Source organism: Natrix helvetica, assembly GCF_964273705.1.
Source record: "Natrix helvetica genome assembly, chromosome: 5".
In the NCBI taxonomy this organism is placed as follows: Eukaryota; Metazoa; Chordata; class Lepidosauria; order Squamata; family Natricidae; genus Natrix; species Natrix helvetica.
Genome location: NC_138551.1, coordinates 3,008,805 through 3,080,893, shown reverse-complemented (window position 1 = coordinate 3,080,893; position 72,089 = coordinate 3,008,805). Strand labels below are relative to the sequence as shown.

The window sequence follows — 72,089 nt, the reverse complement described above, 5'->3', positions numbered from 1 at the left end:
ATAATAAAAAAGGAAGAATAACATTCAAAAACAATTGAGTTGCGTTCTTGAAAGAGTGAGGGGAGGGGGTTATCTCCTTCTTTGGAAGACTGCAAACAAAGGCCATTTTGATCGAGGATGCTTTAATCTGGATTCCTACATAAAACTGGGGAGTGGGTGGGGGGAGATTTTGCCTCCTCAAGAGCCCCCCCCCAACTCTAGGATTCCACGATGCAACGCGGTCCCCTTCTGCTTCAAGATTCAGAAAGCTGTAGTCATGAGGACTAGCACCTTGAGCCAAAATTAAAGGCCACCAAACCACCACTGGGGTATGCGCCTACCCAGCTTCCGTCCGATTTGCTGTCCGGAATTTAAGCTTGCCCAAGGGAGCGTGGCCAGAAGTATTCGGAAGAATTAACCACAGAAAAATTCACCTTTTCCTCCGGAATACAAGGATTGTCTTTGTTGTTCACTTTATATGTCTATTTATTTATTTATTTTATACATTTATTCATTTATCTATTTATTTTATTATTTATTTATTTATATTTCATTTTTCTTCTTTTTCAAGGTTTTTTTTTAGTTTTTTACAAACATCTCAGTGTGGTACTCGAGTATCACACATTTCATGCAAGAAAATTAGCATTAATCATATTTGCTTCATTTAACAAGCTTATACAATACTAGGAATAACACACATATTTATATTAAATGACAAATCCTTCATTGCTTAGCTGTTCCATATTCCAATATGTTATTTTTATACCAATCACCCTATGTTAATTATTACAACTTTTAATATGAATAAAATGTTACCCATCAGATTTGTTAACATTTAACAAGCTTATATAAACTAATATTAATGCCAACATGTATATTACATGAAGAATCTTTCATTATTGCTTATTCAGCTTGTTATCTGGTTATTCAGTATCTCAATATATTGTTTTTATATCAATCATGATATTCTACATAATACAACTAAGATATTATTAATTGTATTTATTACACTTGGCATACATATGCATCTTCATATTTCATCTTTCTGAATGTCCCTCAAAGAGTGCAATATAATGTAACCGATAAGTTAAAAATTAAGAATTAGATAAGAAAAATTGAGTCAACTGTCTTGTCGCACTTAGTAACGGAATCTGATGCTGTTGCTCCAGAAACTGGATGCCAGCTTCAACCCAACCCCTGGAGAACAGAGAGTAGTAAAGCCACTAATTTTCTGCATCTTTACCTAAATCAGAATAGATCTAGAAGGGACCTTGGAGGTCATCTAGTCCAATCCCCTGCACAAACAGGAGATACAATTTGAGACAAGTCCAGTTTTTTTCTTAAAAATCTCCACCATAAGTTCTGGTGGCAAGTCATTCCACTGGTTAATTATCTTCACTTCTCAGGAAGTTTCTCTTTAATTCCAGGTTGCTTCCTCTCGTTGATTAGTTTCCATCCATTGTTTCTTGTCTTGCCTTCTGGTGCTTTGGAGAATAGTAGCTTGACTCCCTCTTCTTTGGGGCAGCCCCTCAAAGATCGGAAGACTGCTATCATGTCCCCACTAATCCTTATCTTCCCTAGACTAGCCAAACCCAGTCCCTGCACCGTTCTTCCTAGGCTTCAGTCTCCAGGCCTTAAATCACCTTAGTCGCTCTTCTCTGCACTTTTTCCAAAGTCTCAACATCTTTTGGGGTTACCAAAAGTGGATGCAGGATTCCAGATGTGGCCTTACTAAGACTTTACAAAGTGGTACTAATACTTCACATGGTTTTGTGCCTCTGTTTATACATCGAAGGATTGCATTAGCTTTTTTGGCTGTTGCTGCACACGGCTGGCTCATCTTTAAGGGACTGTCCACTAGGACTCCATGGTCCCACTCACAGTCACTGTTTTTCAGGGGTGGGCTGCTCCTGGCATTACTGCCAGTTCGATGCACAAAAATTTTGGGTGGAGAATTTTGGGAATTGAAGTCCACAAGTCTTAAAAGTTGCCAAGTTTGGGGACCCCTACACTAGACAAAAAAACTTAGCCAACTCTTCCTGGACAATGCCCAGTTTTGACATTCAACTCTTCTGCCTGGCTTTCTAAGCAAAGCAACATTTGGTGGTTCCAACGCCTTCTCTTATTTTGTTCCAAGTTTTCTCAATCTGGCCTATAGCCACCAGGCATTTCCTGGTGGTCTCCCATCCTAATCCTAACCATCTCTAATCCTATCCAAGGATGAGCTAAGCAGGTGCATCTTTATGAAATGGCTAATAAAAGATGGTGGTAGATATTCCGCGCAAGCTGAAAATCATCCTTCCGGTCTCTTTCGTGGTTCAGTGAAACACCAGGCCAACTAACATGGTGCTAAGAAAGCTGGGCAGCCACGCAAAACTTTTATATATGAATAAAACAAGGCGAATAGATATAATTGCAAATTAAGAACAAGACTACTGTGCTGCAAACCTATCAACCTATCTCCATTAGGGGAGTCCCAAAGGTGCTTCTTTTTTTCCAAGAGGCAACTGGACTTTCTTATTTTTTCTTTGGAAGATGTTTCCCTTCTCCTCCAAGAAGCTTCCTCAGTTCTGACTTGGATGGTGGAGAAGGGAAGGATTGAGGGTCACCTAAGTGGTGCAAATGGGTGGAAACTAATCAAAGAGATAAGCAACTTCCTGACAGTGAGAACAATTAATCAGTGGAACAGAAATTGCCTCCAGACGTTGTGAATGCCCCAACACTGGAAGTCTTTAAGAAGATGCTGGATATCCATTTGTCTGAAGTGGTGTAGGGTCTCCTGCCTAAGCAGGGGGTTGGACTAGAAGACCTCCAAGGTCCCTTCCAACTGTTATTGTATTGTATTGTATCCCTCCTCCCTCCCCCTCTGTTGAGGGAGGGCTGTTCAATTTTGACATAGATGGTTTCTTGGGCCACACTTTCAAACCGATGGTCCTCTCTATCCAGAATGTGGACTTTGCTGTCCTCCAAAGAGCGTCTTAAGTTGCCTTTTAAATGCAGGTGGACTGCTGAATCTTATCTGCAAGGAATATCAATCCTTCCATTCCCCACCATCCAGTCGGAGCTGAAGAAGCTTCTTGGATGAGAAGCGAAACGTCTTCAAAGTAAAACCAGTTGCCTCTTGGGGAAAAAAATCACCTTGACCTGGATTATTGAGAAACTCCCTAGTCATCCAGCAAGGGTGATTTTCAAGAAGAGACTGGACAGCCATTTGACTGGGATGATATAATGATGGCAAACCTATGGCACATGTGGCACAGCTGGCACTTGTAGCTCTCTCTGCAGGCACACAAGCCATCATGCCAGCTCAGCTCCACCGGGCATGCATGTCAGTGGAGGGTTTCAAAATTCTTTAGACCCTCTTCTGTAGGTGTGGCCTGCTTTGTGGGAGTGGCTTGCCGGCCATGTGACCAGGTGGGAGTGGCTTGCCGGCCATGTGACTGGGTGGAAGTGGCTTGCCAGCCATGTGACCGGGTGGGAGTGGCTTGCCAGCCATGTGAATGGGTGGGTGTGGCCAACATAAAATGTAGTGAAACTCACTTAACAACGCTCTTGCTTAGCAACCAAAATGTTGGCTCAGGAACTCTGGCATTGAAGGGTGCAAGTCTTAAAGCTGTCAAGTTACAAGACCCTTGCACCCCTAACCCTTTAGGAAAAAAACCCCCAGGGGTGTTCAAACTTGACAGCTTTAAGACTTGTGGACTTCGACTCCCAGAATTCCTCCTCTCGCTCTTCATCTTGATGATGTGCGGACGGGAGGGGGGAGGGAGCTGGAACCTGTTCTAAACGGCACTGTAGATTTGTGGAACCTCTTCTGTAGAAGAGGTTAGAACTGGCAGGAACCCACCACTGGATCCCACTGGCCAGCTGATTTTCGGGTCTCTGCCAAGCATTCCCTGGGGGGGGAGTGGGGGGAGTGCACCACACTTCCCCGCAACCGTTTATGGTCCCAGAAAGCTGCAGGAAGGACTGCTAGGCCCAAAATGGAGTGGGGGTTTTGCACATGCATGCACGGGGGTGGGGGGGAGTGCAGGATGTCACGCACGCATGCGCAGGAGGGCGGGGTGGTGGTGTTGCACATGCATTGCATTATGGGCACTTTCGGTACGCAACGACAAAAAGATTAGCCACCACTGGGATAAGGCTCCTGCCTTGAGCAGAGGGCTGGACTAGGTGACCTCCAGGGTACCTTCCAACCCTCTTATTCTAATCTTCCATTCTTCTTCTATCCTATTACTCTCTTCTAACCAGAAAGAACATGTAAACATGAGAGGCAATTTGACTGTAGCACTGCCAACCTTTTCCTGGCTACAAACTGGGTTACGGTTTATTCATTTATATTTTTCTAAGGGCCATTGTGCACTAAGCAAAACTGTGATCAAAAGGACTAGCCAACCCACTGGGAATTTTGTTTTCACGGCTCAAAGGAAATTCACAGGATGCTGGAGTTAAAAGCTGCACGTTGAAAGCTGTTTACAGTATTGCAAATTTAAAGGGAGGGCCATAAACAGATCTCTGTCGCCACCTGCAGGTCAAAGGGTGTGCCAAGCAGTCTTTTTGTTCGAACAGGTAAGTCCTCGACTTACGGCCACAATGAGGTCCAACATTTCTGTTGCTAAGTGAGACATTGAAGTGAATCTTGTCCGTTGTAAGACCTCCCTTGCCACGATTGTTAAGCGAATCACTCCAGCAGTTAAGTTAGTAACGTGGTTATTAAATGAACCTGCCTTTCTCCCGTTGACTTTACTTGTCGGAAAGTCCCGAAAGGGGGTGGATCACCTGATCCCGGGACATTGCAACCGTCATAAATATGAGCCAGTTGCCAAGCATCCAAATGTTTATTGCAGAACAGAACTAAGGAGAAATTTCCCGACAGAACAATTAGCCCGTGGAACGGCTTGCCACCAGAAATTGTAGGTGCTCCATCAGTGAAAGTTTTTAGGGAGAAGATTGGACAATTATTTGTCTGGAATTATGTAGGGTCTCTTGCCTGACCAGTGGGTTGGACTAGAAGACCTCCAAGGTCCCTTCCAGCTGTTATTCTGTTAGTGGAACAACTTGCCACCAGACGTTGTGAGTGTCAAATCACTGGAAGTTTTGAAGAAGAGATTGGATAACTATTTGTCTGACATGGTATAGGCCTATAGGGTTTCCTGCCTGAGCAGGGGGTTGGACTAGAAGACCTCCGAGGTCCCGTCCAACTCTGCTGTTCTGTATTCTGACCATGGAGATGCTGCAACATCCTAAGATCTCGTCCTAAGGTCTCCTTTTGTGTCTTCTGACAAAGTCAAAGCCAAATTCACTTAACAACCCTGGCTTATGACCATCGCTGCATCCCCCCCAGGCTCGTGGGATGTATATTTGGAAGCTTGACTCGCATTTATGACAATCGCAGTGTCCCAGGGTCGTGCGATCCCCTTTTGTGACCTTCTGACCAGCAGTGGGGAAGCCAGATCCACTTAACAACTGGGCTACTAAATTAACAACGGCCGTGATTCGCATAAACAACTGTGGCAAGAAAGATTGTAAAATGAGGCAAAACTCCCTTAACCAATGTCTCACTTAGGGACAAAGATGTGGGGTTCAATAGTGGTCGCAGGTCGAGGACTAGCTGCCTTTGCTTTCCACCACAAAGATTCCCATTTCTTTCCGAGTGCCCCAGTGGATTGCACTACATGTCCCATAATCCTCTGGGGTGAAATGGAAGAGGGGGTTTATTCATTTATCAAATGTCTGTGCTGTCCAGCTCTCTACCAAGGGACTCTGGGTGGCTTAGAGAATAAAACAATTACAGGATCAAAGCTTGAAAGACCAGACCTTAAAAGTTATATTAAAATTAATATTAAAATGGATGAAAAGAACCAATATGTAGATCAGTTGCAGGTGGGATCTTTTCCTAATCTACTAACCACCTCCAGATTTTTCCCTGGGTACTGGGAGCCAGTTTGGTTTACTGGTTAAGGCAGGGGTGTCCAAACTTGGCAACTTTAAGACTTGTGGACTTCAACTCCCAGAATTCCCCAGCCAGCTGGTTGGGGAATTCTGGGAGTTGAAGTCCACAAGTCTTAAAGTTGCCAAGTTTGGACACCCCTGGGTTAAGGCATCAGATGAGAAGCTGGGAGATGGTGAGTTCTAGTTCTGCCTTAAGCATGAAAGTTGACTTCGGGCCAATCACCAGGAGACAGGGAATTCCAGTCCTGCCTTAGGTACGAAAATCAACTAGGTAACTTTGGACCAATCACCGGGAGGCAGTGAATTATAGTCTTGCCTTAAGCACGGAAGCCAGCTGGATGACTTTGGGCCAATTACCAGGAGGCAGGGAGTTCTAGTCCTGCCTTAGGCATGAAAGTCATTTGGGAAACTTCGGGCCAATCACTAGGAGAAGGTGAGTTCTAGTCCCACTTTAGCCATGAAAGTAGACCAGGTGACTTTGGGCCAGTCCCCCCCCCTCTCTCTCTGCCCTGCCCACTTCACAAGATTGTTGTGGTGACAATCAGAGAAGGAAGGAATGTTGTGGATGTTCCCTGCCTTGAGTTATTTATAAGGATAATGAAGGCAGGCTATAAATAAAAACAAACAAAGAAAATTTTCTGCCCAATCTATTTTTTCCAGGCTATTTTTCTTTTTCTTTTTTTATAAAGTTTTTTTTTTATTTTTAATCTTACACAAACATTTGCAAGTATACACTCATAGTTATTATTCACATTGTGTATTAACAATTTTGAAAATTCATTTTTCCATACAAAAATTAAAATATTTAATCGGGATTGGTTTGCTTACCATCCCATACACCTCTTTTATTTTACCCCAATCCTGTTTTTCTTTCCTTTTCTCCCTCCCTCCTTCCCTTCTTCTCTACTTTCTTCTTTCCTCCTCTCCTTTCCCTTTTCTTCTTCCCTTCCTCTCCCTCCTTCCTCTCCTCTTCTTCCCCTTAATATTCTCCCTCCTACTCTTCCTACCCCTCCCTATCTTCCTCTCCTTTCCTTTTTCTTCTTCCCCTCTCCTTTCCTCTCTTCCTCTCCTCTTCTTACCTTTCCTCTCTTCCTTTCCTCTTTCTAGTGTTGTGATTGCATATTTTCCTCTTCCGTCTGGTGAGTTTTTGGGAAAATATTCCTGCAAAACCAGTTCTGCCTTTATGTTTGCCATTACATTCCCTTTTCCTCGTTATATTTTCCAATCTATTATTTGCACATACCTCATCCTTTGAACCTATATTTGTATATTAATACTTTTCTGTTTCCCCTCTCTTCCCCCCTTCCTCATTTACTAATGTGTCATCTAGATTTCTGTTTCCTTTCCAGGCAAATTTTCCTGCAAAATATTCCTATAAGAAATACACTCGGTGTCACCTCCCAGCCTGATCTCTTGGCTGCCCATCTCTCTCTCTCTCTCTTTCTTTCTCTCTCTCTCTCTCCCTCCCTCCCTCCCTCCCTCCCTCCCTCCCTCCCTCCCAAGTGACTCTGGATGGCTTACACTAAATGGATGATAATTAAATCCTGTAATTACTTTCTTCTCTAAGCCACACAGACCAGAGTCACTTGGAATAGAATAGAATAGAATACAATAGCAGAGTTGGAAGGGACCCGTCTTTGGGGTTTTAACTTTTTTGAGTATTGTAATTTATTTATTTATTTTTTACCTCCTCTGTATGACACTGTGCTGACTGTTGCTTGTGTACGTCGCCCCGAGTCCCTGTGGGGAGAGGGGATGACTAATAAGTTTAAATAAATAAATAAATTCTAGTCCAACCCCCTGCCTAGGCAGGAAACCCTATACCGTTTCAGACAAATGGCTATCCAACATCTTCTTAAAGACTTCCAGTGTTGGGGCATTCACAACTTCTGGAGGCAACTTCTGTTCCACTGATTAATTGTTCTAACTGTCAGGAAATTCCTCCTCAGTTCTAAGTTGCTTCTCAATATCTTGGATTGAAGATAGATAAGACTAGGGGAGGATATAAAACATCACTAGCTGATAAGATCAATCAGTTACTTAGGAATTACAAAATGGAACTGTGTAAAACTGCTAAAACTCCTATGAGTCAGGGATTCAGCAATGATGATAACCAAAGCCCAGTGTTTGATAAGAATATTTATCAATCCCTAATTGGTAGTTTATCTTATCTTAGCAATTGGTCTAGAGCAGATATTTCATATAGTGTTAATCAATTGGCAAGGTTTAATGCCGAACCCGCTGAACGGCCTTGGCAAGCAGCAAAACGTGTATTAAGGTATCTGAAACAGACAATACACTATACATTATGCTTAGAGCCTAAGGATGAGCAGATACTAACCGCATACGCTGATGCAAGTTTTGCAACTGAAGTTCCCACGCGTAAATCTACATCCGGTATCGCGATATTCTTGGGAAAAGCATTGGTTGGATGGCGGTCTATCCGTTAGAAGCATGTAAGTTTATCTACAATGGAGGCCGAATTTTCATGTCTATCTTTGTTATGTACTGATTTAATTTGTTACAAGCAACTACTGATAGATATGGGAATTACTGTTCGTGAGCCTATTGTTGTATACGAGGACAACCAAGCAGCGATCCAAATGGCAACAAATATTGCCGTAAAGACAAGGACAAAGCATACTGACTTAAGATATGTGAATGTACGGCAAAGCGTTAGTTGTAAAATGATTACACTAGAATATTGTATGTCTGAAGAGAATGTTGCTGATCATTTTACCAAAGCACAAGGTACAGTCAAACATAAACAATGTTGTGATGTTTATGGATTGAGAATGTGAAGTTGTGTGTAAATACATTGACAACCCAAGAGGGGAGAATGTTAGGGATGTAACCCTAGGCTTGGCTTGGCAATGTATATAAGCTATGATTACTTTACTGTTACTTTAAATGTTTAAGAGATGTAATTGGTTTGTTACCTCAAGCAGCCATAAGAGGGAGCCAGAATGGCTGTTAGCTCTCTGTTTTGTTAGAAGCTGGTTGGTGTATACTGAGGTATTGTGGTTTGCTACTGTTTAGCTATACTTTGTGTGTTAGACTGACTATTTGATAACTGAATTACTGAACCGTGTATGACTTGGACTGTTAACCGGACTCTGAATACTGCTATATTTCTACATAGTAAACCACTATATTTTTATACTATTCAGTGTCTCTTATGCTGGTTTGTGCATGTTATTCTATATCACTCTCATTGTGCTTCTCTGCATACTCGCTCTCCTAACGGGAAGCTTAATTACTTAACATCTCCCCTGGTCCTTCTTTCTATTAAACTAGGCATCCCCAGTTCCTGCAACCGTTCTTCATATGTTTTAGCCTCCAGTCCCCTAATCCTCTTGGTTGCTCTTCTCTGCCCTCTTTCTAGAGTCTCCACATCTTTTCTACATCGTGGCCACCAAACCTGGATGCAAATATTCCAAGTGTGTCCTTACCAAGGCCTTATAAAGTGGTATTTAGACTTCAGGTGATCTTGATAGATGGGCAGCATCTAAATGGAATAAATAAATAAACCTCTCCTTCAATTTGCAGCTCAAAGGCTTATGGAATATGTAGTGCCATCTGGAATCTGTCTACTAACCACTTCCAGATATATTTTTTAAAGTCCTCCATGCAAAACTCCACTTCAGATTATTGTGTGTGGGGGGGGGGTGCCAAATCCCGAACCATCACTAGATGGCAGCAGAAGGCCCCCCCCTTTAAATTCTAACCCTTTGATGCTCAGCGAGGGTGACCTGCTTTGCCACCATCCCCGGAGACCCCCCTTCAACCAGCCGGGCGCGGCTGACTTTACCGACAGAAGGAAGGTGCCGGCGTGCTTTGCCATCTGCTGAGCCGCGGTGGAGTCAAGAGCTCACAGCTCCTACGTGCAGCTTGTGCCGCTCGCCGTGTGCAAGGAGACAGCAGCAGAGACAGGCCTCTGCCTCTCTCCTCCGGCACAGCGTTCCCAGCGTCTGGCCTCCGAGGCAGATGCTGATGTGATCCTGTTGTGCCAGAAAGGGGTACAGATGTTCAGAAATCTATTTTTGTTTTGTACAGATCCATCTTCTCTCTTTTGTTTTCCCGCGCAAAGTCTGTGCTTTGTCTCTTTTTTGCTCTTTAGAAGATCACAAAAGGGGAGGAAGAGTAGGAGCAGGAGAAAGGGAAGGGAAGAAGGATGGGGAAGGAGAGGAGGAAGGAAGGAAGAAGTTAAGGAGGGCGGAAGGGAGAGAAAGAGAAGGAGAGAGGGTAGGAAGGGGAAAAGGAAGAGTAGGGGAGAGGTAAGAGAAGAAGGAAAGGGAAGGAGAGGAGAAAGGAAGGAGGAGGTTAAGGAGGATGGAAGGGAGAGAAAGAGAAGGAGAGAGGGTAGGAAGGGGAAGAGGAAGAAGGATGGGGAAGGAGAGGAGGAAGGAAGAAATTGGTAAGGAAGATGGAAGGGAGAGAAAGAGACGGAGAAAGGGTAGGAAGGGGAGGAGGAAATAGGAGTAGGAGAAAGGGAAGAAGGATGGGGAAGGAGAGGAGGAAGGAAGAAAGAGGTAAGGAGGGCAGAAGGGAGAGAAAGAGAAGGAGAGGGTAGGAAGGGGAAGAGTAGGAGTAGGGGAGAGTTAAGGGAAGAAGGAAGGGGAAGGAGAGGAGGAAGGAAGGAAGAGGTTAGGGAGGGTGGAAGGGAGAGAAAGAGAAGGAGAGGGGGTAGGAAGGGGAAGGGGAAGAGTAGGAGTAAGGGAGAGGTAAGGGAAGAAGGGGAAGGAAAGGAGGAAGGAAGGAAGTAGAGAAGGGAGGGAGGGAGGGAGAACAGAAAGGGAAAAGAAGGTGGTTTTACAACAGGAGGAAGGGGTGGTAAATAAAGCAACTCAAACTGTATATTATAACCTATTAAATAATAAATGTATACGAATGACAAATGCAAAGAAGAATAACAATCATGTGAGTGTATACTTAAAATGATATGTGAGAGAATGAATACATAAAAAATTCTTTGGGGAAAAAAAATCACAAAAGGGGATCAGGTGACCCCGGGACATTGCAACCGTCATAAGCATGAACCGTAAGTCATAAATCACTTTTGTTCACAGCCAAACAAGCAGTTGTATGTCGAGGGCTGCCTGCACACTTCTCCCTACTGATTCCCCACCTTCCCCATCAAATGATATTGGCAGTATTCGCACAACACCTTAACCTGGTTGTGAGTTAACCCATTCCTCCCCCCGACCCTGGAATTCATGCCATGTATTTATGCATAGCTTTGAACCCACGGACTGGATTCAGGCAATATTCCTAATTCCTAATGGGGAATAAACCTAACCAAGGTTAAGATCAGCGATGCTGAATATATAACCCAATGCAAAGTGTAGATCTTTTGGTGATCTCCTGGGACGGTGTAAGATCCTTGGTTTTTACAGTTGCCTTTTGTGTCCTTTGGTGGGAAAAAAAATCCTGAACCGGCAGGAAAACTATTATGAACATTCTGGCTGAAATCTCAGCTTCCTTTCTTAACAAACCAAGAAATGTTGCTACCACAATAGGATGGCTCAGCAGGAGATATTGAATGTTTAGGAGATTCTGAAATCCTAGTTTCATTTAAAGTGACCAACTAATCCATCCATCCCTCAGAATAGAGCTGGAAGGGAGCTTGGAGGTCTTCTAGTCCTGCCCCATTTTCCAGCAGGAGACCAAACTATAGCATTTCAGACAAGTGACTGTTCCGTCTCTTTTTAAAAGCCTCCGGTGATGAAGCTCCCAAAACTTCTTAAGAGGCATGTTGTTCCACTGGTCAATTGTTCTAACTTTTAGCAAGTTTCTCCTAAATTCTAGGTTGGGTCTTTCCTTGGTTGACAGAATTAAAAGGGACCATGGAGGTCTTCTAGTCCAACCCCTGCTCACAGCTACAGGAGGCTGTATACCGTTTCAGACAAATAGCTGTTCAGTCCCTTCTTAAAATCCTCGTGTGATGGGAGTACCCACCACTTCTGAAAGCAAGCTGTTCCACCGGACAATTGTTCTAACGCTTAGCAATTTTCTCCTTAATTCCAGGTTGCTTCTCTCCTTGATTAGTTTCCATCCATTGTTTCTTGTCTTGCCTTCAGGTGCTTTGGACAATAAACTGACCCCCTCTTCTTTGTGGCAACCCCTGAGATATTGGAAGACTGGTATCTTGTCCCCATTTTTCTCTAGACTGGCCAAACCCAATTCCTGCAACTGTTTTTTTCTATGTTTTAGTCTCCAGGCATTTCATCATCTTAAGTTGTTCTTCTTTGCACTTTCTCCAAAGTCACAACATCTGTTTAATAATGGGGTGACCAAAACTGGATGCAGGATTCCAGGTATAGCCTTGCTATATATTCCTAAATTACTTGCATAGGGATTATTCTTCATACTATTTATGTTGTTTGTATTTTTGTCATGGATTGGACCAGTGAGGCTAAAATCAATTTTGTTGTATACACGATGTACAATAACGATCCAGTCTATACTGCTCTACTAAGGCTTTATAAAGTGGTAGTAATCCTTCGTGTGATCTTGATTCTGTGCTTGTTTATACAGCCAAGGATTATATTAGCTTTTTTTTGGCCAGGTTTCATCTCATCTCTACTCATACCTTTGATTTTTCCTGCCCTGGTGTAAAAACCTTGTTTTTCGCCACATTGACATTCATTTTGGTGGATAGGGCCCGTTCTTCAAATGTCAAGATTTTTAGGGGTCATGTGAGCTTGTCTTCTGGGGGGTGTCAGCTATTCCTGCCGCCTTAGTATCGTCTCCAAATCTGAAGAGTTCTATTTCCTCATTGGAGTAGTTGATGAGTATGTTGAAGAGTACAGGGCCTTAAGACGGAGCCTTGTAGTACCCTACTGCTGACTTCCCTCTATGCCAGTGTTTCTCAACCTTGTCAACTTGAAGATGTCTGGACTTCAACTCCCAGAATTCCCCAGCCAGCTGGCTGGGGAATTCTGGGAGTTGAAGTCCAGACATCTTCAAGTTGACAAGGTTGAGAAACACTGCTCTATGTAGATGTAGCGCCATTAAGGACTACTCGTTGAGTATGGTTTGCCAGCCAGTTACAAATCCATCTGGTGCAGTGGTAGGATTCACTTAAGGTACCGCCGGTTCGCAGCTTTGTGTGCATGCATGCGCCATGCGTGAGCCTTCTGTGCATGTGCTTTGCTTATGCATGGGGCATGAACGCATGCACAGCGTCAAAAACAAGGCTCTGTAGTACGTTTTGGAAGCCACCTGCAGTTCGCCACTACCAGTGTGGAAAGTGCTCATTTTAACAGAATAACCGACTTGGAAGGGACCTTAGAGGTCTTCTAGTCCAACCCCCAGCTCGAGCAAGAAACCCTAGACTATACCATTTCAGGCGAGGAAATTTTAAAGGATCTTTGCCCATTGGGATACAGATGGGTCATGTTAATACCCAGTTGTGACTCCTTCCACGGATCACTTCGGAGACCAGAAATTTTGGGCTTTAGCAATTTTTAAAACATTTACAATACAATATTAATAGCAGAGTTGGAAGGGACCTTGGAGGTCTTCTAGTCCAACCCCCTGCCTAGGCAGGAAACCTTAAACTGTTTCAGACAAATGGCTATCCAACATCTTCTTAAAGACTTCCAGACTTTGAATGAATCATACAAAATAATAATAAGGGTTAACTAACAATGCTATTAATACTTATATGGAGAACTCAAAGTGTTTTTTAAACAAGTAGCGTTCTGTAAACGACATTGGACCCAGAAAGTATCTACAGCCAGCTTCCACAAGGTTGTATAACACACATAATCACAAAAAGGTGCATTTTCTGTGCCTCTGAGTGTTAACAACTGTAAGGGGGACCTTGGAGTCCTAATGGACAATCACTGAAATATTGAGATATTAGGAAACTCATCGAGAGACGCAACCTGGAATTAAGGAGAGACTTACTAAAAGTTTAGAACAATTAACTAGTGGAATTGTTTCCCTCCAGAAGTTGTGAGTACTCCCATCACTGGAGGTTTTCAAGAAGAGACTGGACAGCCATTTGTCTGAAATGGTAGAGGGTCTCCTGCTTGAGCATGGGGTTCGACTAGAAGACCTCCAAGGTCCCTTACAACTCCATTATTTTGTTAAATCAGTGCAACTGATTGCCACCAGAAGTTGTGGGTACTCCATCACTGGAGGTTTTCAAGAAGAGACTGGACATCTGTTTGACCTGGATGTTATAGGGTCTCCTGCTTGAAAAGGGGGCTGGACTAGAAGACCTCCAAGGTCCCTTACAACTCCATTATTTTGTTAAATCAGTGCAACTGATTGCCACCAGAAGTTGTGGGTACTCCATCACTGGAGGTTTTCAAGAAGAGACTGGACATCTGTTTGACCTGGATGTTATAGGGTCTCCTGCTTGAAAAGGGGGCTGGACTAGAAGACCTCCAAGGTCCCTTACAACTCCATTATTTTGTTAAATCAGTGCAACTGATTGCCACCAGAAGTTGTGGGTACTCCATCACTGGAGGTTTTCAAGAAGAGACTGGACATCTGTTTGACCTGGATGTTATAGGGTCTCCTGCTTGAAAAGGGGGCTGGACTAGAAGACCTCCAAGGTCCCTTCCAACTCCATTATTCTGTTGATCAGTGGAACGGATTGCCTCCAGGAGGTATGGGTGCTCCATCACTGGAGGTTTTCAAGAAGGAACTGACCACCGTCTGAAATGGTCTAAGCCTAGGATCTCCTGCTTGAGCAGGGGGCTGGACTAGAAGACCTCCAAGGTCCCTTTAAACTGTTATTATTCTGAAATGTCCATATTGCAAGCCCATGTGTGACACGCCATGTGCTAAATAAATAAAACTGGTCCAAATCCAGAACTTTTGGATCCAATTATGGCCTTGGGCTGGGTTTCCTCCGGAGGGCAAACCATATGGAACAATTTGCAACCTTGGCCAGTAGCAATTCGACTCTTTTCAAAACTTTTGAGACCCTCCCCTCTTGGGACGCCCTTCCCACTGTCTCCCACCCAAGTCTTTCTCCAGAGGCTTTGATAGTCCAGCAAAGGGCTTCCATTTCCTGGGTTGAAAAGCACCAGAGGTATTCCTTGACTTACAACCGTTCGTTTAGTGACCGTTCATAGTTACAACGGCACAGAAAATAAGCAACGTAGGACTGTTTTTCACACTTACAACAGCCCCATGATCAAAATTCAGCCACTTGGCAACCGACTCGTATTTATAACGGTCGCAGTGTCCGGGGTGTGTGTGTGTGTCACGTGATACCTTTTGCGACCTTCTGACAAGCAAAGGACAAAGCCAGATCCACTTAGCGACCATGTTACTAATGTAACAATCGCGGCGATTCACTTAACAACAGTGGCAAGGAAAGTCGCAAAATGGGGTAAAACTCACGTCGCAAATGTTTTGCTTAGCAACATACATGTTGGGCTCAATTCTGGTCGTAAGCCAAGGACTACCTTTCTTTCAAATACACTTACCATCCCTCACCCACCAACTGTCCCTCCCACCAATCCCACCGCAAGTTTCCCCACAATAATCACATTTTCCAAGCTGTTGGTTTGTGGTTTTTTTTTCCTTTTAATGAAGGAGCAAGTTCAGGTTTTGCATTTTTCAAACAGTGATTGCATCAAGACAGCGGTCTCTAACGCTAGAGAGAAAGTTTGCAGCTTTATCAGGATGAACGACGACACTTCCTCGACAACACGCGGTACCCGGGCCCTGTGTGATTTTTTTCCCCCACAACTATATCTAATTTACTTTTAATTCACCCGGGATGCATGCAGTGCTACGCAAACAATATACACACAAGGGCCTCTGCTTTATGGAAGACGGGGAAGAAAACCTCGCGCAGGAAAAGCGTACTAAGCCAATTTTTTTTTTTTACACAAACGAAGAGGTCTGAAGTGCAACACTTGCCTTTGATTTGAACTGAATTACCGACACCCGGAGATGGCCTAAAAAACGGGGGGTACCGTCTTCTTTCCAGCTCAAGCAAGGTATTTTCATAGCAAGCACGCCTGGGATTTTCTTTTTATCTCAAAAAGTCAGTTTTCCATGTACAAATTCCATTTTTTTTGTTTAGTTCTCTGCGCCAAACAATGCAGAAAACGCAAGCCAGCGAGGCGTTTCAGAAAGGCAAGGCGAGTCAATTTCAGTTCAAAGTCACCTTAAAATAAGGGGGTCGTCCAAACTTGGGCACTTTTAAGACTTGTGGACTTCAACTCCCAGAATTCCCCAGCCAGCCATGCATGGCTGGCTGGGGAATTCTGGGAGCTGAAGTCCACAAGTCTTAAAAGTGCCCAAGTTTGAACGACCCCTGCCTTAAAAACTTCCTATGGGGTTCTTTAGACCAGAAAACTTTCGCCTATAGAGATGCAAGGAAAACAAAATACCAACAACATCCGTCAACTGGCCTGTTTTCTGACTTACCCAAAAAGATTCCTCTTATCACAAGCGATTCCCCTACATAGATCCACCCAGGAAATCCTTAGAAGCTTTTCAAACGAGAGAAAGAGAGAAGAGGGGGGAAAAGAATAGGACACGGATGAAGGTTTAGAGGAAGTCCATGTCCTTTTAAGTAACAGGCGTGGCTCTAGCTTTTGTCTGGCATCCCTCCTGTGTGCCTTGCACTGTTTGGAGAACAAGCCAGGATTCCTGGTTGAGAAAGGAAAAGTGGCCATTCTGCTTCCTTAGGGCGAGGAGGGGCCGAGCTGGGGGAGGGGGGAGGCATCTGTGGACCGCTAGGTAAACCTAGCCAGCCCCCCCCCAAAAGGTTGTTGCACAGCCAGCACCGAGGGACGCTTCCCTCGCCCCCCTTGAGACAGAATCGTACCCGGTTCCAAATAATTCATGTTAGATACTAACGACCATGCTCTGCAGGCAACGAGCATTTAGATAAAAAAAAATTATGGGGAACACTGTCCCCGATAATTATAAAGACACCCTTTAGCACAACATATGGAGGTCACTGCCTCCGATATAACACTCTGGTAGGCAAAAGCTACCTTGTTCTTGGACATTATGGGAGACCCTGCCCCCGATAATGGGATTCACCGTCACTGTGCAGGACTGGACGTTCGTTCTGCAGGACTGGAGGCTGTTCGGCATTGGCTCGGAGATGGGGACGAAAGCCTGTAGCCGGTTCCCTTCCGCTTAGCCCTTGCCGGCAAAGGCATGGGGGGGCTAGGTCGAAGCCCACATGGGGAGAGGGTCTGCAGTTGCTGGCCACTTCTGGATAGGCAGAAATCTAGGGAACGTGGACCACATTCCCCCCCCCCCCCCCCCCGAGTCTGTCGAGCGAAGCAACAATCCAGAGCCAGGGGTCTCTAACCTTGGTAACTCTTAAGACTCGTGGACTTCAACTCCCAGAATTCCTCAGCCAGCATAGCTTTCTCTCTTGTAATCCCTTCCTCTGCGATCTCTCCGCTTTAGGAGGTTAAGAGAAAAGGAAACACATATGGCTGGCTGGGGAATTCTGGGAATTGTAGTCTTAAAGTGGTCAAGGTTGGAGACCCCTGGCCCAGAGGGATCGAGGCCAACGTCGGTCGTAAAACGGGCCACCCTCCAAACATGCCGATGACCAGAATTAAAACAGCTGCTCAAATCCTGGGGCTCAGCCCAGCACATCTGGAGGGTGCCAGGGTGTTTTCTGGCCTCCCAACGCCCCCCCCACAGAAGAGGCAGCAACTGAAGTCCTTCTCCCTGGTGAGCTCTCAACGCCGCAGCGGAGGGAAATTCACTTCCCCGGTTCTAAAACTTTTGAGGTCCCACCCCCCAAGATGTTCACCGCCGTTCCTGCAGGCCAGTGAAGGCTCGAGGGCCCCAAACCTCCAGTCCTCCTCACGGTTTAGCAGATGCTGCTTTTATTACTTATATCAAAAAAACGACAGTATAACTGTCATAATTATGGAAGTCACTGCTTCCGATAATTATATTCGGTAGAACACAAATAGCATTTATAGTGAACACTGTCACTGATAAATAAATAACTAATAAATATCTCTCAGGGCCAAGAGTCCAGGTGAACTCACCCTCCTGCCCAGTGCAACCGACGGAAACGAGCTCGTGTTTTCCCGGTAGGCCACAAAGCAAGACGACGAATCTGGCTCTCCCCGAAAAGGGATCCCCGTTGCCAATTCCTAAATCTTGCCCGCCAGACCCATCCCCTTCACCTCATTTCCCGAGTAAGCAGCCGGAGGGGAACCGGACAGAAGGCAGAAGGCTCCATGTTCCAGGGCTGATGCAAAGGCTCTTATAATGTGCGGGAGACTGGAACTCGGCTCCCGCCTCCCCCAAGCCGTCAAGGGCTAGCAATTAAAAGCCTTTTGCTTTGCGGGAGTTTAATGCCAACTGGAACGTGGTCGGCGTATGGACTTTCTGTCCAGCCAGAGCTCGCTTACTCGAAAAACAGAATTCCTTAGAACACATTGGGCAGGGACGACAAATTGCATCTAAAATCTCTCCCAAGATTTGAATCCTTCCTCCTCGACTCCTGGGGCCTTTAAAAATTCTGCTGAAAAGCTGAAGGGAAAGGTGTAACTGGGCAACGGGTTGGGGGGGTGGGGGGGGGGAAGAGGGTGTGTGTGTGTCTTTTGGAAGGGTGGGGATCAGGGGTTTCAGAGCTCGTTATTGATGTCCCAAACGTCGCCGGACAGGGTGTTGGCAGCTCCTTGGATGGTCCACGTCAAGAGAGCCAGCTGGTTCCTGAAGAGGTCTTCGTCGAAAGCGCTGGCGTTGGTCTTGAGCAGGCTGACGTGTTCCAGCAGGGCCTGGGTGGTGTGGGATCCGGAGCCCAGGAGGATGTGGCGGAAGGGTGTATCCATGGGGGAGACGTATGGGGAGAGGAACTGGTACTCCACCTGCAAAGAAAGGCAGCGTTGAAGGCAGCGTTTGGCAAACCTGGCCACTTTTCCAAGATGTGTGGACTTCAATTCCCAGAATTCCCCAGCCAGCGAGGCTTAGTCAAAAGACACAACTAAAAAGATGCTGAGACTTTGGGAAAAGTGAGGAGAGCAACAAAGATGATCAAAGGCCTGGAGGCTAAAACATACAAAGAACGGCTGCAGGAATTGGGTTGAGCCTGTCTAGAGAAAAGAAGGACCGATGGGGGACGTGATAGCCGTCTTCCAGTATTTGAAGGGCTGCCCCCCAAAAAGTGGGTCAAATTATTCTTCAAAGCACCAGAAGGCAGGACAAGAAATAACAGAGCGAAATTAAGAAGGAAACAAAGAGAATCTAAGGAGAAACTTCCTAACAGCGAAGCCCAGTGGAACAGAAGTTGTGCGCGCTCCACAACCTTTTAAGAAGAGATGGGACGGCCACTTGTCCAAAATGGTACAGGGTCTTCTGTTTGAGCAGGGGGTTGGATAAGACGACCTCCAAGGTCCCTTCCAACTCTATTCTGTTCTGAACACTTTAAGGCAGGGGTGTCCAAACTTGGGAACTTTAAGAGCTGGCTGGGGAATTCTGGGAGTTGAAGTCCACAAGTCTTAAAGTTCCCAAGTTTGGACACCCCTGCTTTAAGGCAACCAACATGACTCACTCTGAAAGAACCAAGGTTAGTTGGGGAAGAGGAGAAGAAAACTGAAAAAGGCTCACTTTCTGCAGAGATTCCTATCGCTGAGAAGGTGATAAGGAAAATATTAGAACGTGCAGAAATGAAGAGATTAACATTAGCAATTAAGGAGAAAGAGCAAACTGAATATTACATGATTTGGGAAGTATTTTACCAATGGTTGGGGAATAAAAAAGGAGTTTGGAAATGAAGGCGGCTAAAAAATAACTAGAGAGAGAGAGATAAGTAAGATGAAAACTGTTAGTATGTGTACGATGAGAATAATGATGTTTAATGTCGATATATCATTACTAGACGATAGTAAGAAGAAAAATGGAGAGTTTTATAAAGTTTAAATGCTTAATGTATCATAATACTAAACTTAGGGAAATAACGTTACTGTGAACGTGAAAGATGTGGCAAAAGAGGAACAATGTGACACAGAGATGTTTGTACCCAGACGACACACTGCACAAGGAAAGATGGAATGTTTAGTTTTGCAATTGAAAAATAAGAACTCTTCATTAAAAATAAAAAGAGAGAGAGAGAGAGAGAAAGAGAGAAAGGCTCACTTTCATCAGCCGGTCATTCAGGAGACGGGACGCATCCCTCTCGTTGAGGTCCGTGTTTTTCACATCCTGGGTCAGCGCAGTGGTTGCGCGAGTAAAATCTCCGCGGGCCTGAAAGAGCCACTGGATCTCCAAACCTCGCTTCTGCAGCAGGAGAGAAGCAGGAGTGCTAAGTTAGCAACAAGGACGCGCAAGAGAGCTGCCTCGCCATTTATTTCAGGGTTTGAGAGGCGTTAATGACGACGGGGCCCTTTGGGAGAGCGTTATTTGCATTCCAGACCCAAACCCCCGTTAACACGTTTCAATGGTTGTGTTGTGCTTCTCTAGCAGCCTTGAACCTTTCAACACTTCCCCAAAATCTGGCAATGTAAACTTGGCATCCTGGCAATGTAAACTTCAGTTGTAGCCCCAACAGCCCAGATGTGTCCAGAGTATCTTAGGGGTCCTGGATGCTCTCTGAGCTTGTTGGTTTTCTTGCAGACATTTTATTGCCCAACTAGGTGATGTCATCATTGCACACCTCCCTCCCTTTTAGTACTGATGATGTTACCCTGTTTGATCATGAGATGTCTGCAAGAAAACCAAGCTCACCGAGCACCAACAATCCCACCGTCCTCCTTTTCCTTCCTCCCTCTCTCCTCCTCTTCCTCCTTTCTCCAAACCCTGACTTTCTTCTAGCACTGATGATGTTAACCTAGGTTGGTCATGAGATCTCTGCAAGAAAACCACCCATTCTCAGGCAGCACCTGCACCCCAACTGTTCGACCCCGAGCTATAAATATTTTCTCTGGATGATACCCGAGCATTTCCAGATGAAGGCGCTTTGGATTCTAATTAATTTAAACTGTTAATAGGTTTTGGACTTGATCTGATGGTGTTCCAAGCTGCCCAGAGTGGCTTTGACAACGAAGCGGGTGGCATATGCATTTAACAAATAAATGCTCCCCTCTTTCTAGCGGTAGGAGTGATGCCTCAGCGGTTAAAGATGCGGAGCTTGTCTGCTGAAAAACTGCCGGCCCAGGTTCGAGACCCGAGCGCTACATGACAGAGCGAGCTCCCGTTCCTTGCCCCACCTAACAGTTGCAAGGTACGCAATGCGACTAAATAAGCATGTTCCCCTGTGGCAGGAAGGTAACAGCGTTCCGTGCGCCCGTGGTGGATAGCCATGCTGTCCACATAACCACAGGAAATGTCTTTGGACGAGGGTCCATTTGCCATGGCCAAATTGCTGTGGTCAACTTGCCATGACCAGCTCTCTGTGGGAGAACTCACTGCAGGACAAGTTACACTACGATCGAAGAGATAGTTAAACAGAATCATTTTTTTAAAAAAGGATGCCAAAGGAGGGACAAAATAAAATGGGAATGACAAAAATTAAAACAAATCTTTGATTATTTTGAATAATTAAATGGAATTGTCCCACAGTGATTCGACTACGCCGAGTTCTCCCCTTTTGTTTGGACAATGCTGGCTCACTCAGCTAAGAACAGTCGGACACGACTGGACAGGGGAAACCTTCTACTCTTATTCTCTAACCTTTCTAGAGATGAGAGTCCTCCCCCGCGCTGCTGTTATCATCTCTTTTACCACCCCTGTCGGTCGTAAAACGAATCATCTCCTTACCTTCATTTCCCTCTGGTAAGGGAGCAGACTGGTGACAAAATTGTGCAGCCGGCTGTCGTAGCTCTTGTAATCCAGGTAGAGTTCTCGATCGTGGGTCAACCTGAGTGCCATCCGGCCAGCTATTAGGGCAGCCAAACGCATCGCGTTCTCCATCAGGGTGACGCTGTTGCTAAAGGCCGCGAGAAGGTTGCCTGGATTGTCCTCCGCTGTGCCGAAATAGGGGTAGGGGTAGGAGTCTCCGCCCTGCGAGGGAGAAGCAAAACAGTGAGCTGTTTCCACGCTGAGTGGGTCTTTTTTGGCACCTCGGCCTTGCCTCCATTTCTCCTCTCGGATGAGTGAGAGAGAGAGAGAGAGAGAGAGAGAGAGAGAGAGAGAGAGAGAGAGAGAGAGAGAGAGAGAAAGTGGGAGTTTAGTGAGTTGTGGGAAGCATCCCATTTTTCAGCTGCTTCCTTAGTGCTTAGAAGCAAGAGTTTTTTCCATATTTGAAACACATAAAAGTAAAGGTTCCCTTTGCACATATGTGTTAGGGATGACACAGGAGTAAGGCCTGGAGGTGATTGGCCCCTCCCATAGGACATAAAGGAGGAACAAATGCACGTCAGCCTTTGCAGGAAGCAATTTTGTTCGTGCTGGTAGGTTTAAACTCTGAAGCTCCGTTTTGACTCTGTGCTCTGTTTGGCCTTGCAAAACTAATTGGCAATTAGGTCTTTGGCAGCGTTTCAAGGGAGCTAAAAGGTGGGTGCTTATCAGCCTTATCTCAAGGACTTTGGCAGTCTTCTGTCGGACTCTTTCCAACTATTTGGGACTCATTACGGGCTGTGAATGAACGTAATTCACAGCCTTTGAAATAAAATGAGGGTTTTTGGGACTAAGCGTGTGCTTTTTACTGTCTCCGGAAGCCTGGGTCCGAACAACCCCTGCCTTAGACTTGGAAGCTTCATCACTGGAAGCTTTCAAGAAGAGACTGGACAGCCACCTTTCGGAAATGGGGTAGGGTCTCCTGCTTGGGCGGGAGGGGTTGGACTAGATGACCTACAAGATCCCCTCCAACTCTGTTATTCTAGTCTGCTCTACTAGTCATCAGAGAGCTTGCTCGATGAACACAGGGTAAACTCTTCAAAGCCCAGCTACTTAGTGTGTGGGTATTTCCACATCAACCTGGAATTCGCTGCCCAGGAAGACACCCCAAGTTCTGAAAGCAGCTTGCAACCCCCCCCTCCCAACGTCTTCAGAGGCGGTTGGAAAAGCTGCAGCATCGAAGGACGAGTTCAGAACTCACGTTGTTGATGCTGAAGGTGATGGAGGGGATCCCCGAAGAGGCAATGAATGTTCTCGCTGCTTCATCAAAGCGAAATGGAACTCTGAGGATAAGGAAAAGAGAGGAGGGGGAAAAGTTTCAGCCACTGCTTTAGAACTTTTTAGAAAACCAGTATGACCTAGTGCAGGGGTGTCCAAACTTGGGAACTTTAAGACTTGTGGACTTCAACTCTCAGAATTCCCCAGCCAGCAGAGCTGGCTGGGGAATTCTGGGAGTTGAAGTCCACAAGTCTTAAAGTTCCCAAGTTTGGACACCCCTGACCTAGTGGTTAAGGTGCTGGTGCAGAAACCAGGTGACACTGAGTTCTAATCCCACCTTAACCCTTAACCCCAGACGTACTATTTCAGCTACGCTATTACAGACTTGAGGTCATGACGACCCCCTCATACAATTTTCTTAATCTATGAAAATAATAGGTGGGATATGTTGTTAAATTTACTTTGTATAGTTAACAGTTTTCATTGATTGATCAAATTAACACATTTTATAAATCCTATTCGCAACTGGAACGGTCCATTTCTAAAAATAGGGGTGTTCCGAACATTTTTGAAAACTGTTGCGGTCACTATGACCCCAGGTCTGTGGTTAAGGGTTCAGCCAGCTGGGTAAGTTTGAAACCATCACCAGGAGAACATTGAGTTCTAGTCCTGCCTAAGGCCAGGAAGTTTGGAGATTTTGTCTTATGGGGGGAAACACTTGTGTTTATAAAATCTGACCATGAATGACAGCTCTTTAGCTGCTTCTCAAAAGCAGTGAGCTTGCAAAGCAGGAGTCCTGTCGCAGCCGCAAGAAGATCAGGGAGAGCGAAAACTTTACTTACTCTTTGCTTGCAAAAGCGGCACGGAGATTGAGTGGCAAGAAAGAAACCTGGAAAAGGACACAAGGAGGACCACATCAGACCCTTCCCATAACCGGGATAACCCACAGCCCATGCCCACCCCCGAGACTTAAAGGTCTGTGGCTCATTTCCAAATCCTTCTCCCTTGGGGTCTGCTCTTGCAGATCTCAGATCAAAGGGCAACAGATGTTCAACAGTACAAAAAAGGTGAAGTCTGTGTGTGTAATTATCTATCTATCTATCTATCTATCTATCTATCTATCTATCTATCTATCTATCATCTATCTATCATCTATCTCTATCTATCCATCTACGTACCTACCTAGCTCTATATCCACCCATCTCCATCCATCCTTCTTTGTCTGTCATCCATCTATCTATCCATCCATCTTTGTGTGTCAGGTCTGTCTACATCCATTGATCTATTTATCTATCCCTCTCTCTCTCTCCATCGATCCATCTTTGTCTGTCAGGTCTGTCTGTGTATATATCCATCCATCCCTCCCCTGTCTGTCTGTTCATCCTTCATAAAAGCCCGTTTGGTTTACTCGTGAAGGCACCAGGCTAGAAACCAGAGGACGGTGAGTTCTAGTCCTGCCTTATGCACGAAAGCTGGGTGGGTGGCCTTGGGCCAATCACCAGGAGACAGTGAGTTCTAGTCCCATGTTAGATATGAAAGCTGAACTGGGTCTGTAGATCAATGTGAGGCGTTCTAGTCCCACCATAGGCATGAAAGCCAGGTGGGTGAACTTTGGGCTGGCCCCTCTCTACCTGCCCAACCCAGCTCACAAGATTGTTAAGGTAGAATAAGTATTAAGATACGTTCGCTGCCTTGAGCTTTTGTTAAATGAAATTAGTAAAGGCAGGATAAAAACAAAGATATCAAATGAACAGAAAGAAGCCCAAGGGAGCATCACATGTTTCTTTCTGTTCCTGGGAGGGAGCAAGAGAGGCACCAGGGCTGCCTGGCTCCCTTATTATTTTGCCAGGAAACCATCAAACAGGCAAGCGCTACTCACATCTGTGACTGCTTCCTCCAGGAGCTTCTTCAACAAGGGGCTGGAAGAGAACCGGAATTCCTTGGATCCTGCGAGATGGAAAGACGACGCTTGAGCTCTTTGAGCTCCCAGGCAGCATGTGAAAAAGGTTGGCCAATTTTAGACTGGAGAGCCGGGTTAAGGTTGGCTGGCCTGGAGTTACTTATAAATTAACAAAACTGGGATACGAATACACAAACAAACAATCTTCCAATGTCCCCTTGCACGTCGTCTCTGGGGTCCGTGCAAGGCTCAGAGGCATGCGAGCAAGTGTGATGCTGAGGGAAGATGCTAAGTCAGTGGTGGCGAACCTATGGCACGCCATGCCAGTGGTGGCATTCAAGAGACCTCTGTGGGCACACGTGCTCTTGCACCAGCCCAGCTCCATCGCGTTTCTCCCATAGGGGGAGTGAGGGGGGGGAAGGGAAAGAGAAAGAGGGGGAGTGAGAGAGGGAAAGAGAGAGGGGTAAAGAGAGAGGGGGAGGGAAAGAGAGGGAAAAAGAGAGAGAGGGAAAGAGATGGAAGGAGGGAGGGAGAGGAGGGAAAGAGAGAGAGGGAGAGAAAAAGAGAGAAAGAGGGGGAGTGAAAGAGGGGGGAGGGAAAGAGAGGAGGGGGAGAAGGAAAGAGAGAAAGGGAGGGAAAAAGAGAGGGGGGGAAAGATGGAGAGGGAAAGAGAGGGAGGGAGGGAGAGAGAAAGGGGGAAGAGAGAGAGGGAGAGAGAAAGAGGGAGAGAGGGAAAGAGAAAGAGGGGGAAAAGAGAGAGAGGGAGGGAAAGAGGGAAATGATACTACAAAAGTTTTTCTTTTGTATTGCTGCTAAATGTAATATTTCAAAAGCAGAAAAAAATGAAGGGGCATAAAAGTGCATTTATCACATTATTATTTCTTAGAACAATTAGCTGGACTCTGCCTTGTTTATCATTATTTTAGGTAATAAAACCTCATTTATTCAGGTTAAATTGCCGTGTTGGCACTTTGCACTAAATAAGCAGGTTTTGGGTCGCAGTCTGGGCCCTCGGTGTCTAAAAGGTTCGCCATCACTATACTAAGTCACTTTCTTAATTAAAATTTTGTAAAAGCCGAAGTTAAGACAGGAAAGGAGTTTTAGAGCAGGGGTCTCCAACCTTGGTAACTTTAAGGCTTGTGGACTTCAACTCCCAGAATTCCTCAGCCAGCAAACCTTACTCCCTTGCAATCCCTTCCTCTGCGGCGGGTAAGAGAAAAAGAAACACACACAGCTGCCTGAGGAATTCTGGGAGTTGAAGTCCACAAGTCTTAAAGTTGCCAAGGTTGGAGACCCCCGTTTTAGAGAGTAGGAAGAAGTATGCCAACAGGCCGAATGCTGCTCCTGGGTACCAGGCAGGTAGGTATCCGGGTCTACTCCTTACACAAAGCACTCCCTGTCACTTCTTCCCCTCTTGCTTTTCAAGGCATAATGCAAACTTTGATTGAGTGTCATAGACATGTACCTGAAACGGCAGCATCCAGATTGATGTACGCAAAGGCTTTCAGGTGCAGAGAGGCGGCGTAGCCCTGGGAGAAGAAGAGAAAAAGTGGGATTTGTAAACTGTTCTACAAGTTACTTTTTTTTTTAATGGACTCCATTTAGACAGCTTTTTCTCGCAAAAAAAGGACATGAGGACTTGAGCGGCTGGGAGTGCTGGGGAGGTGGTTAGCAAACCGCGTTCGAGACCCTGCCGTGGGGCAGGGTTGAGTTCTCATCCTTCACTCCAGCTCCTTGCCAGGGATGTGAAAGGAGCACCCCCAATGGTGTTCCCAAGGCAACGGTGATGTCACCGGCTAATCCTTTCAACTGGGAAAAGTTACTGTTTTCTCAGTTGCAATGGATGGCTGTGAAGGTTGGACCATAAGGAAGGCTGAGCGCCGAAGAATGGAGGCCTTTGAACTATGGCGCTGGAGAAGACTCCTGCATTGAGTCCATTGGACTGCAAGGCCATCCAACCGGTCAGTCCTGGAGGAGATCCACCCTGCTCTTTAGAAGGCCAGATCCTGAAGAGGAAACTCAAAGACTTTGGCCACCTGATGAGAAGGAAGAAGGACTCCCTGGAGAAGAGCCTCAAGCTGGGAAAGATGGAGGGCAAAAGAAGAAGGGGACGATGGAGAAGGAGGTGGATGGATGGAGTCACCCAAGCAGTCAGCGTGAGCTTAAATGGACTCCAGAGGATGGAAGAGGACAGGAAGGCCTGGAGGAACATTGTCTATGGGGTTGCAATGGGTTGGACATGACTGCACAACTCACAACAATACCTATCTATCATCTATCTATCTATCTATCTATCTATCTATCATCTATCTATCTATCATCTATCTATCATCTATCTATCTATCTATCTATCTATCTATCTATCTATCTATCTATCTATCTATCATCTATCTATCTATCTATCTATCTATCTATCTATCTATCTATCTATCTATCTATCTATCTATCTATCTCTATCTATCTACCTACCTACCTACCTACCTACCTACCTACCTACCTACCTACCTACCTACCTACCTACCTCTTTCATCTACCTATCTACCTACCTATCCATCCATCCATCTCAAGTACTTTGGCCACCTAAGGAGAAGGAAGAACTTCCTGGAGAAGAGCCTCATGCTGGGAACGATGGAGAGTGAAAGAAGAAGGAGGGGATGACAGAGAAGGAGGTGGCTGGATGGAGTCACTGAAGCAGTCGGCGTGAGCTTCAATGGACTCCAGAGGATGGTAGAGGACAGGAAGGCCTGGAGGAACGTTTTCCATGGGGTCGCGATGGGTCGGACACGACTTCGCAACTAACATCAATCAATCAATCAATCAATCAATCAATCTCAAGTACTTTGGTCACCTACTGAGAAGGAAGACTCCTTGGAGAAGAGCCCAATGCTGGGAACGATTGAGGGCAAAAGAAGAAGGGGACAGCAGAGAAAGAAGTGGCTGGATGGAGTCACTGAAGCAGTCGGCCTGAGCTTTAATGGAGTCCAGCTGTCCATGGGGCCGCAATGGTCGGACGCAACTTTACAACTAACAACAATCCTGTCAACCCGGAAGCACTTCTGACTTTGGTGAGTGCAAACATCTCACAAAAAAAAAGGCTCTGTACCATGGAAGTGTCTCCAATTTCTTTTTTTTAAAAAACCCAGTTCTTACCTCGAGCCATTCCGTGGCACCAACGGCTCCGAATTCACCCGCACTCCAGCTGGCAAAGATGATGCTCCGGTGGGGTTTGTAGCCATCTGAAAAACATGGGAGAGAGAAATCAGCGATCCCGTTCAGTTGGGGGGGGGAGGGGGGAGGTCGCCTTCCCGCAAAAGAACAGACTTTCTCCTCTTGTTCCATTCCTCTCAAAAGCCTTACCAGTCTTGACCATCCCGGAGATGGTGTGGGCCAGCTCCAGCAACAGGGCCGTCCCGACGGCAGATTTCACCGTTCCGCTTTCCCAGGCGTCGCGCTGAGCTCCGATCACCACGTATCGGTCTGCAAGGGAAAAGCAGGCTCACTGAATCCAAAATTGCAACCAGGTAAGGTGACGATGTCTGGGACAGGGGTGTCAAACTTGAGGCCCCCGGAGGGAGGAAGCGTGGAAACCCTACACCACTTCAGACAAATAGATATCTAACATCTTCTTTAAAACTTCCAGTGTTGGAGCATTCACGACTTCTGGAGGCAAGGAGTTCCACTGATTAATTGTTTCGAGTATAATGAAATTTCTCCTTAGGTCTAAGTTGCTTCTCTCCTTGATTAGTTTCCACCCATTGCTTCTTGTTCTACCCTCGGGTGCTTTGGAGAAATGTTTTGGAGAAATATATACCAGGAGAGACTGAAAGAGCCAACTTTGGGGATGCTTTGATTTGGGGTTCCTGGGGGCGGGGGGGGGGGGGATCCAACTGGAAGATTCAAAGGACCAGAAAGGCTGCCAAGGTGTTTAAGACCCCAAACACCACAGCCCAAGAAACTTACCTGGTTCCACAAAACCTTTAATCACACCGAAGATGTTCAGGATTTTCTTCTCGACCACTTGGCTGTTAACCTTCAGCCTCACGTTCGTTCCGGGCAAGGAGGCAGCACACTTGCGAAAGATTGTGCCTTGCCATGTGGTGGGGCAGTCTGATCCGTCCAGAACACTGAAAGTAGAACCGAACACGTTACTCTAACACGCTCAACGTGAGGGATGCCCTAATTAAATCATGAGCCTTGAGCCAAGCTTCAAAAGAAATCCAGTTATTTATTAGGAGCTCCATGTCAGCACCTTCCCAAATAAAGCCAGCTCTGACCCCATGTAATTTACGGCCCAATTATGACCCTGTTTCCCCCCTACCCACCCCCCACCCCCAGGGTGTGTCATCAATCACATTCGCCAATGGAGCAATTTCGTGGGTTGTAGAGATCACTCCCCTCTGGCCACTGTGGGTAACCCTGGGAGACAGCCTTGAGAAAGATATATTTGGAATGGGCTCCTGTCTTTGGCTGCTGTGTTGCTTTGTCGGTTTCACCACCCCCTTGCTTATGGCAACTCGAGTGCAGGCCAGGGATGCTTTGCGAGTTGACACTACATTATCTAAGGTACGCTTCTCCAACATCCCGTGACATGCTCAGGCATCTTCAGAAAAGTCACAGTAAACACCAACTCTCTCTCTCGCGCGCGTTATTTCAAGGAACAGGGTACGGGGAGCCCTCGGTTATAACCATTCGTTTAGCATTCAAAGTTATAACGATATCGACAAAAGTGACTTATGACCCTTTTCACTTACTTACAGCATCCCCATGATCAAAATGGCATAAATATGAGTCAATTGCCAAAATGACTCTTGGCAATCGACTCATATTTATGACAGTTGCCGTCTCCCAGGGTCACATAATCCGCCTTCTGTAATCTTCTGACAAGCAAAGTCAATAGGGAAGCCAGGTTCACTTAACAACCGTGTGACTAACTTTACAACTATAGGGATTCCCTTGACAACTGGACAAGAAAGGTCGTTAAATGGAGCAAAGCTCACTTAACAACTATCTCACAAATTTTGGGCTCAGTTGTGGTCATTAAATCGAGGACTACCCGTATTGTGGTGAGCCATGGGGATGCAGTGGTTAGAATGCAGCACTGCAGGCTACTTCTGACTGAGAGCTGCCTGCAATTTGGCCGTTCGAATCTCAGCAGGCTCCAGGTTGACTCAGCCTTCCGTCCTTCCGAGGTCGGTAAAATGAGGACCCAGATTGTTGAGGGTCAAGAGGCTGACTCTGCAAACCGCTTAGAGAGGACTTGAAAGCACCATGAAGCGGTATAGAAGTCTTAAGTGCTATTGCCCTCCCTCCCTCCCGTGGAGGCAGTGGTTAAAAGGCAGTCTGACTCTGCCCAGAGTCAAGAGTTCAATCCTGACCAGCTCAAGGTTGACTCAGCCTTCCATCCTTCCGACATCCGTAAAATAAGGACCCAGATTGTTGGGGGCAAATATGCTGACTCTGTAAAACCGCAAAGCACTGTGAAGCGGTATATAAGTCTTAAGTGCTATTGCTCTTCTTTCCTTCTCTCCCTCTCTTTTTCTTATTCCCATCTCCTTCCTCCCTCCCTCCCTCGTTAGAATACAGAATTGCAGGCTGACTCTGCCCACAGCCAGCAGTTCGATCCTGACCAGCTCAAGGTTGATTTAGCTTTCCATCCTTCCAAGGTCGGTAAAATGAGGACCCAGATTGTTGGGGGCAAGAGACCGACTCTGTAAACCGCTTACAGTAGAGCTGTAAAGCAGGGTGAAGCGGTATATAAGTCTAAGGGCTTAGACTTAAAAGGCTATTGTCCTTTTTCGTTTAACTGCTATGGGGTGAGAAGCCTAATTTTTATCAATCATCCCCCCCCCCCCCCGGGAAATGGTGATGGTTGTGTTGCAGCTGTATCTGTCACTAACAAGAAGTTTGCACAGTGGAATTTCTATTTCTCAGCTTCATTTTCTGATTCTCGTGCAGAGAGGGAGGGGACAACGGTTGAAATAACAGAGTTTTATCAGTCTCACTGTCAGCGACACTCAAATCTACTGACAAGAAGTCTCAAAACAGGTGGACAGTTACCTGATTAATTTTTTTGCACCCAAAGTCGAAATACTTGCGACGGGGATGCCGGGGAGGGCCGAAGACTGGACAGGGGGGAACTGAGTGTGGTTGAAAGAAGGGAAGCCAGGGGTATAAGGATCACCAGTACCAAGATGAGCCTGCAAGGCAAAAGGAGGATTTCAGAAAAAAAGACGCACCACAAAAGCAAATAAATTGAGCGTTTCCTCCCACATCCTTCATGCCACCAGCTCCGAAGTCTCACTGGCTCAGGGTCTGCCCTACAGGTAGTCCTCAGCTTACAACCGTTCGTTTAGTGGCCGCTTGAAGTTACGGCACTGAAGAAAGTCACCGAGGGCCGTTTTTTTACACGTACGGCCATTGCAGCCTCCCCAGGATTACATGATCAAAATCTAGAGACTTGGCAACTGGCATGTACTTATGACGGTTGCAATGTTCCAGAGTCACGTGATACACTGATGAACAAAATCTACGGGGAAGACAGATTTGTTTAACCGCCGTGTGACTCTCTTAACATGGCCGGCTCGGGAAATTCTGGGAGCTGTAGTCCACGGCTGTTGAAAAGTTGGGAGAGAGTTCCTGCTTAAAAGGAGGCACCGAAGGTCACCAACAAGAAAACGGGTCAAAACTCACGTGTCCAAAAAGAGCCACAGTTTCTCCAAGGCTCCTGTAATCAGCAGGATCCGGGTAGATCAACACCCCTACGGCGCCCCGTGCTTTGGCGTAGGCAACCTAGAGGGAGACATTGGGGTGGTTTTTTTTTAATGGGATGTGGAAAAGCAGCAGAGTGGCACGCAGAGTTGTCAAGTAATGGGACACCACTTTGTTCATCTTTGTTTCAAAGCTGAAGAGCCGGCGCTGTCCGAAGACATCTCCGTGGTCATGTGGCCGGCATGACTCAACGCCGAAGGCGCACAGAACACTGTTCCCTTCCCACCAAAGGTGGTTCCTATTGTTTCTACTTGCATTTTTTACGTGCTTTCGAATTGCTAGGTTGGCAGAAGCTGGGACAAATAATGGGAGCTCACTCCGTTACATGGCGCTAGGGATTCAAACTGCTGAACTTTCAGATCAACAAGCTCTGCGTCTTAGCCACTGGGCCACGGCATCCCATTTGCTGAATATTATAAACATATAAATAAATTGAGCGAGACAGGAAGGGCATCGCCCAAAGCAGGCACAATAAGCCTACAATGCACACGTTGTCGAATTTTCCTCATTCATAGCATCACTTTAGATTAGGGGTGTCCAAACTTGGGAACTTTAAGACTTGTGGACTTCAACTCCCAGAATTCCCCAGCCAGCTGGCTGGGGAATTCTGGGAGTTGAAGTCCACAAGTCTTAAAGTTCCCAAGTTTGGACACCCCTGCTTTAGATGACCCTGCTTGGACAACAGATGATGGCAACGGTCACCCAGTTGCCCCACCACCCACTTTTTCTTATTTTTACACTCTGTGTTTTGGGGGAATGTCCCATTTTCCACTGCTCACAAGACCCCAACTCTGCCAACTCACTTGGGGCCCACAGAAATGCAGGGTTTTAATTCTGCTTTTTAATTCTGAATTTTAAACCATGTTCTCCTCGTTTTAACCTGCTTTGCATTACAAGCGTCCAGTTTTTTGATGTCCCTTTTTTGTATCTGACCGCCCAGAGTCACACTCTTGTGAGGGACAATCAGTGATTTCTAAATGGGGAATAAATAAAAACAATTTTACCTTCTCGGCAAAAGTAATGCTGCCAGCTCGCACAATGACCACTGTGCCATTCAGGGAGATACCTTTGTTCAGGAGGGCTTTGAAATCTTCTTTACGGCCATAATTCGCGAAAACCAGTTTGCCCTGCAATAGAGGCGATTTAGTCAGCCCACATATAAAAATAAATAAAACTTAAAATAAAACATCGGGGGTGGACCTTAGCAGGCAGGCAATGAGATTTTGGGGGGGTGTTCCACCTCCAGTTTCTCTGGATAAAGGAAAAAAATCTTTGCAGAAATTAACGTAATACAATTCTTTACTCTTCTATTGGCCGTGTGCAATTGCACAACCACAAGGAATTTGTCTCCGGTGCGTAAGCTCTCAAGTGTGCAATACAAGCAACAAGTGAGACACCGCGATCATAATCACGAAATGCAATCACCATGAATCCTAAGATGCAATTACTCAAGTGAGGTGTCAGGGGGATACTCAATACGCAAACGACCCAAGTCATAATAGGATGACAAATTAAAAACAACATAAACCCCAAAATACAAAGAAAGAAAGTCATAGTCATAAGAAGCCAAGGAAATAGGTGAATAGGAAAAATGGAATAGGAAAAGATGAGGACGGAAGATAATACAGGCCTATGTGGTTTGGCAAAAAACAACCACCATAAAATAGTACCGTGTGTGGGGGTTACTTCTAACTATAGTAATACACACACAAAACTATTTTAGTATTGTGTGCATTACCATAGATATAGTAACACACACACATACTATTTTATAGTATTTTTATACTATAAAATAGTATTTTGTGTGAATGTACATTACTATATCTATAATAACACACACACATATACTATTTTATTAGGTGTGTGCATTGCTATGTAGTAATACACACACACACACAGAATTTTATAGTGTAGAAATATTAACTTTTTTTTAAAAAAAATACTCGCTTCTAACCCTTGACAACTACAGGTATATTTCCCCCAAGCACGATTTTACCACAAAGAGAAACCCTTGGGGGAAACTTTTTCTAAACCTTTTTTGACGGGTGTCCATTTGGGGAGAATAAAGCTACTGAGCTCTCGGAGGGACTTACCGAAACCTGGCCGTTTTCACTGTAGGCTACAAAAGCACTGGGCATCTCCACCATTGTGTTCATCGCATCTTCCAAAGAAATTACATTTGAAGACCTAGAAAATAGCATTGTGGCCGTCACTGCATGCTTCCAAACGGCATTTTATTTTTTATTTTTTATCTATCTATCATCTATCTATCTATCTGTCTGTCTGTCTACCTATCTATCTATCATCTATTTATCTGTCTATTTATCCACTCCATCCATAAATCCACCCTTCCATCCATCCATCTATTGGTCTGTCTGTCTGTTTGTTTGTCTATCTATCTAATGTATCTATTGGTCTTTCTATCTATCAATCTATCTATCTATCTATCTATCTATCTATCTATCTATCCATCCATCCATCTATCATCTATCTATCTATCTATCAATCTATCTATCTATCTATCTATCTATCTATTCTACCCCGTTTATCCACTCCATCCATCCATTCATCCATAAATCCATCCTTCCATCCATCCATGTATTGGTCTGTCTGTCGATTTGTTTGTCTATCTATCTAATGTATCTGTCTGTCTGTCTGTCTGTCTGTCTATCTATCATCTATCTATCTATCTATCTATCTATCTATCTATCTATCTATCTATCTTTCTTTCTATTCTACTCTATCTATCTACCTATATATGTATCTATCTACCTACTACATCTATCATCTATCTATCTATCTATCTATCTATCTATCATCTATCTATCTATCATCTATCAATCTATCTATCATTTATCTACCTACTACATCTATCAATCATCTATCAAGCCGCATTTTAAAAGGATCTATTTCAATTGACAAGGCTGCCTATCTAAAATAGGTAACTCTGATAAGAAAGGAAAAAGCTACGTAAAACAAACAGACAAAAAAACCAAGACCACAAGCAGCGATCGCAGCAATTGGTCCTACAATGTAATGTCACATGGCCAGATGGGACATTAAATAAGCATCGCTTGTGTCATCTTCCCAAATGGAGACAAAACTCCCTACCTGGTTTGGAGACGGACATAATGCTCATCATCCCAGACTTTGTCCAAGTTGTAAGACTGTAACTGTTTGTGGATGTCATAGGCCAGGACCTCGTCCTGTACACTGCCCGCTTCGTGGTTCTCAGAGGATACTTTCCTGCAAGGGAAGCAAAGGAATCAAAAGTCAGGAATTCTAACAGGCCATCGTCTTCGCACAAACTGTTAAGGCCACTTTATAAAGGGATGGCACCGTGATTACAATGCAGTACTGCAGGCTAATTCTGCTGCCTGCCAGAGGTTTGGCAGTTCGATCCTGACCGGCTCAAGGTTGACTCAGCCTTCCATCCTTCCCAGGTAGGTATAATGAGGACCCAGATTGTTGGGGGGGAAGAGGCTGACTCTGTAAACCTCACAAAGAGGGTTGTAAAAGAACTGTGAAATGATATATAATTCTAAGGGCTAGCGCTGTTACTAAAGACTTAGTAAGACCCCACTTGGAATATTGCATCCATTTTTGGTCGCCATGATAAAAAAAAAAAATGCTGAGATCCTAGAAAGAGTGCAAAGAAGAGCAACAAAGAAGATTAGGGAACTGGAAGCTAAAATATATGAACAATTGTGGGAATTGGATTTGTCTAGTTTAATGAAAGAAGGACTACGGGTGACACGATAGCAGTCTTCCAGTATTTGAGAGGCTGCCAGATTCAAACTATTCTCCAAAGCACCCGAAGGCAGGAACGGAGCAAGAAGCAACAGATGGAAACTAATCAAGGAGAGAAGCAACCTAAAACTAAGGAGAAATTTCCTGCGAGCGATCACTGAACTTCAGAAATTATAGTGCCCCATCACTGGATGTTTTTAAGAAGAGACTGCCCAAATATTTGTCTGAAAAGGTATAAGGTAGGACTAGAAGACCTTCAAGGTCCCTTCCAACTCTGTTATTCTGCATCCAATGTAGCACACCCACGGCTATCCACATCCTAGAACCTTCTTCTACATTCGAAGGGACGATCAAGGAAATCCTTACCGGATCATCTCTTGGAAGGTGGCCTGGGCCAGCCGATCGTTCAGTAATTTCTTCAGGTCTCCCCAGTAGAGCATTGGATCGGATGGGGGATTGTTGGCTTCAGAATATTCAGACGGATAGGCCCCATGACTCGATGATGCCGCGCCATTGCTACACTTTGGCGCTGGTGGCATCCGGGCACGGAAACTTATGTAGCCAAACAAAAATCCTGCAAAAGGGGAGCAGAGGGAAGACATCAGGATCTACTGGGGGAAGGCCTAACATTGAAAAAAAGAAAGGCACAATTCACCCACAGCTGCAGCGTTGAAAAGATCCCAAGGCAACTGGACTTGCTTAGTTATTGTCTTGGAAAGCCTTTCCCCTCTCATCCAAGAAAGCTTCTTCTGAAGTTAGAAGTGAAGAACCTTCTTGGATGAGAAGGGAAACATTTTCTTTCTTTTTTTAATATTTTTTTTTATCTTTCCCTTTCAAATCCATTCATAGATATATATTCTTATAATTGCTATTTAACATTTGTCTATTCATCATAGTCTCTATATTCATTTTTACACACACACATATATATATAATTGAGTTCGGGTCACTTTCTTGCCACCCAGCGGCCCATTGCGCTTCTCTGCTCATCTTACCTATTAGGAAAAGGAGGGCCACCCCGCCACCCATACAGCAGAGGTGCCGATGGATCCTGGATTTGGCCTTCCTGGGGGGCAGATGGTCCATCATGCCGTTCTCCCCTGCTTCCTCTTCCTCGGCTGAGAGTTTCATTTCCACGCGGCTGCTGTCCCCGTCCGGCTGCCGGGCCAAACTGAAGCGAGTGTAGGAGAGGGGCTCTGCGCCGAACTAGAGAGAGGAGATTCGATCTTACAAGTGTGAAAAAACAAGTTGTCCTTTCTTGTACAAAGCGGTACAACCTCACTTCCTGTTACGCAGGACGCGGCTCATAAGCGCTACGTCAAAATGGGTGAATGGATGGACAGATCTTTATAGGTTTCTGAGGTTTCGCGTTTGAGATGCTCCAGGGGGTTGTGCAATGTAGTGAGCCTTGTGTCTTTTGCTATTCTAATGGCGGTAGGTAAATTTTGTCATGTCCTGTTTCTTGGAGGAATGTAAATTCAGAAGGAGAGCACATCCTTCTCCTTCTTACCTGGCCACTTTTATACAGAGGCACCATTGAGAGTGTTTTAACAAACTGCATCCCTATTTGGTTTGGTGGCAGCAGTGCCTCAGATAGAAAGTCCCTATAGAGAATGGTGAGGAGTGGAGAAGATTATAGGAAGCTTGGCTCCCCTTATTCAGGATGCTGCTTATAAGCACTATGTGCTTAGAGCTCAAAGCATCTTTAAAGACCCTCCACACACACACAACTCACAGTCTGTTTCTGTTGCCACCTTCCTTTCCTCCCCCCCCCCCTCTGGGAGGAGGTTTCGAAGTATTTCTAGCAGGACTTTTACCAGATCCTGGAATTACTTTGTTCCCTAGGCCAACTGTCTGGTAATCTCACAAAATTCATTTTTCTTGCCATGTACATGTATACATCCAAACTAGATGATTGTTTTTTCTGTGTCATAGAATATATGTGGGATATGCATAATTTTGCATTTATTATTTATTTATTTTGCCATGTTTATGTAGTGTATGTTGGAGGTGGTGACCCTTTGAGAACTGAATGCAAGAAAATTCATTTTAACGTATGCCGATTGGTGTACATTCAAAGTGACAATAAAGTTATTCTTTTTTATTATATTTATTGTAAATAAATATAAAGTTAGTCTCTTTTTTATTTTAATCCTAACTAAGCAGGAAGGCCTGTTGTTGACTCAGTTACAATTTGTCCTCAACTTACAGCCAGAAGAGAACCCAAAATTTACATTGCTAAGCAAGAGTGGAGTTGAGCTCCATTTTACGACCAGAGTTATGTGAATCATTGCAGTTGCTAAGCAAATGAAAACATTAAGAAAACGTAGCTTCCCCCATTGACTGTGCTGGTCAGCTGGAAAGGTTTAGACAGCATCAATTTTGGGGCTCAATTGTGGTTGCAACCCGAGGACTCCCAGAATTCTGGGAGTTGAAGTCCACAAGTCTGAAAGTTGCAAGTTTGAAGACCTCTGTTCTAGTGAAAGTGGAGGAGTGTAATAGCTATAATTTTATGCACAGGAGCCTTTGGCTGATAACTGATAAGAATTGATGAAACTGGGTGGTACTTTAAATTACTAAAATCTCCCCAGCTATTCAGATTTAGAGGTGCTTCGGAAGGTGCACTCGTTGTCAGAGGTTTGACACATTGGTACATACCAAGATATACCTGGCTCCCTCTTGCAGCATTTAAGATGCTGCTAATTAATCACTTCTTCCCTCAAGATTCCAATCTTAAAATTTTATACATCAATTGTGTAATTTATTTGCATGTTGTTAATGCATATTTTTTTTGTCTTGTTTAGCTTCTGGCAATTAGCCCAAAGTCACCCAGCTGGCTTTCACGGGACTAGAACCCACGTCTCCTGGTGAATGGCCCAAAGTCATCCAGCTGGCTTTCATGCCTAAGGCGGGACTAGAACTCACAGTCTCCTGGTGATTGGCCCAAAGTCAGCCAGCCTGTATTAGTGCCTAAGGCGGGACTAGAACTCACAGTCTCCTGGTGATTGGCCCAAAGTCACCCAGCTGATTTCTGTACCTAAGGCGGGACTAGAACTCCCAGTCTCCTGGTGATTGGCCCAAAGTCACCCAGCTGATTTCTGTACCTAAGGCGGGACTAGAACTCCCAGTCTCCTGGTGATTGGCCCAAAGTCAGCCAGCCTGTATTAGTGCCTAAGGCGGGACTAGAACTCACAGTCTCCTGGTGATTGGCCCAAAGTCATCCAGCTGGCTTTCATGCCTAAGGCGGGACTAGAACTCCCAGTCTCCTGGTGATTGGCCCAAAGTCACCCAGCCTGCTTTCATGCCTAAGGCAGGACTAAAACTCACCGTTTCCTAGTTTTTAGCCTGGTGTCTTCATCACTAGAACAAATCACTGGCTCTCTTTTATTCTCTCTCTATTGTGTTGCAGTCACAGGAGCTGAAACAGTTCTTTCTACACACATTTCAACAGCCCTGAAATGAAGCTAGCATTAAATTAAATCAGAGATTGCCTCACTGTTCCTCCTTGCTGCCTGGGGCGCTTCTCAAGGGCTAATTACATTGTGGTCTGACGTGCTCTCAGCTAGCTTCCTGTAGGAGTAAAAACCAGGCACACCAGGTGCGCTGGTTAGCCAATAAACATTCAGCAATTTTAAGCAGGCCTTAACAGCATTCCGATTGGCAAAGGAACCAGGGACCTCCTGTAATGGAAGGAGCTTGTGGCTGCAAGTGGTCCTTGAGTTACAATAACAATTGGGTGTGGAATTTCCTTGGCTAATGTAGGCAAAATGCGTGACACCATATCATTATTGTTGTTAAGCGAGCACCTCCTTGTAACCTGCCAGCTTCCAACAACCAAGTCAGTGAGGAAGCCAAGGGAAAGTTGCAAGTCCCAGGGGGTAGGCCAGCAGGCAGGCAAGTGGCTACTGACTTAGAATAACTTTGTGACTCTGAATGTACCCTAATCGGCATATATTAAAATGGAATTTCGTTGCACCCAGCTCTCAAAGGGTCTCTACCTCCAATATACACTACATAAACATGACAGAGTAAATACAAAATTATGCCTACAGCCAAGCGCTGAGACGGTCAGAACTTTGAGGACCAGTCATAACAGTCGCTGAACAAGGGGCGGCTAACTAGGGACTAACTGTCTACCACAGTGGATTGAAAACAGATGACGGATGGGGTTAAAGTGTATAGACAACGTTATTCTAACCTTACTCTGGCACATTCACTCTCATATACATAAACAGCCTTACCATGTTAAATATTGCTTTCCTGGCGTGATCCATAATTCCAGATTTCTTCAGCTACTTAACTGGTACCTAGAAGTCAGAAAACATAGTTTCTTAGCAATGCTTCATTGGCATGAAGGCTAATTTAACAAGTTATAGCCATCAAGCCTCTAGAAAGTATTACAATTTATTTTATAATGCAATTGTATTAATGCAACACTCTGGGTTGTACAAGTTTAATGTGCAGCTTGTATCTTGGATTACGTTTAATGTAGTGTACATTTAACATACAACTTGTACACTAGATTACATGAAGGCTAAAACATATAAAGAACGTTTGCAGGAATTGGGTATCTCTAGTTTAATAGAAAGAAGGACCAGGGGAGACATGATAGCAGTCTTCCAATATCTCAGGGGTTGCCCCAAAGAAGAGGGAGTCAAGCTATTCTCCAAGGCACCTGAGGGCAGGACAAGAAGCAACGGGTGGAAACTAATCAAGGAGAGAAGCAACTTAGAACTAAGGAGGAATTTCCTGGCAGTGAGAACTATTAACCAGTGGAACAACTTGTCTCCAGAAGTTGTGGGTGCTGCAACACCCCTTTTAAAAAGGGACCGGACAACATTTCTCTGAAATGATGTAGAGTCTCTTGCTGAGCAGGAGTAGAAGACCTCCAAGGTCCCTTCCAACTCTGTTATTTTGTTGAATGATATTAGAACACAGCATCTGTTTCCCATAGATTCACCAACCACACCCATTGCTTTTGCAGTTACGGTATTATTGGTATTATTGATGAATGATACTGTTTCCAGGCATTAGCTCAAGTCCAGGTTTATTGACATTCTGCTATCAATAACCTGGCAACTGTGAGAAAGCAGAACACTTCTGCAGGTGGCACCGCTCTCGCTACTCAGATGTAAAACATAGGACCCAACCCCAGGGAATTAGTCCAACTTTAAGGGTGGCTAACGTGTTCTTGCATTTCATGACAGCAATGGGCAGCCTAGGCCTGAGGCTTCAAGAGCCTCGTATAGCCGGGGCGGCTTTCAGCAAAATCTAGAAAATAAGGTTTGCATTCCCCATTGTAAACTGTATGCAAACTTGTAATGCACAGGCAGAGAGTTATTTTCCCACAAACTGCGCTAAACAGGAAATAAAACAAAATCAACATAAATGTAGGCTTGGGACAAATTCTGGGGATTAAAAGATCTCAATAAAAGCAGGATTAGCACTAGAAACAGAGCAGTGGAGAACAAACAGACGCCCTTTTCCCATCTCAGGTTTTTCTTTTTTGCAGATACCAGCATTTCAAGGCACAGAGCCAGCTGAGAGCTACCGAGATACTCAGAAGGCCACAAATGGCTTTTAAATTGCAATGAGATCATCTCACATAGACAAACACTGTCAATTACGTCCCTTCCTTCCCCTACCCCAGGGGTGTCCAAACTTGAGAACTTTAAGACTTGTGGACTTCAACTCCCAGAATTCTGGGAATTGAAGTCCACAAGTCTTAAAGTTCTCAAGTTTGGACACCCCTGCCCTACCCTTAACGCTTATTAGACAGTGATTTGCAGGCTGTCCTTGACTTCTTATGAACACAATTGAGCCCCAGAATTCTGCTGCTAAACAAGGCAGCTGTTAAATCAGTTCTGTTCCATTTTATGACTTTTCTTGCCAGAGTTGTTAGTGGAGAATTGCAGTGTTTCACCTCGCGTTGCCCAGAGGGTCACGGGTTGCCCTCTCCCCTCTTTGGAAGAGCTTTATAGCTCCCCCTGCCTTAAGAAAGTTCAAAACATCCTTAAAGATCCATCTCATCCTGGGCACCCTTTTTTTTTTTAAACTATTACCATCTGGCAGACGGTACAGGGCAATAAAAACAAGGACAAGCAGGCTGAAAAACAGCTTCTATCCCAGGGCAGCAACTATATTGAATTATATGGTATAGTGCAATATTAATGCAATAACAGGTTTTAAATTTCAATTATACAGAATGTGAAGGATGTGTGTTTGTATTTTTATTTTTATAGTTGTAATGTACACCAAGACAGCATTTAATTTTGTTGTAACAGGTGCACTGACAATGAAGTAAACTAAAGATTGCAATTCTTAAGCTAGTGATGGGGTTGTGGAGTGAAGGCAGCTTCCCCACTGACTTTGCTCCTAGAAGGTCGCAAAAGGGGATCGCATGACCCCAGGACACTGCAACCGTCGTAAATATGAGCCAGTTGCCAAGTGTCTGAATTCTGATCACGTGACTAGAGGGATACTGCAATGGTGTGAAACATGGTCATACGTCCCTTTTGTCAGTGCTACTTAACTCCGGTCATTAAATGAACTGCTGCTAAGTCAAGGACTACCGGTATTAAAATACTAACATTAAGTCCACCTTACTGGGATATGGAAGCTACCAAAGTATTGCTGGTCTTGAATTAACTTGCTTTGTTTTTGATAATTGGTTTTATTACAAGCTGCTTTGAACAAAGTCCACTACAAAGGGGAAAAAAACCCACCCCTATTTTTTTTTGGGGGGGGGGAGGCTTCCTACAGGTAGTCAACTTACAACAATTCATTTAGTGACCATTTAAAATTACAACAGCACTGAAATAGGGACTTACCACCGGTGCAGCATCCCCCATGCATGTGATCAAAATTTGGATGCTTGGCCGCGACCTTACTTAGCCGAGGTCTCGCTTAGCCATAGAAATTTTGGATTCAGGTGTGGTTGTAAGTGAAGGACGGTGTTATTGTCCTTATAACTTTCCCCTGCTTTTTTATAGGTAACTCAACATGGGGGTAACAAAGGTTTCAGTTAGCAACATATATTTAGGGCTCAATTGTGGTCATAACTCAAGGACTGCCTGTATTGTTTCCAGCTGGCCTGCCTGCATTTTAAACAAGGGTTTGACTTTCAGCCACTTCTGCATAAGGTACACCGAGTGCTGCCTTTCAGAGCAGCTGATGAGGTCCATTCTGTCCTGCACCAAATTGTTCAGACTTCAATTCCCAATGCTCCTATCTCAGACCCTTGTTTCACCCCCACCCCAAACTTGCATACTTTCTTCGGTTCGTTTAATGACTGTTTAAAGTTAAAACGGCATTTTAAAAAGTGACTTAAGACTCTTTTTCACACTTATGACACACTGCAGGCTCCCCACGGCTACATGATCAAAATTTGGATGCTGGCTTGTATTTATGATGGCTGTCATGTGATCCCCTTTTGGGACCTTCTGGCAAGCGACAGGGAAGCTAGATTCACTTAAGAACATTTAAAAACATTTGCCATGTTTTACTTAACAACGGTGGACAGGAAAGGTCATAAAATGGGGCAAAAATGACCTAACAAATGTTTCACTTAGCAACAAGTTTAGGGCTCAAATGCGAGGTTTCAGTCACTTCCATGCTTTGTTCTTTAAGAAAAAAAACCCAAAAGGTATTTAGACGATTGCATATTTAGAATCAACGGAATGAGAGCAATTTTTACAGCTAAACGAGAAGCCATTCTCAAGTTGCAGGGCAACGATAGAAATCTTAATTCTTGGCAAAAGCTTGGGGCTTGCACATGTTCTGGCTAGAACAGATTAACTGTTTCACGGAAAGCTGGATGCATTCTGATTAGTTTGGACTGCTATGCATAAGATATGAAGCAAATCAGACCCCGCCTTTTCAGGAGAAGATATGAAGAAATAGGCCACTGCAAATTTGAACAGGACTTCATAGTATAAAAATGGAATAAGTGGAACGTACAGTCTTCTTTTGTAACAAGCCTTTCAGATTTATCTTTACTTACTGCAACATATTTAATAGCTTCATACATTTTATATGCTCTTACCGACTGTTTTCGGAGGAAGCAGCAAACTGCGGCTTTCTATTTCCCTTCTAGATTAACTAAAATAAGGAACTCTAATTTGCATTTATACAAATAAGACAAAAGCATTTGTGGATCAGTGTGAGAAATTATCTTTGATAATGGCTAATTTTTGCACACAGGTCAACGGTGCAGAAAGGAATCCATTGCCACTTGAACACAGCAAGCTCCTGATATTTAGAAAGTCACTGCGTCTGATAGCAAGATATACTAAATATTCAAATATTTCACATTCATAAAAGTATGACCGCAGTTGGCGTTATCTATCCAGTTTAAAGTAGTTGCAACAATTAGAAGTTAATCTTCATTTGGCAAGCATGTATAAAGCCATGGTGTGTGTGGGGGGGGGGGGCACATAGAAACAGAGAGAACCTTATGCATTTCAAAGTATTAAAATAGTTTTCAATATCTTTAAGCCCAAGCAAGGATTTCTCCCACATACACTGATGCCTTTATTTGTGAGAAATGACAGATGAGCAGGTCCAGCTGACATCTATTCAAATTTTCTACATTCAAACACTATGCTGAATCTCCTAACAAAATTATTTGCATTTCTTCAAAAACAAATGCATTTATACATACAGGGCTTCCTAATATTATACTAACTGCCCAAATTATTTTGTTTTAATGCAAGTTTTAAAAAATGCAAAAAATAAAATATTTGACTGCATTTGTGCGATACCGATAAAACTGTTAAATTAAAAACATTCTGTATATAAAACTTTACTATTGTATTACACCAGGAAAGCATACTTGATAGCATGTTCAAACATATATTTGTAGAGTGTGTTTAAAGCGTGTGCTTTAAAACCGATGAAGTAGCATAAATGCTTTATATGTATATCTAGCATTTATGCTACTTCCCCCATAGGTTTTAAAGCAACTTACTTCCTCCATAGGTTTTTAAGTAATTTTACTAAATTTACTTTTTACTTTTAAGTAATTTTATTACTTAAGTAATATTTAAAGATAAATTTCCTTAAGGGGAGACTTAAACTAACAGTCTCCTGTACAAATCTATTTGTTAGAGTCAGCCCTTACAATGACCATGTCTGCAACTTCACAAACTTTAGGTTGACATTAAATTCTATTTTCCATTCCAAGTGTTATCAGGTGTACTATAAAGGGATGCATATCAGGAAAAATAGCTTCTCCCAAAGAACTAGTCTTACCCATGATTAAGAAAGGAAAAATAAGGTTATGGTGGACAATTCAAGTGCTGACTCAGGTCACAGGAAAAGACAAGCAATATAATGGAAAGGATGAGGATTGGAGTAGGCATAGGGATAGCAGGAAACTGTTCCTAAACTATCATAAACCACAAAGCCCTTCGTTCTGATTAGAAGCAAACTAATCTTTACAAACATTCTAACATTAAAGAGAGAGGGTGGACACAGAATACTAAAGATGTAGTTTCCTTAGTTCAGCTTTTTAGTTTGCATTATAAAAAACTGATTTTAAAACAATCTAAACTTATATAAGTTATTTAATTTTATAATTCACTTGATAATTATACTTTTTATAATGTAAACTGATAATTATCAGTAAATTATAAAATGAACTAATTTATAAGTCAGCTGTTATATAATTCAATTACATGGGGTTTAGATTTTTATCCCCTTTATTCTTATAAATAACCCAAGGCTGAAAACATCACTTATTTGCCTTTCCCTCATAAAACAACCCAGCGAGGTAGGTTGGGTTGAGACGGAGGGACTGGCCAAAAGTCACTTAACCAGCTTTTTCACACCTAAAGACAGAATTAGAACTCACTAATTTCCTCCTTCCTTGCCTGGGGGGGGGGGGGGGGGGACAATGAAAGTGGCTCTTAAACTCACTTAAAGTTGCTAAATCATGGCTTAGAAGCGCAACAATTTTAATTTACTCAGTAAAACCATCAGCCAGGGCTGCAATTCATTTGCAGCAACCACCAAAGTCTAGTGCTAATTGAGAGCTACACAGCTTCCTCCTTTAAGACATTAAAAGAGATTCCAACATTCAACTCGTCCTGGCCAGCACTAGCCAGCATCCCCTGCCTTAAGTTTAAAAAGGGAGCTATTAATCGGGTTTTCCAAGGATGGGCTGTCAAGGACCCGGAGTCTAATTTCTGCAACATCAGAGGACAAACAGGTCACTTGCAAGATACATTATGGCCAGAGAGGAAGTTTTAACTTCAAAGCACCTTAAGCCATTGGAGGAAACTGTGGCTCAAGGAGGAACTGAATCCTCAATGTCACTGCATTGGCAGTTCTCCACCACACCCCCAAATCCAACACAAGCTTTAATCAAACCAACATTTCCTTTTTAAAATGTTACTTTCCTAGGGTGGTGGCCAACATAGGTGCAAAAAGCATCATTCTGGACACCTCCATACTATTGTATCAATGCTTTATGCCAAGGCTGTGCAGGTAAGGGAGGTGTGCGTGTGATCAACTCCCAGAATTCCCCAGCCAGCTCTGCTTGGAGTCCCCAGGTGTCAAAAGCAGAGCTGGCTGGAGAACTCTTGAGAGTTGGGAGTCCCCAGGCCTTAAAAGTTGCCAAGATTGGACAGCCTTGTCTTATCTATTGCAAGCCACCCAGAGACACTTTGCACAGCACATATGTCGAGGCTGTAATATAAATTAACCGCCTGCAATATATATTTAGGTGCTTATTCGGGGGAGGGGGGGTGTTTCGCCCGTGCAAGGACAGAAGCGGCAACCGGGAGCCCCCCGGGCTCACCCTCCTTTTCCTCCAAGGTGAGGATGTTGCTGGGCCACGTGCTCAAAAGACACGTGGCGGCCAGCCAAGCGCTCCACGCGAGTCCCCCTTCCCACGCCCACGCGAGTCCTGTCCTGGGGCTGCTTGGAGGGAGAGCCGCCCCCAACCCCTTCTTCTCGGCGTCCAAAATGGCCTCGCCAAGAGCACATGGTGCAGGCCGCAGCAACCGGGTCTTCGCAGCGGCTGTCCTTCTTTCTCTCCCCCGGGCAAGCAAAGCTTCCTAACAGGCCAGGCGAGTCCTGCAGCCAAAAGGGGAGCATGCAATGCAGGCGTCCATGGTGCATGCATGCAAAAAAGTCCCCCACCACCACCCATTCTGCTGCCGCGCGCGGTGTTTCACCTTCTCCGGCCGGTTCTTCCCCCGCGAAGGGCAGCTCGTTGAACGAAATACGTGACACCCACAGACCCCGCCCTTCCCCGCAGCCCCGCCCTTGCGTAACCTCACCCGTAAAACGAGAGGCGCAACCTTCCACCTCGCTCTCTCTTCCCTCCACTGCACGCGGTCCTCTCCGCGGCGCGTGTATATATATATATAAGCGGAGGCGCCGCCCTATCAGAGCGCCGCGTTGCGCCGCGTTTCGCCGCTCGCGCCAGCCGACCGTCGCTGATTGGCGGCAGCCTCCGCGCACCCTTCTCCCAATCCTCCTCTTCTCTCAATCTCCCCCTCCTTCCCTCCCAGTAGATTCCATGAGGCGGGCGGGACTATTTGGATTGGCAGACGGCCCGACCTATCGGTCACCCCGGTGGGTAATCTGGGCTACGCATTTCGCCGCTCGCGCCCCCTCCTCCAACCCCCCCGCCGGCAAGTTCCATGCAGGAGGCGGGACTATTAGGATTGGCAGCCTGCGTGCCGACCTTTCGTTTGCCCTTGCCGGCGGGCGATGAGAGTGGTAGAACGAGTCCTTTGGCGACCCTTGAGAAGGGGAGAATTAGATCTAACCCTCATGTTCACCCATATAACGTCAGAATCAGAAACGGGCACACGTGGGTCACGGCTCCAGCGTGTCTGAGGTGGGAGGGATCCAGATGAGGCGGGAAACGCCGGGATAGAAATCACCTCAGCCCTTCACGAGAAAGAACACCTTCGCCTCGATTGGCATTGCTATCGGCCAATCAGGAGGCGGGAAAGTCCTTTGACGGTTGGAGAGGGGGCGGAGCAAAGCAAAAAGGCGGGAAATAATCCCAGGCGGCATGGAAATCATTCAATATGTCGCTATAGCAATTTCTTCATCTGAATAAAAAGCGCTTTTATATAGAAGCAGAAGTGAAATGCTTCACCAGCTGCAAAAACCTAAAAGTGCATCACAAAGTGGCTCATTCATTACAAGCTGGGAGGGACACACAAATATAAGAATTGGCTGCAATTAATTAAAGATCCAATGTTTGCAAAAGATCCATTGTGTTTCTAATGGCTAATAGGTTAAATTCTATTTAATCCAGGGATGTTTAAATTTGGGAACTTTAAGACTTGTGGACTTCAACTCCCAGAATTCCCCAGCCGGCCAAGTTTGGACACTCCTGATTTAATCCCAGCTGGATTAGAAATTGGAAAATTCCCAGGTAGGTGGAGTTCATGAGAAGTGCAACAGTTATTGCAATTTGAAGATGACTGGACTTCAACTCCCAGAATTCCCCAGTCAGCTGTGCTGCCTGGGGAATTCTGGGAGCTGAACTCCATGCATTTTAGGATAGCCAGCTTGAAAAACACTGTTTTTTTTAAATAATATTTGTGTTTGCAACAAAAGGAAACAGTTATAAACTACTTCAGTTTTTCTTTTGCAAGAATTTCCACAGAAGGTGCTCCCAAGATGTTCTTAAGCGAATAATTTTCTATTTTCAAATTAACATCTTGTTTGTTTTTCCCATGATTTCCCCATCTTTTATCCAACCACAGGAAGTAAAAGTGCAATATGATTTCAAAACCGAATAAGGCAATGCTTCCATGCCTATTGAACGCTACTTTATAGTTTTAAACCATGGTTTGATTCACTTTACAACTGTGTTATAACCGTGTTACCCAGCCAACCTGCTTTAAGAGGAGTGGACCTCAACTCCCAGAATTCCCCACTCAGCATGCTTTAAGAGGAGTGGACCTCAACTCCCAGAATCCCCCATCCAGCCTGCTTTAAGAGGAGTGGACCTCAACTCCCAGAATTCCCCAGCCGGCCTGTTTTAAGAGGAGTGGACCTCAACTTCCAGAATCCTCCATCCAGCATGCTTTAAGATGGGTGGACCTCAACTCCCAGAATTCCCCACTCAGCATGCTTTAAGAGGAGTGGACCTCAACTCCCAGAATTCCCCAGCCAGCATGCTTTAAGAGGAGTGGACCTCAACTCCCAGAATTCCCCAGCCGGCCTGTTTTAAGAGGAGTGGACCTCAACTCCCAGAATCCCCCATTCAGCCTGCTTTAAGAGGAGTGGACCTCAACTCCCAGAATTCCCCAGCCGGCCTGCTTTAAGATGGGTGGACCTCAACTCCCAGAATTCCCCAGCCGGCCTGTTTTAAGAGGAGTGGACCTCAACTCCCAGAATCCCCCATTCAGCATGCTTTAAGAGGAGTGGACCTCAACTCCCAGAATTCCCCAGCCGGCCTGCTTTAAGATGGGTGGACCTCGACTCCCAGAATTCCCCAGCCAGCATGCTTTAAGATGGGTGGACCTCAACTCCCAGAATTCCCCATTCAGCATGCTTTAAGATGGGTGGACCTCAACTCCCAGAATTCCCCAGCCGGCCTGCTTTAAGATGGGTGGACCTCGACTCCCAGAATTCCCCAGCCAGCATGCTTTAAGATGGGTGGACCTCGACTCCCAGAATTCCCAGCCAGCATCATTTAAGATGAGTGAACTCCACCAAATCTCAAAAACTGCTCACGTCGACCCTCCTGCTCTAAACACTCCAAACTCTGAAGGCCCAATTATCAAAGGACCAAACAAATCACACACACCCCTTGGCAGAAATTTCACGGGGTCAAGGAGAAACCACTTTGGGAGTGGGGAGGGGGTAGCACAAAAACACCCCCAGACATCAAAACAAGCTCTTGGCAAGGCGGACGCGAAGGTCTAGCGATTCAGGCGCCCCAAGTTTACAAACCAGCGCCTGCTTTTCCAATCTTTGTTTGTACGAAGCAACCAAATATTGAAAATTTACTCAAACACCGAGGGTCACGGACAGCTCTGGCGCCTGCTGTTTACCAGAAAATAGACTTCTACGTGCTGACCGGAGAGGTGTGCAATATTAGGATTAAAAGTTACCTTGGATCCAAGTATTGCACACCTCTGTTTGGGTTCAGGAAGCACGTATCGCCGGGTCAATCATAAACTTAATTCCTGCCTTCGTATCACATGCTCGGTTCAGTTGGCTTTTCGGCTAGATCAGCGTTTCTCAGCCTTGGCGACTTTAAGTCCTGTGGACTTCAACTCCCAGAATTCCCCAGCTAGCGGTGCTCCAGGCAGGCTCATACCGGGGCGTACCTACCGCCTACAACCCACCACTGGTTTGAAGTTACAACGGCACTGAAAAATGTGACTTAGGATCAGTTGTCCTACTTAGGACCGTTGTAGCATCTTCCTGACCATGTGATGCTTAGTAGCTGACTCACATTTATGACGGTTGCAGTGTCCTCGTGGCAGGCGACCGTCTTTGCAACAAGCAAAGTCAGTGGAAAAGCCAATTCTTTCAATAACCCTGTTGCTAACTTAACAATTGCAGCGATTCGCTTAACAACTGTGGCAAGCAAGGTTGTAAAATGGAGGCAAACTTCACTTACCCAACGATTCGCTGAGCAACAAAAATGTTGAGCTCAGTTGTGGCTGTAAGTTGAGGACTACCTGTATTAAGTTATGAGACGTGTACTCAGATAGTCCTTCACTTACAACCATTTGTTGAGTGACTGTTTAAAGTTATGACCCTGAAAAAGTGACTTGCAACCGATCCTCGCACTTACAACCATCGCACCATCCCGACGGTCACATGATCAAAATCCAGTTTTGTCCAAAAAAAAAAAGATTATAAAATCAGGTGTGACTCTCTTAACAACCTCCTGGCTTGGTTGTTGTCTGGTCCCAATTTTTGGTCGTAAGACAAGGAATATCTGTATCTTTCAAACCGTAACTCTGGGCAACTCACCCCAATAGTGAGGCATGAATTGAGGAATATGATCAGTCAACTTCCTGCCTCCAGGGCTCAGTTTGATATGATGTTCCAGGGTCACAATAGGGACTAGTCCCTTGTCCTAATGATTTATGTTACCATACATAGAATTTGCCAGTGAAAGCAATGGTAAGCCTCAGGGCGCTATGCAGACCAGAGCCCCAATTTTTTAAGCCCACACGGCTGAAATTTGACTATTTTCAGCAAGACAATTATTTACTTTGTATGTTTGTTTGTGTGTGTGTGGGGGGAAGGCTTAGCAAAAGAATGAAAGATGAAATTAACAAGGGCACATTCATGAATCTCCTACCAGAGACTGCAGATGTGTCTAACTACAACTCCCATCATCTCCATTACCATATTGCATCCCCGCCCCCCATATCTACAGGTCAGACATTGGGAAAACTGACCCTTAACCATAGATAACCTAAGCCATTGCTTCTCATCCTTGGCAACTTCAATCCCAGAATTCCTCAGATTGCATGCTATATAAGACTTCACCTCCCAGAATTCCCCAGCCAGAACACTTTAAGAAGGTGGATTTCAACTCCCAGAATTCATCATCCCACATGCTTTAAGATGGATGGACTTCAACTCCCAGAATTCCTCATCCCACATGCTTTAAGATGGATGGACTTCAACTCCCAGAATTCATCATCCCACATGCTTTAAGATGGATGGATCAACTCCCAGAATTCCTCATCCCACATGCTTTAAGATGGATGGACTTCAACTCCCAGAATTCCTCATCCCACATGCTTTAAGATGGATGGATCAACTCCCAGAATTCCTCGTCCCACGTGCTTTAAGATGGATGGACTTCAACTCCCAGAATTCCTCATCCCACATGCTTTAAGATGGGTGGTCTTCAACTCCCAGAATTCCTCATCCCACATGCTTTAAGATGGATGGATCAACTCCCAGAATTCCTCGTCCCACGTGCTTTAAGATGGATGGACTTCAACTCCCAGAATTCCTCATCCCACATGCTTTAAGATGGATGGACTTCAACTCCCAGAATTCCTCATCCCACATGCTTTAAGATGGATGGATCAACTCCCAGAATTCCTCGTCCCACGTGCTTTAAGATGGATGGACTTCAACTCCCAGAATTCCTCATCCCACATGCTTTAAGATGGGTGGTCTTCAACTCCCAGAATTCCTTATCCCACATGGTTTAAGATGGATGGACTTCAACTCCCAGAATTCTTCAACATGCAATGTTTAAGATGGGTGGACTTCAACTCCCAGAATTCCTCAACCCGCAATGTTTAAGATGGGTGGACTTCAACTCCCAGAATTCCTCAACCCGCAATGTTTAAGATGGGTGGACTTCAACTCCCAGAATTCTGGCTGCTGGCTGAGGAATTCTGGGAGTTGCAGTCCACCTATCTTAAAGTTGCCAAGGTAAAGAAACACAAGGCTTCCTTAGCAGGATGAGGCCTTTAAAACTCTCGCAGGTGCTTTTATTCCACAAGCAGGAACTGCTAACAATTAAAACCCAATTTAAGAGAAGTGAAAGAGGAAGGACAGGCCGCAATAATGGTGTAGAAAAAACTAGCCAGAGCCATTAGTCACGATGCGCAGATGAAAAAGAGAACCTTCCAGACTAAAAATAAAGAAATCAATTGGGAATAATTTCCCCCTTTTAATAGCCAAGAAAATTGCTGGGGCTTTTCCCCCGAGGGTGCAAAGGTGAGTTTGATCAGCTGAGACCACCCAGGTTCTTTGTGCATTTAAAAAAACCCAAACCAGCCCAGGTGCTTTTCTGCTCACTGCAAAGAAACTGTAAATAATAGTTAAAATATTAATCAGAGCCCAGGAAAATCCCTGCTTAATTGCTTTACTGATTAAGCTGGAGCTTTCTTATTTTTCTCACTCTTTCCCCCACCTTAATTTTTTGTGTGTGCATATTTTTTTATTTTTTATTTGTTACAAACTTCAATACCTGTTAAAAACAGAGTGTTGACTGGTTCCCCTCCCTCCCCCTTTTTTACATTTTCTCTTATACATAATTAATTTTACATCACATCATTTCTAATTTCAGCCCCATTTTCTTTGCAATTTACCATCCTAAATTTTAATTTTTCTTAACAAATAAACATAATCGTTTTTCGCGCTTCCATAAATAATATATCAACTTTCTCATTTCATTTTCCATTTGTTATTTCTAGTTTCTATTTGCAGCATATATCATCAAATTTCAATTCAATATAACAAACATTTCAGTTAAGGGGTTATCCACACTTGACAATAATATTCTATTTAACTATATATCATCAACAATATCCATATATTTCATTTTCTACCAATATCTCTCCTTAATTTTTAAAAACTTTTTAGTATTACAGCCATTCTGGAGGGAGGTAGTCCTCGACTTACGACCACAATTTGAGCCCAAAAGGTAGAGTGCTCGGTGAGAAATTTGTTAAGCAACTTTTGTCCCACATTACGACTTTTCTTGCCACCGTTGTTAAGTGAATCACTGCCGTCGTTAAATTAGCAACACGGCTGTTAAGTGAATGCAGCATTCCCCATGGGCTGTGCTTGTCAAAGGCCGCAAAATGGAATCGCGTGACCCCCGAGACGCTGCAACCGTCATAAGTATGAGTCAGTTGCCAAGCATCTGAATTTTGATCCTGTGACTGTAGGAACGCTGCAATGGTCATAAATGTGAAAAATGTTCTTGTCCCTTTTTTTAGGGCCGTTATAACTTTGAACGGTCACTAAATGAACCATTGTAAGTCGAGGACTACCTGTACAGATAGTCCGTGATTTACGAACACAATTCAGACTATGATTTCCATTGCTAAGCCAAGGAGGTTGTTTGGTGAGTTGTGTTGCCTCATTTTAGGACCTTTATGCCAAGGTTGGTAAGTGAATCGCATGCGCAGAAGCAAAAAACAAGATGGTGGTGACTACGGCACTGCCGATAGAACAATGTTAAGGGGCATGTCTGGCCGAGTTACTAGCTACTCGTCCGAACCAGTCTGAACCGGTAGGAACCCACCTCTGAGAACCACCAAGCGCATGGGTCTCTGGTGCAGCTGAACACATGAAGTTTAGAGTGAGGGGCTTTTATACCTTCTCTCGGGCTTTGAACTTGAGCTTCCTGTTGCTGTGCGAGAACATGTCTTCTATTGATTGTTGTCAGATTTCCATAGGGTCATGTTTGTCTGAGCTAAGTTTGGTTGAAGTTTGGCTGATGCAACGTCCTTAGGAGATTGTGCAAGTGGTGAGCTCTGCTGCTGGATGGGTTAATCCTGTGATGTCCTGGAGGACATTGCACGAGCATGCTTCTCCTTTAGGGAAATATAATATTATGCCTTCTTAATATTTCTCAAAATATTTCATTCTTCTAAAAGAGTAGGTCTTCCCTCAGTAAGAAGACTATCTCTAGGCTCATTTGGGCATGTGTTATTTAATTAGTCGGCAATCTTAAACACTCAAAGAGCCACAAAGATCCTAAGCAGAAGCCCCCCCTTCAATTCTGGAGCCGACTGGAAGTCCGGTTCTCCCACCATAGAGTCTCCTCCTAGCGCAGCATCCTTTTTCCTCTACCTGTCCCAACCGAAAGCCCTATCAACTGTGCAGCTGATCGGCGACAGGGAGCTGCAGCAGAGGGAGGAAAGAGCCACATGTGGCTCCGGAGCCGCAGCTTGCCGACTCCTGAATGAGTTAATTAAATTCATTCATTTCTCCTGCAGAGAAGCTGGGCTTCCGAGTCTTGAGAACGTGAATTGTTCTCTGATGGGGACTAATCTGCTTTGCAGCCACATGCTAAATTTTCCAGATCGCTCTTTTTCTAAGCGGTCCAGCATTTAAACTTCCCACCGAGATCTTCAGCCTGATTTATTAGGAAATAAACCTAGGACAAAAAAGAAAAAAAAACCCTCACAAATACTTCAAATGTTAACCATTGTACCTTAAGCCACATAAATAAAAGAACATTTCCGCTTTTATGACCCTTAAATAATCTCTGAAAACCAGCTTTTCGGGTTTTACGGTCCTCTCAGTATTTGCCGATGGTGGAAATGATTGAAATAAAAGGAGAGAAAAGGTTAAAATTTCATCTTATCCCAGATCCCCATGGGAGATTTCAGAGAAGACAAAAATCGTCTCCAGAAACCAAATCCTTCTTTAGAACAGCAGCGCCCAGTGGACTTCAACACCCAGAATTCCCTTGCTGCAAGCGAGAACAGAATACCCGTTGCTAAGCAAGACAGTTCTTAAGTGAGTCGTGCCTGATTTTACAGGGAGTCCTCGACCTACGACCACAAGTGAGCTCAGAATTTGTTAAGTGAATTTTCTCCCGTTTTACAACCTTCCTTGCCAGAGTTGTTAAGTGAATCGCTGCCGTTGTTAAAGTTAGGAACACAGTTGTTAAGTGGATCTGACTTCCCTGTGGAGTTTGCTTGTCAGAAGGTCGCAAAAGCGGATCACATGACCTTGGGATGCTGCAACCGTCATAAACGTGAGTCAGTTCCCAAGCACCTTAATTTCGATCACGTGACCATGGGAATTCTGCAAAGGTCATAAGTGTGAAAAACGGTCATTTTTTTTCAGTGCTGTTGTAATTTCAAATGGTCACTAAATAAACTGTTGTCAATCTTGGATTACCTCTACCACCTTTTGGCCAGGGTTGTTAAGGGAATCATTGCAGTTATTAAATGAATCACACTGGCTGGGAAGATTGCAAATGGCAACGACGTGACCAGAGGGCGCGGCAACCATTAAAACAATCCATTTTGCCCCATTTTTACAACTTTTCTTGCCATGGTTGTTAAGTGAGTCATTGTAGTTCTTAAGTTAGTAGCGCGATTGTTAAGTGAATCTGGTTTGACCAGGCGCTCCAGATGGCGCTAAAGCTGTTGAAAGATCAATTTCAGATGCTTATAGCAGAACAAACAGCAACCAATTTGCAATTTGCTAAACATAACACCTTTGCCAACGCTAATAAACCTGGTAGATGGTTAGCATATACTTTGAGAAGGAATATGAATGATAGAATTATTGATAAAATTGAGTTTCGAGGGAAGATGGTATATCAACAAGAGTTGATTAAAAAATCATTTGTGGACTATTATACTAAGCTATATGTACAGGATAATATACAGAACAAGTTAATAGATGATTTTTTGGAAGGAAAAAGGGTTGCAAAAATTTCTGTGCTTCAAAAGGCAAATTTGGAACGTCTTATAACCGCTGATGAGATCACTTTAGTTATAAATCAACTTAAATTAGCTAAGGCTCCAGGGACTGATGGTTTGACTGCAATGTATTATAAAACTTTACAACTGGAAATGATTGAATATCTCACACAACTATTTTGTAATATACAACAAGGAGGTAAAATACCTCTCTCATGGAAAGCGGCTTTTATCTCATTGATACCTAAAGATAAAGAGGGCCCTAAGAAACCAGAGGATTACAGGCCGATATCTCTTCTGAACACAGATTATAAAATATTTGCTAAAGTATTAGCCAACAGATTGATGCCGGTTATTCAAGAGATTATTCATCATGATCAAGCAGGATTTATTGAAGGCAGACATATGAAGGAGAATGTAAGGCAACTCATAGATTTAATTGACTATCTTGATAAGAATAAGCAGATCTCTGCAGTGCTGGTTTTTTTGGATGCAGAGAAGGCCTTCGATCGAGTGAATTGGAACTTTCTAACCAAGACTTTGGAAAAGATGGATATGGGACCACGATTGCGGCAGGCGATTGGAGCAATTTATCAGCAACAAAATGCACAACTTATTATTAATGGAAATTTGTCAACAACTTTCGAGATACAAAAAGGCACAAGACAAGGTTGCCCATTATCCCCATTGTTATTTATTTTAATTTTGGAAGTCTTGTTGAACGCAATTCGGGACTCAAAATCCTTAGATGGCATAGCTATCAGGCAAAAGGAATACAGAACTAGAGCATTCGCCGATGATCTGGTTGTTACCCTTTCACATCCTTTGAAATCAATAATCCAGATGAAAAATATCATAATAGAATTTGGCATGGTGTCTGGGTTTAGACTAAATCAAAACAAAACGAAAATGATGGTTAAAAACATGACAGAGACTCAAAGAAAGAGACTTGTAAGTTTAGCAGGTTTTGAAATAGTTTCTAAAGTTAAATATTTAGGAATACAAATTTCAGAATCAAACACAAAACTTTTCTCAAATAACTATGAAGTGTTGTGGCAAAAGATACAGAAAGATCTTGAAGCGTGGAAAAAGTTACAATTGTCTTTGCTTGGAAGGATCTCAGCAATTAAAATGAACATTCTACCTAGATTTATCTTTCTATTCCAGATGATTCCGGTGCTCAAGTCAGATAAAACCTTGTTAAATTGGCAAACAACATTAAATAAATTTGTTTGGAAGGAGAAAAAACCGAGAGTAAAGATGAAGATTATGCAAGATACACGTGAAAGAGGTGGCCTCAGACTCCCAAACCTTCGATTGTATTATGAAGCTGCGGTATTAACGCATGTAGCAGATTGGTTTGGGAAAACAAAAATGGAATTGCTCAATATAGAAGGCCATGATCTTGTTCTGGGATGGCATGCATATCTTTTTTATGAAGACAGGGTGGATAAAGTGTTCAACAACCATGTTCTCCGTAGTGCCTTGATGAGAATATGGAAGAAGCACCGGCCCAATTGGGATTATAAAATACCGCTTTGGTTGGATCTTGCAGACACCATGGGGATTATGAATATTAAGTCACTCGGGGGTTGTTTATATAAAGATGTGCTTATTGCTGATGGGGGCGAATGGAAGTTAAAAACTTTGGAACAGCTGTTGGAAGAAGGAATTACTTTAAATTGGTTACATTACATACAGCTTCAGAAGAGATGGGAAGAAGATCGTAGGGTCGGCTTTATGGATAAAGAAGTGGAACTGATTAAGCAGATAAAAGAGACTGGTCCAAAACAAGTTAAAAGAATATATAATGTACTGTTAGAAAGAGACTCAGAAAGTGAATTGGTTAAGGATTGTATGATTAAATGGGCTCAGAATTTTGGTGAAGTGGTTATGTTGGAAACGTGGGAAAAAATATGGGTTCAGAATGTTAAATTTACACAGTCACAGAATTTAAGGGAGAATTTTTATAAAATGTTTTACAGATGGTATTTAGATCCTAAAAAATTATCATGCATGTACCCAAATGTTCAACCAAAATGTTGGAGATGCGGGTGTCTAGATGCTACCTTTTTTCATGTATGGTGGACTTGTAACAAGGTGAAAGCTTTTTGGATAAAAATATGGTGGGTTATGCAGAATGTATTTAAGAAAAGAATACAATTCACTCCACAAATGTTTTTATTGGGTATAGTTAAGGATTTTACCAAAGGGGAAACAAAATTGGCCTTGTATATGGTCACAGCAGCTAGGTTGTTGATTGCGCAACATTGGAAAAAAGATTTTTTGCCGACAATCGATCAATGGATTCAGAAGGTGGCGGGGTTCGCTGAAATGGCAAAAATTTCAGCTTTCTTAAAAGCTCAGAAACAGGAGGATTACACACAGGAATGGGCAAAATGGATTGATTATATACAGAATAAATACCAGACTAGGAGTTATTATGTAGCCTTTAGGTAAGAATGTTTAGACCGATAGATGATCAGAGTAAATAGTATATGGGATGTTTGGAATTGTTAGAGTGGTATACAGCGGAAGTCAGGGGGGTGGGTTTGCGTGGGAGGTGGGGGAGGGTTAGGGTGGAGGGTGGGGCAATATATATGTATGAATAAATTAGAAGATGGGACTAATGAAACATTGTTAGGCTAGGAGAAATTTATATTAAGAGTTATAGATGTTAAATTAGCTTAGAAAATGATCAATGTGTTATTATTAATTTAAGAGTAATTTATATAGTTTTTGTTGGGAGGAGAGGGGTTATGAGTAATCTATTTTAAGATGGGGGGAGGGGGTAAAGTGTTTGGTATAATATTTGAATGTGAATTTTTGCGGGGGGGTATAGCATTTGTATGAGATTTATATTGTATGGAGGGGGGGGGTGAAAAGGGGGAAAACTTGTTTGTACAAAACTCTTTTAATAAAAAAAAAAAAAAAAAAACGGTCATTTTTTTTCAGTGCTGTTGTAATTTCAAATGGTCACTAAATAAACTGTTGTCAATCTTGGATTACCTCTACCACCTTTTGGCCAGGGTTGTTAAGGGAATCATTGCAGTTATTAAATGAATCACACTGGCTGGGAAGATTGCAAATGGCAACGACGTGACCAGAGGGCGCGGCAACCATTAAAACAATCCATTTTGCCCCATTTTTACAACTTTTCTTGCCATGGTTGTTAAGTGAGTCATTGTAGTTCTTAAGTTAGTAGCGCGATTGTTAAGTGAATCTGGTTTCTCCATTGACTTTGCTCGTCAGAAGGTTGCAAAAGGGGATCGCATGACCCCGGGACACGGCAACCATCATAAATGTGAGTCAGATGCTAAGCGTCTGAATTTTATGCAATACAATACAATACAATAGTAGAGTTGGAAGGGATCTTGGAGGTCTTCTAGTCCAACCCCCTGCCTAGGCAGGAAACCCTATACCGTTTCAGACAAATGGCTATCCAACATCTTCTTAAAGACTTCCAGTGTTGGAGCTTTCACAACTTCTGGAGGCAATTTCTGTTCCACTGATTAATTGTTCTCACTGTCAGGAAGTTTCTCCTCAGTTCTAAGTGGCTTCTCTCCTTGATTAGTTTCCACCCATTGCTTCTTGTCCTGCCCTCAGGTGCCTTGGAGAATAGCTTGACTCCTTCTTCTTTGTGGCAACCCCTGAGATATTGGAAGACTGCTATCATGTCTCCCCTAGTCCTTCTTTTCATTCAGCTAGACATGCCCAGTTCCTGCAACCGTTCTTCATATGTTTTAGCCTCCAGTCCCCTAATCCTCTTTGTTGCTCTTCTCTGCACTCTTTCTAGAGTCTCCACATCTTTTTTACATCGTGGTGACCAAAACTGAATGCAAATATTCCAAGTGGGGCCTTTCCAAGGCCTTATAAAGTGGTATTAAGACTTCACGTGATCTTGATTCTCTCCCTCTGTTGATCCCTCTGTTGATGCATTTTAATCATGTTGCAGCTGTCATAAGTGTGATAAATGGTCAAAAGTCACTTTTTCAGTGCCGTTGTAACTTCGAATGGTCACTAAGCAAACCTAAGTCGAAGGCTGTTTGTATTGTGCAAGCAGAACACACATACCGCAGTAGCACAACGCCGTTTTCCACAATCAGGTCTGTCCCAGGTGTGTTTTGCATTGTAACCACCACGTAGACGGGAATGTTGGAGAAAATGGTCACAGAACCGAAGTTAAGGCGGCTTAGAAGCCTTCACTCTTGTGAAACTATTATCTCCTTGGGGAACATGACGCGCCTCTGCTAAGCTATGGTTTAGCAACAGCTTATTAAGCTAAGCTAAGACATAAACAATACGTTATAAATCATCCCAACAACTGATTTTGTTCAACACTCTGGAGCGGGGTTTCTCAATCTTTAACACGGGTAGACTTCAACCCCCAGAATTCCCCAGCCAGCCATGCTGTCAAGGTTTGAGAGACACTGACTAGGGAATTCTGGGATTCAAAGTCCATCTTAACGTTATCAAGGTTTGACTGAGGAATTCTGGGATTCAAAGTCCATCTTAAAGTTGTGAAGGTTGAGAGACACTGACTAGGGAATTCTGGGATTCGAAGTCCATCTTAAAGTTGTGAAGGTTGAGAGACACTGACTGAGGAATTCTGGGATTCGAAGTCCATCTTAAAGTTGTGGAGGTTGATTGTCCTCCCTGTCAGGAAGTTTCTCCTTAATTCCAGGTTACTTCTTTCCTTGATTAGTTTCCGTCTGTTGTTTCTTGTTATGTCTTTAGGTGTTTTATAAAAAGAAATTAATAGTCCAAAGAAGCTAATGAATCTCAGAAAACCAAAGAACCAAGATCCATAAAATGCAAGAAATTGGCTTGTTTTGGAGGGACATTATGGTACGGATGCATTTCTGATCTCAGGCTTCAATATTTCCAGAGAAATATCTCAAAGTCACTTTGCGGGGTGCAGGGAGGTATTCAGTGCACGAAGTTCCCCAGCAGAATTCTGCACACGGTCTGGAAGACGTGCGGCTGCTTTTATCCCGAGCGCAGCCTTGGCTCTCGTCCAGATAAGTCGGTATCTCTCAGCAAGGTCGCATTGGAAGCAGTCAGCACATCTGGTGGCTGGAGAGACCTTGTGAAAGGTGATAATTCGGGTCAGAGCGGGAAGCTGTTTAGCCTGAAAAGGAATTTGCTTCGATAAGAATGGACGATTCATATCTCATTCCGTTTGCTTCCTTGTTCTTTTCTTCTCTTCTTCCCCTCTTCCTTTCATTTCCATTTTCTTTCTGCTTCTCCTTCCTTCCTTCCTTCCTCTCACCCACTCATCTTTCCTCTTCTCCTCCACTCCTCCTCTTCCACCTTCTTTCCTCCCCTCCCTTCACTTTCCTCTTCCTCCTCCCCTCCCCTCTTGTCTCCCTTTCCTCCTTCCTTCCTTCCTCCCTCCTTCCTCTCCTCCTCCCTCCCCTTCTCTCACTCATTACCTCTTCCTCCTCCTCTCCTATCCCCATCCTGGATGCCTCTGCCGTGCCTTTGCATAGGAGAAATACTTTTGCACATGTAGGAAGTTTTTTAAAAAAAACCCACCCCTCTCCTAGAAAAATGAAATATCCTGGGAAATATTGAAAAGGCAGAATATTATATTTTCCCTGGATTAGAAATGGAAAAACATGTTTTTAGGCAGGAAACAGACTTACTCTTAATAGCCCCCCACCTATGTCACTGGGCCATTAAACACCCTGGGCCAGTCTATTCTACATAACAAAGATATCCCCCTTCAGCTCCAGGGTGATGGGATTAAAGCATGATAGTATTAGCCCTTTACCCATCTCACCACAGGGAACCTGGGAAGAAGCAAGGCTCAACCAAACATGGACTCAACACACAGCCTAGAGAGTTGTCAACCAATCAGAATGCAAGCTCAAGATCAAAGGCCAGAGAGGGCATAAAACCAGGGACTTTCAGCATCTTGGTCTCTCTTTTCTTCTTCACCCAACATCTGGAAGCCTGGGATCCTCCTTTTCTGCTCAGGAGCTCAAGCCATGTGATCCTGTCCACCATTAAACCATCTTTCCAAGCAGCCTCCATGTTTCCAGGGTCTTTTTCCCCACTTGGAACTGAACCCAGAAGGACGTTTCTCCCAACACACATCCAAAAAAATCCATCCGAATTACTCACCAACAAACACAATGTATTTATCCACCCACAGGGCTGTCCCCTTTGCCTCGAGCGCACTCACTTTTCTACCAGGCTGGGAGTTAATTTCATACCACACACGTTCCTTCAAGAGACCAGCCTGGTGAAACCCAAAATGATTTGAGTGCTTCACCACAAAAAGATTTTGGCTTAATCTGGAGCTTTCAGGGAGCCACCCAGAAATGGTGTTTTGCAGATTTGGGGGTAAGCTCATAATTGTATGGTCTACTCTGCGTGATTTGCTGAGACAGCTGCAAAAGGTATTTGCTGCTATTCCTGGCTTTAACAGAATAGCAGAGTTGGAAGGGAGCTTGGAGGTCTTCTAGTCCAACCCCCTGTTCAAGCAGGAGACCCCATACCATTCCAGACAAATGGTTCTCCAACATCTTCTTAAAAGCCTCCAGTGATGGCGCATCCACAACTATAGGAAAGCTGTTCCACTGATTAATTGTTCTCACTGTCAGAAAGTTTCTCCTCAGTTCTAAGTTTATTTATTTTATTTATTTATTAGACTTGTTAGCCACTCCCTCTCCACGAAGGGACTCGGGGCGGCGTACAATAAATAAATCACATGTTACACAATTAGACAATTACATTACACGGAGGAGGTATAAAATCACAACAATTGTTACAATACAAAAACAACGATAATAATAAGGTTAAAAATTAAAATACCCAATTTAAAATTTTAAAGTGTAAAAAGTTTAAAGTTGCTTCTCTCCTTGATTAGTTTCGACCCATTGCTTCTTGTTCTGCCCTCAGGTGCTTTGGAGAACAGTTTGACTCCCTCTTCTTTGTGGCAACCCCTGAGATATCGGAAGACTGCTATCATGTCTCCCCTAGTCCTTCTTTTCATTAAACTAGACATGCCCAGTTCCTGCAACCGTTCTTCCTATGTTTTAGCCTCCAGTCCCCTAATCCTCTTTGTTGCTCTTCTCTGCACTCTTTCCAGAGTTCTGGAAATTGGTTGGATTATCTGTCTGCCTGTCTGTCTATATTTATCTATATCTATGTCTGTCTATCTATCTATGTCTATCTATGTCTATCATTGTCCGTATGTCTTTCTATATATCTGTGTCTGTCTATCTATGTCTGTCTATCTATGTCTGTATCGTTGTCCGTCTGTCTATCTGTCTATCTATGTCTACCTATGTCTGTTTGTCTATCTATCATCTATATCTGTCTATCATTTTCTGTCTATCTGTCTATCTATGTCTGTCTATGTTTGTTTATCTATTTATATCGGTCTATCTATATCTATCATTATCTATCTGTCTGTCTGTCTATTTATATCTATGTCTGTCTGTCTATCTATGTCTGTTTATCTATGTCTATCTATGTGTCTATCTATGGATCTATCATTCTGTCTGTCTGTCTATGTCTGTCTGTCTATCTATCTATCTCTACCTACCTACCTACCTACCTACCTACCTACCTACCTACCTACCTACCTACCTATGTCTATGTCTATGTCTATGTCTATCACCTATCTCTCTCTCTCTCTCTCTCTCTCTCTCTCTCTCTCTCTCTCTCTCTCTCTGTCTCTATCTATCTATCTATCTATCTATCTATCTATCTATCTACCTACCTACCTACCTACCTACCTACCTACCTATGTCTGTCTATGTCTATCACCTATCTATCTATCTATCTATCTATCTATCTATCTATCTATCTATCTATCTATCTCTGTCTGTCTGTCTGTCTGTCTGTCTGTCTGTCTGTCTCTATCTATCTATCTATCTATCTATCTATCTATCTATCTATCTATCTATCTATCATCTACCTACCTACCTACCTACCTACCTACCTACCTACCTACCTACCTATCTATCTATCTATCTATCTATCTATCTATCTATCTATCTATCTATGTCTGTCTATGTCTATCATCTATGTCTGTCTGTCTGTCTGTCTGTCTGTCTGTCTGTCTGTCTATTTAGCAGTTCCTGTATTTCCACTTACTCCCATTTCTGCTTCAGTCCTGAAGAAAGGAGGAAAACCAACCCTGGCTACATTTCCTATGATGTAAACTACAAATGACACAACTTTCATTGAAGTCTCTTGCTCAACGCCTCCTCCAATTGCAAACAATGCAGAATGGCCCATGGAAGCATCCGTAAAGGGGGTGGGGAGAGGGGAACTCCCCATGCATGGCTTCCAGGGAATAAAAATAAAGGAAGCAATTGATAGGCAATTTGATCTAATGGTTAACGCATCAGACTAGAAAACAGGAGACGGTGAGTTCTAGTCCTGCCTTAGGAATGAAAACCAGCTGGGTGACTTTGAGCCAATCACCAGGTGGCGGTGTGTTGGATATGCCTTGAGCTATAAGCGGGATGCAAATAAGCACATAATAAAATTAAGATACGAGCGAGTGAGAGAGTCCGTTGTACACTTTCACACACACACACGCAGGGTCCACCTCCTCGGCCCAGAGTCTCCGGTTCACAGGGTGCAAACTGGAAATCTAATTTCAGATTGATCCCTTGCCACCAAAATCTCACTCTGGCAGTTTTTTAAATGCCCTTTAACACAAACCAACCGGCGGTTATGCAAGGAACAAGAAATATTGCATTAGATTTCTGCCTCCTCTCCTCCCTCCTCCTCCTCTGCCTCCTTCTTGCTCTTCTTCCAGTGAAAAAGAAAGGGAAAACCCCCCAAATCTTGCAAAAAATCTCCTCACAAACGTCTCTAGCCATGGAGTGTCCCCATCAGCCCCTCTTGGCTTTCCCCTGCAATTTAAGCTTGGAATCACCTTGCACCCAGGTGCCTCAGAAAGGGCGGATTTATTTATCCCTTTATTTGTCAACTTTATGGTCATAAGTCAAAGTCTGCCTGTTAAAATCAGGAGGCCGTCGATTCGAGACGAATACTACAGAGGATTTTTCTCCTCAGTGCAGGGTTGGTCTGTGGAACTCATGGCCACAAGATGCTACGAGCATAAAGAGGTGAACTAAAATCTAGAGGAGAATGATATGAGGAAGGAATAGAACTGGAACGGTGGGCTTACTTACAAGTCCAATCTCGATATGTAAAAGGCAGAAAAAAATCAGGTATTAAGAAGGAACCCACAGAATTAGATAACATTTTACTAGGTCAGGGGTGTCCAAACTTGGGAACTTTAAGACTTGTGGACTTCAACTCCCAGAATTCCCCAGCCAGCCATGCTGGCTGGGGAATTCTGGGAGTTGAAGTCCACAAGTCTTAAAGTTCCCAAGTTTGGACACCCCTGTACTAGGTGAAAAGGAGAAAATGATTAAAAAATTATATCAGTATCTGTGGGATTATACAATGGCAGAAGAGCAGGTAAAGGAAACCATGTTAGCATGGTGTAGGAACTTTGGTTACGGCATAGATTTGGACAATTGGTGAGACATATGGGCAAGAAACAGAAAGTTAACTTTAGCCACCTCAAGGAAAACTTATACAAGATGTTCTACATCCCACCCACAACTTTAGCTAAAATTAACAAAAACGTATCGCCACGATGTTGGAAATGTAACGCTAGGAACCTTCTACCATACATGGTGGGAGTGCCCGAAACCTTGGGCTTTTGGGCACCAGTTAAGAAAGTATTTGGAAGAGATGCTAAACCAAAGGATGGAGTGGAGGCCAGAATTATTTCTACTAGGGATCACAAAAGGAAAACATGACAAAGGTGGACTATATTTAATGCTGCATATTTTAATGGTGGCAAGACTGGGTTTTGCACAAAAATGGAAAAATAAGGAGACTTCCTCGGAACAAGAAATAATAAATAAGATACTGACTTGCGCAGAGATGGACAGACTGACTCTAGAACTCAAAGACAGGAGAGAGACGGAATATCACGAAATCTGGGACAAATGGTACCGATGGAAAAGGCCGGGACAGAAAAACACAGACAAGTTAAGAATTGGAAAATATGGTATTAAGAAGGTGCGATAGGCAGGAATCAGTTATGTATTTGTATGATTAGTAATTATATAAAAGAAAGGATCAATGGACAAGTAATCTGACTGACTACATATAGCTATGTAATGGATATAAAACGTAATTGTCGTAAGATCTAATCACTATATGGAAACGTTTATGCCAGAAATGTCGCACTATGTCCAATGTTTTTAATGGTTGTCTAATAAAAAACTTTTAATTAAAAAAAAAAAGATGCTGCGTGCATCACTTACACAGGTAATCCTCGACTTACAATCATTCATTTTGTGACCGTTCCAAGTAGGGGTGGGGATTCACTTACTTGCCCTACCGGTTCGCAAATGTGAGCTCGGCCTCCTGCGCACGCACTTTGGCTTGAAAACGGGCCTAAACAGGACGGCATAGAGCCGGGGCGGGTGGGCGTGATTTCAACAATCGGTTTCGGGTGAACCGATCCGAACTCTGGTTCAAAGTTACCAGGGCCCTGAAAAGGAAAAGCGACTCCTGGCCCTTTTTCACACTTACAACCGTTGAAGCTGCCCCATGGTCACGTGCTTTACCTTTGAATCCTTGGCAATTGGTTCGTATTTACGACGGTCGAGGTACCCCCGGGCCCGCAGGGATCCCCTTTTGCGACCTTCTGACAAGCTAAGTCAACAGGGATGCCAGATTCACTTGCATTATTGACTTAACAGCCGCAGTGATCTGCTTAGCAACGATTTTCGAGACAGATGGTAATGTGCAGCAACTCACTTAAGTGTCTCGCTTAGCGGCAGAAGTTTGAGAGTCAGTTAAGCGTCATAAATTGAGGAGTACCTGCATGGGGCCGAAGACAACTCTAGGTAGCTACCACTCCTTGAACAGAATGCAGTATAAAACATTAAGCAACAAATAAAGGTTTTGTTGAAATGAACGTGTTTCCTGGCTTTGCTCAAGGCGTTAGAGCCACAAGTCGCTCAGGCAGGTTGCTTGGTTCAGCATTAAGACAAAACAAACTAACCATGGTTAACCCCAATGGAGGGGCTTTTCCACCACTAGGATTGACAGGCACCCCGAAAACCCCCCGTATTCCACCCTGACTGTATGGCAGCCCAGGGTTGGGATAAGTGACCCCTGATAGTCCCTTAAGGCCACGGGGCTAGCAGACAGCTGGCGTTTAAGGACGCCGGGGCATAGTTTTTGAAAGTCTGCCCAGGCAATCAAGGAGCGGGACGAGCCGGAGTCCACCTCCATCACGCAAGGCGCGCCCTCAATGAGGACTGACGCCTTGATTCTGTCCGCACCTGCGGAGGCCTGGTAGATCGCCTCAGCAGGGGCAGCTGCTGGGCCTGGCTCCACTGTGTAACAGTTGGCTTTCGAGCGCGGCTGGCGGCGGGGCTGCTGCTGCGGTCCGGCTGTCATCTGCTGGCCTGTGGCTCCCTGGGATGGTGATGGTGGTAACACAGCACGGCAAACTTGGGCCAGGTGCCCTTTTTTCGAACACCGGCGGCAGATGGATGCCCGGAACGGGCAGGCTGACCGGTCGTGGCTGCCACCACAGCCAAGGCAGGCTGTCACAGTCTGGCGCGGAGGTCGCGGATTGCGGCGTCTTTGCAGTTCTGCCAGGCGAGCCACGAGTTCCTCCTCTTCCTCAGCCGGGCTCGGAATGGGCACCAGCTGATCTATGAGGCAGGTCTGCGCTGTGGACGATTGAAACGGGTGGCGGTCCATCTCAGCAACAGACTGCTCCGACAACTCCGCCGCCCGTGCCTCAGCGACCGCCTCTGACAGGGTGATTTCTGGCCGAGCCAGGAGACGCCTCCTCAGCCGGCGGTCCCTGATGCCGCTCACGAATTGTTCCACCAGGTTGTCCTCCAAGTCTGGGAACTCGCAGGGTATGGCTGTGGTCCGCAAGGACTGGAGGAACTGGCTGACGTCTTCGTGCGGCTTCTGGACGCACTGACGGAAAGCGTATCGCCTGGTGATCTTCGATGGGGTCGGGGCGTAATGTCCCTTCAACTTGGCCATCAGCGTGTCCCAGTCGAGGTCGTGTACTGGCACTGGGGCTGCCAACGCCCGGGCGGCGTTGAACATCGGGGTTCCGCAGCTACTGAGGAAGAAGCTGCACTTCTCCTCCATCGGGATACCCCGTTTCCCGTTGGCTCGTAGGAAGCATTCGAATCGTTCCAAAAACCCCGTCCATCCTTCTCCGTCGGTGCCGAAGGGAGCGAACGGGGGAAGTGAAGACATAGCGGCTTGGAGTTGTGCGGCTCGGAGAGCTAAACTCAAGCGGCTGTGTAATAGAGGTCGGATTCCGTTAGGGTCGTCGCCTCAGCAGTATCCCACCTTCGTCGCCAGTGAAAAGGTGTGGGGAAAGATGAGGCTTGACACGGAAAGAACGTCCAACTCTATTTTATTCACTAACAGCGAAACCAAGTAATACAGGAGAGAAGCGCGCGTTCTGTAGCCTGACAGCTATTTAAGGGAAAGCTGTCAGGCCGAGGAACCAATCAGAAGAACAGATCAGCCCGCCTCAGCCATGCCGCGCCTGATTGGCTAAGGCGCAGCATGGCTGTTGCTGGCTGACAACAGGGGGAATTCCCCTGTCGTAGGTCGGGGAGGAAAGGATACAATAGTTTAGCTTACAGGAAGGCAGCTCTTGAAGATTTTACCTGACCTAGTTTGGCTTCTTGGGATCCTAAATCAGTCAAAAGAAAAAAAAAAACAGAATAAAAGGAGATATTCGACCACTGCTGTGGCCATCCTGGATGGTTCAAAAATGAATTTATTTATTTATTTATTACACCATCCATAAATCCTCTTCCTCTTTTTTTTGCACTGCAAGACATCCTCGACTTACGACTGACGTGAGCCTGGAATTACAGTTGTAAGGCGTGCGGGGTCGTTCAGTAGGTCATCGTGTGACGGTCTGATTTTATGCCACGTTTTTTTTCAGGGGCCAGCGGTCATAAAATGAACCCCTTGTTTGCAATGTGGGTTTTTCTTGCTAGAAACTAGAACTAAGAATTTCCATCGATGCCGTAAATTGCAGGCATGTGAACATGGAACACTGCAAATATGACAAACGGGTGCAGGAACTGGAAATGTCTAGTTTAATGAAAAGAAGGACTAGGGGCAAAGGAAGGTTTCGGCCGGTTCGGTCCGGATCGGGAGAACCGGTAGTGGCGGTGACGGGAGGCTCCGCCCACCTGCCCGGACATTTCTGTGCATGCGCAGAAGTATTGCACAATTTATTTATTTATTTTATTTTATTTACTAAGCGCTTATAGACCGCCCCCTCTCCCGAAAGGGACTCGGGGCGGTGTACAGTCCATGTCAGAAGCGAGTGAGCAAGCGAACCAGTAGTAAAAAAATTTGAAACCCACCACTGCCTAGGGTGGCATGATAGCAGTTTTCCAATGCCCAAAGAAGAGGGAGTCAAGCTATTCTCCAAGGCACCTGAAGGCAGGACAAGAAGCAATGGGTGGAAACTCATCAAGGAGAGAAGCAAGTTAGAACCGAGGAGAAATTTCCTAACAGGGAGGACAAATAACCAGTGGAACTACTTGCCTCTAGAAGTTGCGGATGCATTCATCACTGGAGGTTTAAAAGAAAAGATTGAACAACCATTTGTCTGAAATGGTAGAGGGTCTTCTGCTTGAGCATGGGGTTAGACTAGAAGACCTCCAAGGTCCCTTCCAACTCTGTGATTCTGTTAACAGCTGCAGGAACAGAGCACTGTCTAGTTTAATGAAAAGAAGGACCAGGGGAGACATGATAGCAGCCTTCCCATATTTGAGGGGCTGCCCCAAAGAAGAGGGAGTCAAGCTATTCTCCAAAGCTCCTGAAAGCAGGAGAAGAAGCAACGGATGGAAATTAATGAAGGAGAGAAGCAACCTGGAACTAAGGAGGAATTTCCTGACCATTGGAACAATTAACCAGTGGAATGGTTAAATGTTGGGTGTATTCCATCACTAGAGGTTTTCCAAAATAGATTGGACAATCGATTGACAGGGATGGTGTAAAGTCCTCCTGGGGTTGGACTAGAAGACCTCCAAGGTCCCTTTCAGCTGTACAATTCTAGGTTCCTAGAAGGTCCCTGGCAGTCTAGGATACCTGGAAAACAATTTTACCTTTATTCTATTTCGTTCAGGCTATTTTTGGCTGTTTTTTGCGTCAAAAACAGCGAGAAAAATGACCTAAAATGGCCCCAAAACAGCCTGAAAATGGCCCAAAATATGCCCCTAAACAGCCAGAAACAGGCATGTGCACACTGGCCAGCTGATGTTCAGGTTTCTGGCACTTTGGCGTGCGCGACCGGCTGAGCAGCGTGCATGCGCATGCCGAAACCCAAGGACCAGCTGGCCGGCATGCGCATATGGATACAAACACATTCCGGTTTGGAGACTCGGTGCTGAAAAAGTTCACCATCACTGTTCTAGATGGTTCATCTAAACATGGTTCAACAAACCCCAGGTCCGAATGCTGAATCCTGGCCTATTCAGCCTGCCTTCCCCCCCCCAAACCGTGCCACTTAACACAGGTCGTGTGCCACGCATGTGGTCCAACACGCAACTTGCCAACTCCAACAGTGGCTTTTCCACCTGGGTGGCCTTTTTTTTTCATTCCCTGGCATTCACAGACACACACCGCCTGGCCAGCTGCTTTCCTGCCTCTGCCCCACTCTGTGTGTGTTTGTGTGTGTGTGTGTTTCCTCCTTGGCATCAGTCCCTTTCCCACTTTGGAGATTATACTTGGAGGGGGGCATGAAAACAAGGGAGACAATTTCAGAAAGGTTTGGATCAGCCTAAATCGTTTCTTTGAAGGCTCATTAGCCTCATTGTCTCCTTGATCCGACATTTTATTTTCTCCAATATCTCTACACCCCCAACCCCACCCCACCTCACAAACCAGGTTTATGGGTTGAATTATGCTGGGATTAGCAAAGAGCATTTGGCGATGAAACTAAGAATGGCACCGCTAGGCATAAAATTCCTTTATCTTGCGAGCCAGAATCTTCTCAAAGCGATGGGGTGAATTTTCAGCCGGGGGAGGGAGGGGGGGCAGAGATAACGTTCCCCTCCCTCCCAAGCGAGGCCTCTGCTTCACCACTGATAAGTTAGGTAGTTATCTCAGTTTAGGGCAGGGTTTCCATGGCTGGACAACTTTTAAGATTCGTGGACTTCAGTTCTCAGAATTCCTTATCCAAAATGCTTGGTTTTCCATTCTCAGTGTTAGATCCTAAGTCACTTTTTTCCGTGCTGTTGTAACTTGGAACAGTCACTAAATGAATGGTTGTTCCTACCATAATCTGGGACTTTTTGCAGCGGCAACCAAAAAAGCCAACGCAATCCTAAATTGCATTAACAGAGGGATACAATCAAGATCAAGGGAGGTACTAATACCACTCTATAAAGCCTTCGTAAGGCCACACCTAGAGTACTGCATCCAGTTTGGGCCACCACACTGTAAAAAAGATGTGGAGACTCTGGAAAGAGTGCAGAGAAGAGCAACAAAGAGGATTAGGGGACTGGAGACTAAAACATAACAAAATAACGGGTGCAGGCTAGCCTAGGGAAGAGAAGGACCAGGGGAGACAGGAGAGCATCTTCCAATATTTGAGGGGCTGCCACAGAGAGGAGGGGGTCAAGCTATTTTCCAAAGCATAAGAAAGAGAGAAAGAAAGAAAAAAGAAAGAAAGAAAGAAAGAAAGAAAGTGGAAAGCAGGGAGGGAGGGACAGAAGGAAGGAAAGAAGGAAGGAAAAAATAATAAAAAAAGAAAAGAGACATGGCTAGTCTTTGGAAGAGAAGGACCTGGGGAGACATGAGAAGATCTTCCAATATTTGAGGGGCTGCCACAGAGAGGAGGAAAAGGATCAAGCTATTCTCCAAAGCACAAGAAAGTGAAAGAAAAGAAAGAAACAGAAAGAAAGAAAGAAAGAAAGAAAGAAAGAAAGAAAGAAAGAAAGAGGAAGGGGGGATGGAAGGAAGGAAAGGAGGACGGAAGGAAGGAAGGAAAAAATAATGAAAAAAGAAAAAAGAGAGACATGGCTAGCCTAGTGAAGAGAAGGACCAGGGGAGACAGGAGAGCATCTTCCAATATTTGAGGGGCTGCCACAGAGAGGAAAGAGTCAAGCTATTTTCCAAAGCACAAGAAAGAGAAAGAAAGAAAGAAGGAAGGAAGGAAGGAAGGAAGGAAGGAAGGAAGGAAGAAAGAAAGAAAGAAAGAAAGAAAGAAAGAAAGAAAGAAAGAAAGAAAGAAAGAAAGGTTGGAAGGGAGGGAAGGAAGGAAGGAAGGGAAAAATAATAATAACAGAAAAAAGAGAGACATGACTAGTTTAATGAAGAGAAGGACCAGGGGAGACAGGAGAGCATCTTCCAATATTTGAGGGGTTACCCCAGAGAGGAGGAGGGGGGTCAAGCTATTTTCCAAAGCACCCAAAGGCCAGACAAGGAATAATGAATGGAAACTGACCAAGGAGAGATTCAACCTGGAAATAAGGAGAAATTTCCTGACAGGGAAAACAATCAACCCATGGAACAGA

General features: G+C 44.5%; 1 protein-coding gene across 2 annotated transcripts; it reads right to left on the bottom strand.

Moving 5' to 3' along the window:
* Positions 1–15,632: 15,632 nt before the first annotated feature.
* TFRC (transferrin receptor) lies at positions 15,633–46,736 on the bottom strand. 2 transcript variants are annotated; one of them, XM_081953596.1, is made up of 19 exons: positions 46,651–46,736; positions 39,607–39,672; positions 36,361–36,571; positions 35,732–35,939; positions 34,727–34,861; positions 33,709–33,802; positions 32,620–32,742; positions 31,538–31,636; positions 30,905–31,044; positions 28,808–28,971; positions 28,205–28,324; positions 27,998–28,083; positions 26,313–26,376; positions 24,827–24,894; positions 23,790–23,836; positions 22,931–23,012; positions 21,652–21,894; positions 20,032–20,172; positions 15,633–18,764 (listed from the first exon to the last, which is right to left on the bottom strand). In XM_081953596.1, exons 2-19 carry the CDS (start codon positions 39,637–39,639, stop codon positions 18,522–18,524), a joined length of 2,301 nt encoding a protein of 766 aa, XP_081809722.1. In that variant the 5' UTR covers positions 39,640–39,672; positions 46,651–46,736; the 3' UTR covers positions 15,633–18,521. The 2 variants fall into 2 exon arrangements, with proteins under 2 accessions (XP_081809722.1, XP_081809723.1); XM_081953597.1 differs by lacking the exon at positions 46,651–46,736 and adding an exon at positions 46,546–46,629.
* Positions 46,737–72,089: the final 25,353 nt, after the last annotated feature.

Excerpts from the sequence above, each read along its gene's own strand:
- TFRC (XM_081953596.1), bottom strand. The coding sequence starts at position 39,639 with ATGGATCACGCCAGGAAAGCAATATTTAACATG. Across the intron at positions 31,045-31,537 it reads CTGTGGCTCTTTTTGGACAC|GCTCATCTTGGTACTGGTGA; the intron begins GTGAGTTTTGAC and ends TTTGCCTTGCAG. Across the intron at positions 18,765-20,031 it reads TGAATGACCGGCTGATGAAA|GTGGAGTACCAGTTCCTCTC; the intron begins GTGAGCCTTTCT and ends CTTTCTTTGCAG.